At 37.2% G+C, this 61,168-nt stretch overlaps 3 protein-coding genes across 4 annotated transcripts; 1 reads left to right on the top strand and 2 right to left on the bottom strand.

Annotated features, from left to right (window-relative positions):
* Positions 1–3,508: 3,508 nt before the first annotated feature.
* On the bottom strand, positions 3,509–6,941 carry LOC134801568 (trypsin-7-like). Its single transcript, XM_063774181.1, has 5 exons — positions 6,879–6,941; positions 6,546–6,662; positions 6,126–6,363; positions 5,405–5,548; positions 3,509–3,923 (listed from the first exon to the last, which is right to left on the bottom strand). The coding sequence occupies exons 1-5, from the start codon at positions 6,938–6,940 to the stop codon at positions 3,780–3,782; spliced, it is 705 nt and encodes a 234-aa protein (XP_063630251.1). The 5' UTR covers position 6,941; the 3' UTR covers positions 3,509–3,779.
* A 490-nt stretch (positions 6,942–7,431) lies between these two features.
* Positions 7,432–13,169, bottom strand: LOC134801558 (trypsin-1-like). Its single transcript, XM_063774151.1, has 5 exons — positions 13,016–13,169; positions 12,039–12,408; positions 11,260–11,515; positions 8,648–8,797; positions 7,432–7,615 (listed from the first exon to the last, which is right to left on the bottom strand). The coding sequence occupies exons 1-5, from the start codon at positions 13,071–13,073 to the stop codon at positions 7,460–7,462; spliced, it is 990 nt and encodes a 329-aa protein (XP_063630221.1). The 5' UTR covers positions 13,074–13,169; the 3' UTR covers positions 7,432–7,459.
* A 58-nt stretch (positions 13,170–13,227) lies between these two features.
* LOC134801393 (uncharacterized) lies at positions 13,228–26,683 on the top strand. 2 transcript variants are annotated; one of them, XM_063773926.1, is made up of 2 exons: positions 13,228–13,315; positions 23,125–26,683. In XM_063773926.1, exon 2 carries the CDS (start codon positions 24,548–24,550, stop codon positions 26,576–26,578), a length of 2,031 nt encoding a protein of 676 aa, XP_063629996.1. In that variant the 5' UTR covers positions 13,228–13,315; positions 23,125–24,547; the 3' UTR covers positions 26,579–26,683. The 2 variants fall into 2 exon arrangements, with proteins under 2 accessions (XP_063629996.1, XP_063629995.1); XM_063773925.1 differs by having other exon boundaries at positions 13,242–13,459.
* The last annotated feature ends 34,485 nt before the right edge of the window (positions 26,684–61,168 follow it).

The raw sequence follows: 61,168 nt of genomic DNA, 5'->3' as shown, positions 1-61,168 counted from the left end.
ACGTCAATTAATAAATCTAGAAACGGTATGGATTAGTTATGTTAACGTCAAATGTGACGTTTCTTCAAACAAAAACGTCACGTTTGACACTGACACATCTAATCCATATCGTTTCTAGATCTATTTATTGACGTATCTTAAAGTTCGAATCGGGCAGAATGGCACTTGAAGTTTAACGATGATCGTAAGTCTTTTGTCAAATTAATTCAATTCAGATTGAGTACAGTAGAATTTTTGAATATGCGAAGAAGGAAAAGCTTGTCTCAATATTAAATCATTTGACATAATTTTTTGTTTGATCAAATATCTCGATTCCCTAAATACCCCATAAATCCCAATTAAATACCATGAAAATCCTAAAATAAAACAGAAAGAAACTGTACAATAAAATTAATAACAATCAAGAATTGTTAAAACAAAGACTTAAATTGCTTCCAGGAATATCTTCCAGTTGAATTGATGCGTTTAGTGTACACACATTTGGTTGCATTCAAATGGTGGGCACGGCATAGTTTGGTGTTCCAGGTAACATAACAAAACACACCCATGAATACTGAGCTATGAACTCTATAGCGCACATTTCATAGATTTACAGTAGGTACCTATATTGGTTTTTCTTTATTATAGATATAGGTAACATTCTGGTATTAAAGACTTGTACCTGGTCTGCTAATTTTCACTGGAGTCAATGTTCTTACTTACTAAGCTACTAAACTTACATCCCGTTTAGGGTTCATCCACATATTACGCCACAGCAACAGGGGGAGGGGGGGTCATGCCAAGTGTGACAGTACGTATTAAAAATGGACGACCCCTACCATAAAACCACCCAACTACAGTCCAAAAGCTCCTAACCATGCATGGCCCAATATTCACATAAATATCTCCATATTTTTAATGTCATAGTTCTAAGGCAAAATATTTGTATAAATGGAAGAAAAAACCTCAGACAAAACCAAAAATAGGTACCATTAGCATTAAACCTAACCTATTAGGATTGATACTTATTTACCTAATTACTTGATGAACTTGTGGACTATACACATTTCTCGAACGGTATTAGTCTAATATTATTAGGCTAATAATATTAGTCTAATATTATCAAACTACACAACGGGACTTAATCGCGTATTTATGTTTTAAGATTTACCTCCGACGTTTCGAGGACGGCGTTGTCCCCGTGGTCTCGGAGGAGGAGGTCAATCTTAAAACTTAAATACGCTATTAAGTCCCGTTGTGTAGTTTGATAATGTTTAATAATCGTGAAAGTTTAAATCAGTGATTAGTCTAATATTTCTCGAACGAAATGGGGCCCTGGCCTATAGTTGGCTATTTTCACAGTACGCTTTCAGAAGGCGCTTACATCAAAGACATTTGCTTTAATCAGTTCGTACCTATATTCGACGTGATGTCCGCCCTACGTCACAACCTATTAAGTGGTACTGTTGCACTAGTTCTGAACGCTCCAACGCTGCTAAGCGTCCGCAAACAACCCCTTTATGGCTATTTTCATCGCATCATCCAAATGTGTTTGACGATTGTGACATGATCTCTAAATGCTCGTCGTTTTTGACCGACTACGGGAAGGTTTAAGGTGCACCGGGGTAGCTTTGAAAATTGCTAATATCTACTTAACTAAAAGCATATTCTATCCTCCTTAGTCATGCACCGTATCATTTTAGCTGTTTATTATTTAAGTAAGGCCTTTGTCCAGCAGTGGACCTCTTTTGGCTGAGATGATGATTATTTAAGTGTATGGTTTTGTGTCGTGTGTTTCACCGTATGTTTGATTCGTTGTATTTTATATTGCGGGTGATTGATACATTTTAATCGACTTTGAAAGCGGAGGAGGTATTTGGTAAATGGTAAATTATGGAATGATATCAAAAGTTCAAGTAACGACAAACTTATTAAGAAGTAAGTAATTGTAAGTGAGCAGGAGATGTGATCTACAGATGTGCAAATTGTAGAAAATTTCGATATAATGTATAAGTTCTACTCGTAGGAAATTTATTGAAAAAATTACAGGAGTCAAAGAAAACTTTTATGTTGGAAATGGAAAATGTTGGTTGCCATGCAAAAATATGAGTAGTTCCCGAAATTTTTCCATGTGGGATTTTTCACAACTTCGGAAACTTTCCGACGGCGCATCTCTACATTCTCTACTTATTCGACATCATCTAAACTCAACTTTATAGTTAACTAAGAGCCGTGCTTTGCAGATACACTGCTGCTGACAGAGAATCGAACCTACGATAGACCTACAGTGTGAAAGCCAGAAACCTTTACAATCAACCAGTACTTACAATTTCCACTGTCAATCGTTATCAAGTACCGTAAACGATTAAATAGATACCCTAAAAGTCAAACGTCAATTAAATTTGAGCGGGCAGGTAACCGAACCCGCTACCTCCCGCTATCCACACAAATCGCACAATCACCCGCCTCAATAATGCAGGCACTGCATTTTGACATCAATGCATTTACCCTGAAACACATTACGAACATGTTTCTACAAAGGAGTTTCAATCTTATCAGAGTAAGATTAAGTTGAAAATTGATTGGATTAAATTGGCGACTTGAGTCGTTTTTGTTTCACGAGCTGTCTTCATAGAATCGTTCAAGCAAGATTGAACGTTGATTTTAAAGTGTTAAGGTTGATATTTGATTGGGAAGGTGATGTTTAAGTATTAATAATGTGGATCGGGATTCAAAAAGGTTCGTAGGTGAAATATTTGGCGAGTGCGTCTTGTACCATAGTTCGTACCGTTAATTGATGAAATGTAAACCTTATTATAAAAGATATAAGGTATACCTATGGTTAGTCAGTGTTGTTAGTACCTATTGCGAATTTGTGCTGACAGTTTTCAGTCTGGATTTCTGGATAGAGGGCTGATGCGTGACACGTATCGTAGACTGAATCTATTTTATATTCAATTAAAGCCCAGAGAAGCAACATTTTCTTTTCGACCTTATTTTTAATATCGCGAAGGTTCAAAAATGAAAACCCAGGTATTCTAAAAATAAAAACACCACATCAATGCCACAATAGCGATGGTTTAGCCGTTATGGATGGTAAAGTAACACCGTATCCCAATGATGCTTTATTTCGACCATTTTTAAGCATAGCAGGAATTTCCATTACTTATAAACTGTACCGACAGTTTAATATACAGGACATATGCGAAGATCCTCATCTTAAGAGACCTCAAAATTAAATAATGGATTAGATGAACTTTATTATAAATGTAGAAGGCATCATCACTCTTCCTGGTCGATTTCGGCCACAACGACTGCGTTCTACCGCTGAGAGCGTCGCTGGTGGGCTCTTAGGTGACTGGCACAGCCAATTTTTGCAGCGAATATGCGACCACACTCGCTGCAGGTCAGCACCCCTCCGACGTAATTGTAAATGAATGGCCACAGGGAACTGTAGCGTAACTGTAGAAGTAGTTAAGTCAACTACTAATATGCTTCTCCAGATATTCTTAATTCTTACCAGATACCACCAAATAAAATACCATTTTAAAAATTACTATACCTACATAATTTTAATGATAACAGTAGAAGCCTGCTGTAGGCCTAAGAAGCTATCACGACGTCCACGTCATGATAGTGGACATGGAAAAGAGCAATCTAACACCTGAGGATGCCGAAGATCGGGCAAAGTGGAGAAGATTGAGCAGGAAAGCGGACCCTGGCACTAGGCTGAAGAAGAACAGTAGAAGGTTTTTTTAAATCAAATCATAATACATGCGGGGGTCTTCCCCACATTGGTCTTATACAACATGCTTCTCCAGCCACCTTTTAATCTTCTCGTCAGACACGTTGACATAAACACCAGGAACTCGACCGCAGCCGTAACCGAATGACGAGATACCCACTAGCCGGCCGAAGGAGACGGCTGGCCCGCCACTGTCACCCTGTTCAAAATAAACTTAGTTACATAAGTAAATAAACACATGTTTCTTCAACTATTGCAATTGTTCCATCTACAACAATGGCGGCGTACAGTCAGCATCAAAAGTATGTAGTTCTTCTTCTTCCTGCCATTATTCCACGTTATGTGGGGTCGGCACAACATGTTTTTCTCTTCCATCCTATCCCATGAGATCTCTATCTATCTAGATGATGATGAGAAAGATCTCTATCTTTCGTCACCTCAGCACTCACACCTTTCTTTTTCATATCCTCTTTCATACAATCCATCCATCGTTTTTTGGGTCTACCATCCGCGCTCCGTCCATCAACGTTTAACCCTAAAGCTACTGTTACACATGCTCTAAAATAGCATGCTAAAAAGCGTGCTATTGAGTATGCTCAATATGAGCATGCTTATGAGCAGTTTACATTTGCTAGCAATAGGCATGCTAGTTTTAAGTATGCTCCTGAATAAGCATGCTCAAAGCAAACACTCCAATACACATGCTATTTTATAGCGTGCTCTCTCGCTCTCTGTCAGTTCAAACAAAGCCATGGACAATCAAACAGCTATCCGTATGGAGCTGAATAAAATCATCCTTTTGCTAGCGATGCAATGCATCCAGAAGCTTATATCAGCTCGGCAAAAAAGAAAAGAAAGAGAAATATTTGGGTCCGTGATTGGATATCTAGAAGACAGGACTTTGGAGCAAGTGCTCAATTGCTTACAGAAATGCGAGTAGAAGATGCTGCGGGTTATAAAAACTATTTGCGGATGCTACCGCATCAATTTGACTTTTTACTCTCTCAAGTTGAAAGCGCTATACAGAAACAAAATACTAGCATGCTCAATAAGCAAACCTGTTCACACGCGCTAAAAGCACGCCCCCCTCCACCCGCGCTGCAGGTAGCATGACCAAAAATCGCAAGACCGTTGATTTTTGAGCAAACTCAAAATGAGCATGCTCATTATTAGCAATGTTTCGACACACATACTACTAAGTAGCAATTGCTCAATAGTGGCATGCTTTCGTGCTAGTAATCAGCATGTGTAAGAGTAGCTTAACATTCTTTTGCCTATATGGCATTCATCCCTCCTCATAATATGCCCATACCACGCTAACCTACTACTACTCCTCATCTTCTCCGTTACCGGTGCTAATTCTTTAATAATTTAACAAAAAGAAATGCCGAACAAATAATACTGTAACAGGTACTTGATCGTGAACTGTATAAATACTAGAGACTCATCTTTAAACAAAGACAAAAACAAACAAAAGTATTCCAGGATGGCAGATACTTTTGGCGCGTTGTTTATCCACTTATATATGTACGAGTAGGTGCTAACTGTACCTACTCTTTACTGATTTACTTCTCTCCTACCTGTTTATAAGATTTATTACTAAAAATGAATACCTAAACTATTTAATGATGCTTTATTGAGACGAACCTGGCAAATGGTAAAAATCTTTTGGAATCACACCTGACAAGCGTCTTCCCCTTCCCCTTCAGCGCAGAACATTCTAGAAGTCAAACTGTAGTTATACCAGGGTTGCGGTACCGTTTGGCATTCTGGCTTTGGCACGATTTGCACTTGAGCCCGTCGGAGAATATCGTTGAAGTGGCCCTGAAAGATAATATAAAAAAAAGTTACAAAACAAGATAGAAGAAGCGCTAGTGACCTGACAAAGGCTATGTGTTTCTATAAACGGCTTATATGTATAGTCCTCTTCTGGGTCGAAATATCAGGTGACAGTAGGTTTATTCATAACCAGTACCTACGCTTATAGTAAGCGTGCATGAAGTGTAGGGGGCAGCACAGGAGCCGTCAGATTTTTGGCGCGAGGCGTAAATGTGAAGTTAACGCTGCCGATGTAGCCCACAAGATGGTAAAACCTACAATGCACAAGAAAGCGTGCGAGAACGGTAGATGGTAGCACTTGCTTTGGCGTGAAGTGTCAATGTACATGTTTATGTTTCCGATTCAGGCCAAAAGATGGCAGACCTTCCAATGCGCACGGCCCGCTATTCTTAAGAGGTTGCCTAATGTACCCGAAATAATTGTTATATAAGGAAAGGGATACTGAAGGGAGGGATAGATTCTGATGGTTACGAGTATGACCCGCTTGAGTGAATTAAGCCAGTAGGTACCTTAACAGTTTATTAAGTTTATAATAAAGCAGGCAATACCTACCTGTACTCACTTTTTCTTTCGTAAACCCCCAACCGGTCACAAACATGTAATGTCCATATTCTCCATCGCTTATTTCAATCGGATGAACGAATTTACTGAACCTCAAACTTCTGAATTTAAGCAACTGAACGTCGAAGTCAAATTCATGTCTTTTGGCAAAATTTGGATGGACTATGTGTGAAATTATGTTGATTTTGCGAGATATCTGACGATATTTGCTTCCAACTCTAATAAAGGTTTCTTCTGTTCTGAAATAAAAACTAATAAGTTTTTGTATTTTATGTATTACGGTCTGGCCTAGTGGGTAGTGACCCTGCCTATAAAGCAGATGGTCCTGGGGTCCTGGGTTCGAATCCCGGTAAGAGCATTTAAGGATGACATTATAATATTTATTTATTTATAATTATATATATCCGTAACTGCAACTTACCCGCAGTGAGCGGTGGTCAAAGCCCATTGCCTGTGTATGAGGACTCCACCACAAATATCTCCGTAGTTGACTTGGTAAGGGGCCTGTACTATAGTGATCTCTTCGCCTCCTAAAATTCTACGCACCCGTCATATATTATACCTGATTATACTTATATAAAAAATCTAAATTAAATTTGAAGGTTTCGAATTAATGAAGTTACAGACAATCCTCAATATTGTTATTCATATTCATAGTTATCTAAAAAAGCGCTATGAATTTTAAAAAGCTCTGCTGGCTGAACTATTTGTACCTTAATCACTTTTGATGATTAATTTAGACGCAACGACTTACCCATATACTAAAGCAAGTTGCGTATTGAAGCACGTGAAACATACAACTAACTCCAAGTACATACTTACATACATTCACGTTTATTGATTCCTATTTTATCGACTGAAAAAACCGATAAGCATCCATTGCGCTGACTTCTGGTACTTTATTGAAGTATTTTATTGAAAAATTGTATTTTTAGTCTGCACAATTTTTCATCGCTGGCTCATCATCACCAGGCCCAGCCAACTGACAAATGGTTTTGAGAAAAAGCCAATCGAAACTTTAATGATACCTATATGGAAAATGGTCACATTAGGTCTAAGTAAACGTAGGGACTTAGCTATGGTTCATATACATAAAATTATGTAGAAACATTTTCCATAATGTCAATATCCAGAGAGGAAAATAGGGACTACTTTTGCGGAAGGACTACGACTGAATTTGGCCATCTTGCGGTCAGACGCCGCCGTAGGATTTTTTCGTAGCACAGCGAAGGATACCATGCTCTTAAAATGTTTTGCTCATTACAACAAAATTCAACAGAATGCATCAGAGTAGAATAAAATATCAATTTTATTAAAATTGGAGGACAATTTAATCTAATCCAAAGGGAGTCCAGTGATGCTTCTGATCCAGTCCCTGACTTTGGCCACCTTGCTGTAAACGCCGTAGGACCCCGGCGTGGCGCAGCCGTACCCGAAGGACACCATGCCGAGTAGCCGGTCGTAGGCTACCGCTGGACCGCCCGAGTCTCCCTGGAAAAATTGTGATATTTAGTAGAATTGCAATGTTATAAAGGATTCATGAAGGAGATGTTAGGTATTTATGTTAACAAGTAAGAAAACAAGTCCTATATTTTTTTTAAAGTAAGTAACTTAAATCCTAAGGTAAATACTGCCTCAGACAGCTCATTGTGTCCGAGACCGATTAATGCAGCGTCCTTTTTCTTCTTCATTGCAACAAACATGATAGAAAATCATAATTTATACATAACTGTTTTATTATTTATTGATAGCATTTTTGCATTTATTAATAACAAAATAAAAAAAACAAAACGTTAAAATTAAAACTAAACTATAACAAATATTAAACTAAACTTATAAGTAAAAAATGCTCCCCAGGTCACCTTCCTGCGTTATGGTGCCCAGAAGGCTGGCAGCGTTACCTTTTTGGATGGCCAGGCTTCTCCTCTGGCCGATGTACCTGCCAGCTCTCCGGTCACCTGAGGTGTCAATAAGACGCTGGGACATTTCTTTAATGGCTACTCTACACCATGGGCCAACGCCGGCCACTCCAAGGGACGCAGCCATGCGGTAGAATGAGATAGCAATATCACTTGCTCCTCTAATGCATAAATGCGTCCCTTGGAGTGGCCGGTGTTGGCCCATCGTGTAGAGGAGTTTTAAAGAAGGTTGAGTCTTTATTGATTGAGTGAGCTACGAGTAAATCTCTTAATTTCAGTTTGGGCTAAAATGCTTTCGTATGTCCGGAACCTATCGTGGTCTCTAGGTCGCATTTTCATCCGGTTCTCATGAAATTTTGTGAGCAGGTTGATTCACTTTTTGGAAACTTTTCATAACGGTGGAACAGTCAGCAGCAGAAGTGGCTAAGCGGGTGAGATGTACAAAATTACCTTGACACGCTGTTATTCTCTTAACAATAAAGTCGCGTCAAGATCGTTTTGAACACGTGGCCTGCTTAGCAACTTCTGCTGCTGACTGAATCATGGGGTTTCGCCGGGTCTTCAGCTCATATAGCCACTAGTTATAATACATGAAACATTGTACCTGGCAAGCATCCTTTTTGCCCTCCGTATAACCAGCGCAGAACATCCTCGGGGTAAGTGCGCCTCTGAAGTAGGGGAAAGGCACTTTTTGACAATGTTCCTTCCCGATGATTGGCACGCTGACTGCTTTTAAGACGCTGGAGTATGGACCCTGGAAACATACAGTTGTTTATTTGTTTATATATAAATTTAAAACAGGCAACAAAGCGCATATTACAAATAAACACTATTCATGTGACAAAACGGCGTGGCTCAGTTGAATCGTCTGGTCTTGTGTCGGATTCGGCAGTTTGCCCCAGAACCTCCGAAACACGACACCCTTCGGCCAGAAGTCGGCGCACTCGATGGTCACCTGCAGCGGTCGCGGCAAAAGAGTTTAACATTGACTGTCTACGCGAAATTTCCTTGAGTGAGTTTTCGTACACAGCTTTTAAAACAAAAATTGTTACAATATTTGTAGGAATTGTAGGTTGTGTGCAATAAGGTATTAACCTCTCATCTGTGTATGATAAGGATCCTGTCAGAACAATTTTAGTCATCTTCATGCATTTTTTTTTCTAAAACGAATTCTCAGCACAACCGAAGTTAGAACCCACGGTTTTGGCCACCACACACATGAAAGGTTAATAGAAAATGGGAAATTACTCTGAAATAGCCCTGGACTTTGGCAACGTCCTCACTAGTTGCTTTATTTTATTCTGTTACTCTTACTATGCTCTTGCAGGGTTCATGTGGAACTGCAGTAAATAGTTTATAAGAACTGTATACTAACATGAGTGCAATAAACAATTTTGATTTTGAAGTGTTGTTTTTGACCTTTCTCTGTCAAGCATAGGTTTTGTTAGACAGTGAGAATTCCGGACTGTGGTTTGACGTAAAAAATAATAAACAATCTAAAGTCATGTTCACTACTCTTCACTCGCCCACGCATCCAAACCTGCCAAGGCAAACTCAATTTTGATTTGACAAAATAAAGATTTAAAATAGAATGGAACGGGAGATCTTTTCATAGGTCTCTGGGCAATTAGTGGATAACACTGAACCGTAACCAGCAACGTTAAGCATTAGTGTTAGTAATTAATAGGAAAGTAAAATACAGCCGAGCACGGTCGCTAATTTCCGTCCATTGGCTACGCCTCCGAACACGGAGTCATTAGTTTCGCCTGTTGTTTTAATACTAGCTCCGCCTTCGGCACGGGCTGTTTCATTATCTTCGTCATAGTTATTGTTAACAAGTATCTATTATATGTTTACTGTGCGTTGCGCACTTAGTAAACAAAAGTTAATTATACGCTTGCTACTACTTTTTTGTGACTGCTTGGTTGGAGCTATTAGTTTTATCATATTTCACGTGTTACTGATTTCCATCATAAAATCACGACTCAGTTTAAACATTTCCTAATTTATTTTTAATTTGTAAAGCCATAGTTTATTCATTGAACTCATTAGTTTTTAGTTTTTTCCCTGTTACCAGTGTGAATGAGGAGGATTTCACACTGGTATTAAGAAAGAAGAAGGCGCGCACGGCGCCTCGTAAGACCCAGTGTGGTACCGCCGAACCGGCTAATTCTGGCTTGCGGATTGCTACACCGAGTAAGACGCTGTACGTATCACGCCTGCATTATACCGCCACGGCTGCTGAAGTGGTGGAGTGGAGTATGTACACCAGAAGACCGGCTACGCGCTGAGGGTGTTCCAGCTTCGATCGCGCCACTACGCGCACTTCAACTCTTTTGTAGTGCGCGTGCCGCGACCGCTGCAGGGGACCATCGAGTGCGCCGACTTCTGGCCGAAAGGTGTCGTGTTTCGGAGGTTCCGGGGCAAACTGCCGAATCCGACACAAGAGCAGCCGATGCAACGGAGCCACGCCGGCGCCGTTTTGTCGACTAAATAAGTGTTTAGTTTTAAGTTTATAAAATACATATGTATGTTAGACTGTAAGGTATTTGTAATATGGGCCTTGTTGGCTGAATTAAATTTATAATTAAACAAATAAATTAAGTCTATCGAGTTAGATTTGATTACATTAGATGATTTATTTCATGAAAGACAATTACATAATAAGTTTGCATTGATGTCAAAAATATAAGAATTTCTATCATGATCGTCAAAAAAAAAGAAAATAATAACAAAATTAGAATAAGAGTAAGTAGGCGTTGACGTAGGGTTTGACGTTTATCAAGCATCTTTTTTACTTTTACAGGGTTCCTATGACTAACATCCGCCATCACCTTCAGATTAGCTTATATTATAATATTGCCTGGTCATTTGATGATTTGACTGATATTAAATAATCATACGGATTAGACTAAGCATCAAAAGTATCTACCATTCTCAAATAACTTAACGAAAATAGATGTGTCTCTGGTCTCTGTATGTATCTAGGACGATTAGAGGGTAAAATATACTTTTGAATGCGAACGATATAAATATATCTGTATTTGATGAGTATTCTAGGGTGGCAGATACATTTAGCGCATTGTTTCATCCGCTACTATTAACGCTTTGATTGTACTGTTTTTAGGCTCACTTCTCGTGCTAAATTCAATATTAAATGACTCATTTGTTTCAACTTCGACTGTCCAATCTTATAAGCTTATGACCAATACTTACGTTCTCCTGAGTATTCCCCCACCCCGTGACCGTGACCATCTTCCCCACGACCATATCCTCAATATGCGCGATCTTGATCGGCTGCGTGTTCTCATCGTAATTCAGCTCCTGTGTCAGCTCCAGGACCTGGAAGTCGTAGTCAAAGGGGTGCTCCTTGTTCTTGCCTGACCACATCGGGTGGATGTGGTTGTTCAGGACTGCGGTTTTCTTCCCGTGGTTGAGGTATTTTGAGCCGGATCTTATGTAGTCTTTCTTGCTTTGAAGGGAAGAGGAATTGTTAGTTTTGTTTTGTTTTAAATGTTAAAATTAAAGACCTTTTTGACTCCGTTCACGTGGAACTTGTTATTCACACTCCCATACTCGTAACATTTCACCACTATTTCACTGTGTTACCCAAATTTTATCCAAATCCAATTCATCTCATAAGCCTAGAAGGATGTACCTCAAAGCCTTCCATGTTGATAAGAATAGAGTGATGGTATACTTTATGAAAATATCTTTCTTGTTGCTTTTGAGATCCTAAATCTCAAGTATCAAGTCTTTTGCCATTTGTAGAAGAAAAATCAGGAAAATGCAGTGTAATCTCAAACGCTTTTAAGAAAACTAATGTGCCTACTTATCCTTCAGTAGATATTGTATAAAGCTATCGCAATTTTCGATAGCCTAGATAAACTTCTCTCTATTTTTCTTTTGATTTTAGAGGCCACCGTTACTAAATCAAATCAAAATTCCAATACCAAAAAAATCGAATCAACTTTATAATGTAACAATAAACTTACCCACAATGGCCAGCCGTCAGCACCCACTTCCTACCAATAATAGCACCGCCACAATTCGTACCATACCCAACATGATACGGATACATATTGATATCTACTTCTGTACCACCCACAATTCTGTTTTCAGCATCATAATCATCTTCTACGTTATACGATGCTCCTATATTATCAAGAGCGTTATCATCTCTGTCTAGATTCAGGCCATCAAAGTTATCTACATCAGGAGCTTCAGTCGGTTCTTCGACGTCTTCAATGTCGAGCCGGGGGACACTGAGGCGTTTTTTTAGGGTTAGGGCTCGTGGTAGGAGAAACACTTCTAAAGCTTTCTTGCGGACTGAATTTGAAAGTGGGACTACGAGCACGTCGTATTCTGAAAGATGTTTAATGTGTTAGCAACACGTATGAATTTTTATGACACGGTTTTTACACTTCTACGCAGTTAGCTAAGTTAATTGTGAACAGTTAGGTAAATTAGTTATCTTTGGTTCAAATTCTAGTGGGAAGATAGATTCGTGTGATACTTATTTAAATTTTGTTAAATATATACTTTATATTTATCACATACCTAGGTAAAGTATAGAACAACACTCCAAAAGTATCTAACATCCACTAATAGTTTTACAAAAATAGGTAGAGATAAATTTGCCCATCTATCACCCTGTAAGTAATTGTTTTACATATTACTTTTTGTAGATAGCTATTGCCAAAAGTTTTGTAGATAACTTTTGGCACGTAGTCTCATCTGGTACAATCGATGCTGACTGTACCTACTCGTAGCACAAAATTATTTCAAACAAAAGAAGCTTGTTCGAATTTTGACGAATTGTCACGTTTTGACATCACTTGCAGCACATCTTGCTCACACATAGACCAGTGAATGCGAGTCAAAATGAAATCAATTTGTAAACTTTGAACCACGATCTAGCCTGAGTGTCCCTAAAATTTGTAGACTTTTATAGAATCATAAAAAAACTTACTTTCCGGGTCGACCGGAACAGCCCACAAAGCAATGACTAAAAGTAAAAAACGTACCATCTTTGTTATTTTTTACTTTTAAATCATCACGTCACAAGCGAAGTGATGCAATTATGTTTTTGCAATGACGGATTTTTTAAATCTAAAATCACACCGTGACCGTTCCTAATTTCTCTTGAAATTAACTATGTTTTTCATCATGCTCATTTCTGATAGGTACATGGAGGGTAATGTAGTTGGAAATTAATTTATAGTAAACATACGTTGTATTTGCGTTTTTTGATTGCGTGGACGTAGTTATGGTAAGTTGTCTGAATAAGGGACCGTTTTAAAGGCTTTCTGTGATAAAAATAAAGTCCATAAGGGAATAAATGTGAAGCCTGGAGAGCTGAATAAAACAGACGCGTTATTCTATATTGACAGACGCATAGCCTAAACCATTAAAGGTAGGACTTTGAAATTTGAAACATATTAATATATTCTTCAAATGCAACTAATTCAACAAATCATTTTTATGTGTGGATCTGTAAGTAGTCTTACTAATATACCTATATAAAATATAAACTAAAATAAATAGATGTCATATACGGCAAAATAAACATAAACCCCAGCCGAGTGGCCAAGAGGTCCAGAGGTTTGAATATCGTGTAGATCCCTGACGGATCCCTTCAATATATATCCACTACTAGGCATCTAAATTCTACTAATAGAATTGAAAACGAGTGGTTAGACTCCACAATCAAACAAAATGTAGTTTTGTGGAGCATTGTCCTTAACAAAAAAGTTGTAACTTCTTGTGTAATAAATAACTAAATAAAAAAAAAAACCAACAGATTCCCAATTTCCATTGCTCGTATTTCAAAAATATCAATCCGCCCATTCCCACAGATTTTCGAGAGACGAAGTCAAGCGCTGGAAATTCAGAACTCGGCCCCCAGGGCGCTACGTAAGCCGAACAGGCCGGTTCGATTCTGGCTTCGGCCACTGGAGGGATGGTTCCTTTTTTAACCGACTTCAATTTCATAAAAGGAGGAGGTTTTGTATTCGGTTGTGGCTGTTTTTTTTTTTATGTATGTTCACCGATTACTCCGAGACCCGTGGGTCGATTTGAGTAATTATTTTTTTGTTCGAAAGAAGGTACTTCCACGGTGGTCCCACATTAATCTGGTGCTGTTCTGATGATGGGATCCATGAGGAATTGAGGGAACTCCTCAATTTTTCAAAGCACTTGTATGGTGATTTGGGTGTTTTCTTAAGCAACTCGAGCAATTTCTCTCGAAAAGCACCAATTTGATGATGATGATGACCTGATGATGATGATTGTTTTGATGATAATCATGACGATTTCTTAAAATGTAGGACGTTCAGCGATTACTCCGAGACCCGTGGTCCGATTTGAGCAATTTTTTTTTTGTTCGATGGAAGGTACTTCCAAGGTGGTCCCACATTAATCTGGTGCTGTTCTGATGATGGGATCCATGAAGAATTGAGGGAACTCCTCAATTGTTAAAGGCACATGTATGGTAATTTGGGTATTGTCTTAAGCAAATCAAGCATTCCCTCTTGAAAATCACTAATTTGATAGAGTGGACCTGATGATGATGATTGTTGATGATAATAATGATGATTTTATAAATGTAGATTACTCCGAAACCCGTGGTCCGATTTGAGTAATTCTTTTTTCGTTTGAACGAAGTTACCTCTAAGGTGTTCCCATAACATTGTTGGTTCTAATCTGATGACGGAATTCATAAGGAAATGAGGGAACTCCTCAATGTTTAAAGGCACGAGTATGGCGACATCGTTGTTTTCTATAGTAACTTAAGCATTTCCCCCCGAAAATCACCAATTTGATGAAGTACAACTGTAGCCCTACCAAGAGTTTGACACTACTACATATTCGCTAACGTCTTCGTAACTATCTCGTTCGCACTAATAGGATATATGCCAGCACGACGCATAGAAAGTAAGTTACGCACACGCTAGCGAATATGTCAATGTAAGACTTATGGTAAGGCTACTGAGGAGTCGGGAAATGGCGGTTGAAAGGTTGGTGGTTCAGGGTCGAGGGGTTCCGTGATCAGGGGTTGAGTGATCGGGGGGTTGAGGGATTGGGGGGTTGAGGGATTGGGTCAGTGGCGGGGCGGAGGATGGATTTTGTTTGTGTAGTGACAAGAATAATTTCGAATTTAGTGATACGCATTATTATGCTTTTCATTCATGCGTCACACGTCACTCATAAGCTTTTAACAATGCCTTAAAACTAAAAATTGAAAAATAAAAACTTTTACAAAAAAAAAGAAAACCGACTTCAAAAAGGATGAAATAAAATATTATCCGTTTTTAAGTATATGCGTTACCAACTGATATGTTTGAAGTCGGTGCCACGACAAATAGTAACAATACCGGTCAAAAATAATCAGGTTTATGTCTATAATTCACATTACAACTTTACTAATATTGTAATGGTGAAAGTAATTCTGTCTGTCTCTTTGTCACCTTTTCGGCTAAACAACTGCCATGTAAATTGGTGAAATTTGCCATGCAGGTAAAAAGTTAAAGCCCTGTTGTAGATGGTCCTTGGATTGTTTCATATTTTGAAATCAAGTTTTCTGGATAAGAGGCGGGAAATAACTCAGTCCCAATCCCACACCAGAGTACTATGGACAGTTCGAAAATTTGTAAAAATTGCTCTTTAAAAAAAAGATCGGCAATCGCATTGGTTTTATACTAGTACCGACAAACATGGTACGAACTGCGCCAAGGTGGCTTGACGGTGTGTTCTTAGGTATCTACAGAAAGTATGATCATTGCTGTCGTGTGGTGTAAGGTAGGTAATCCAACGTACATACACACATACATTCTTACACGTACATTCTTATCGAGTCACCCTAAAATCATGGTATGCTTCAAATTTGGCTTGGCACCGACTTCAAACATATCAGTTTGTAAGATTCATTAAAATTACTAATTATTAGAAACAGATTTAATGAAATAAAGAGTTGAATAATCATTGGTAATCTATAATTTAATAAATTTAAAAGTAACGTGATTGATAGTTGACCTTTGTAAATAGAAGGTAGTTGGAAGAAAGAATAAAAGACGACTGGCATGGCGGTTAACGGGCATTCGGTTACGGGCAGAGGTGAAGGGAGGACGATTGTGAAGTAAAGTGATTGGAGATTGAACTGTAACGGAATATTGTGATCAGGAAATATATTGCTGTTATGGAAGAAGGAATTTTTATTACAGATCAGAAGTGGTAAGTACCTACAAGTCAGTATGGTATTCCTGAATGTATTTTATTATGTAGGTATTAATATTAGAACTGATTGAGTTAAATCTTAATTGCCCAATTAAGTTGTTACAATAGTAACAGTGGTGTAAAATTATTATAATTATATACCTATACATATATTAGTAACACTTATATTGGTTGTTGTTTAGTTGAAATTAATTATCATTTCGTATATCCTATGTTAGGAAGTTTATGTTTAACGGGCGCTTAGAAACAAAGACACCGTTAATTTTATCAAGAACAAAATAATTGGGTAAACCCATTTCGGCCTAGTCGTTCACTCGAGAGCATTATACTGCAAGTTTTCTCTTCAAGACCAACAGTTAGGTTTTTTTAGTGTTTGCTGTAATGACTATCCATAATATAATTAAAGCATTCATTACATCGCGGGTAGCGTGAAACCTTTGGAACACCGTTTTATTTTGAATAGTTCGGATACCTTTATGATTATTTACAGGTGTAGATCGGATTCGTTTAGTCTATGTATGTACCGCTTATTTGGTTACAACTTTTCCCATATTTTCAATATATTACTTATCAATACGTCAGTATTATATAGCGGGGTTAAGTGTTTACGAAATTATAAACTACTCAGACTGTAAATAAGTAGGAATGATACTTTTACTGGTAGTTACCGACCCGCCGACCTAGCCGGAGTTACAATCGCTGTCGCTTCGACAACGAAAAGCATTATGTATCTATATCACTCTTCCATATTAGCGCGACAGTGACAGTTGCGTTCCGATCGCTACGGAGCGTAAGCGATTGGCATCTTGGCTACGCGGCCCGTTTCGTATTCCGGATCCCGTTTCGAATATCGGATCCATCTCGCGTTCCTGGATTTGGGTCCGTGCCGGATACTGGAACCGTGCCGGATGCATACCTGATTTGTGCCGGATGAGTTCCGGATCCATGCCGGATTCGTACCGGATCCGTCCAGGACTGGTGCCGGATCCGTGCCGGATTGGTACCGGATCTGTGCCGGATTAATACCGCATGTATATCATTTACCGGATTCGTGCCGGATCTGAACCGGACGCGTGCCGGATTGGTATCGGATCAGTGCCGGATCCCAAATTTGTTCTAGATTCCGTTTCTGTACCAGTTTTAGAATTCTCTCGTTTCGAAAAGCCTGTGTTCCGGATCCGTACCGGGATACGGATCTGTTTTGGATTTAAGATCTGTTTTAAACGTCCCGCATTCTACCCCGGAAGCAGTAACGTAAATTAAATAAAAAAAATAAAACAGTTGAATTTAGCTTAATAAGAACAATTTATATTTGTCTACTATTAACAATCCAAAGATTTAGAACTCTTCCATTGCTGGTGTTGTTTTCGAGTTCCAGACTATGGACCATGAGGAAAAAAAACATCCAGGCGGCGCTTGAAAACTCCTGAGCGTGACCGAAAATCGAAATCTGATGATGGACAAGAACGTCGAAGCCGAAGTTGCAACTGCCGCCAGTTCCCGAGGAACAACAGACGGAGTCGCAACCGGCGAAGCCGCAGCAGCGGCAGACACGGCCGAGGCAATGAGAGGTGGCTTCGAAGATCAACACGGAAGGACAACACGGCCAGGATCGCTTTCACGTGGAAGCCGCACAGGACAGGAACGGATGGCTTGTATATCTTTGTCGTCTTCAGTTGTAGATTTTAATAGATGTCGTTTATTGCTTAAACTGCGAATATTTTGGTACAGTACCTTAAAGTTATTTCTATTGACGAAAGTTGTCTCGAGGTACGGGTTCACAGATTATGGGGGTGGAATCGTTGTCCAGGCAATGCTGTGGTGTCCTGTAGTTCGCTCAAGTTAGTTGTATGGGGCTCGTTAGCCTAATTTATAAGGTTTGATCTTGGTTGTTTCGTCTTTTGGCAAAATGTGACGTTAACGCTGGTAAAGGAAAGACTAAGTTACGTTTCTTCAGTATTTGTTCATAATTTAGTACATATAAAAAAAAAAAACAATAACGATCGATGCGCTATACGCTATACACCTTTATTTTGACACATTTAGAGACCACGAGGCGTAAGCAGCTGTTTTATACACGCACACATATATATCTCGTTTAGTCTGCGTTTAGAGTTACAAATTGTATTGAAGCCTGTTCGTCACCAAAGCTAGACCGCTTTCTGTGAAGGCGCTTACTGCATCCCAGGAAGCACCGTGAAATAGTATTGCCGTGTCATCTGCGTAGCACAACGTCTGCATTGGTCAGATCCAAGAAAGTCAAGTCGTTAATGTAGATTAGAAACAAAGTTAATCCAAGTATATGTAAAGTTGTTTGGTTAAAATTACCGACTTGTTCTTTAACCCTAACACAAGTGTGCGGCCTAACAGGACAGTTCCGCGTATCCGGGAAATCTACAATTTTCTAATTATTATTAGAATAATAAGAGAAACTGACGGGAATTTTTTTTCAATCTTATAAATCTTATAATGTTGGCGGGATCATTTTGGCTGGTGTTGATTGAATAACCAAGGTTGGGCCTACACTAGTAAAGTATTCATTATAACCGTGTATTGATTCGCTTTCAGTATCCTTGGTTTTAAGAAGTTCGTTGCATTTTAAATATTTTAGCTTGGTTATTGTAGCAAGCAAAGCTCTGCTGATTGCTGTTGATCAATTCGTCAATTGTGGTTGGTGCAACTGACGCTTTAAGTGGCAAGTAATATAACGATATGATGATAATATTTACATATGATGATAAGTATAATATTATCGAATTATAAAATTGCTGGATTGTTTTAATTAATGAGTTACGGATTAATGAGTTACGGATTGATGAGTTACGGATTAATGAGTTACGTATTAATGAGTTACGTATTAATGAGTTACGTATTAATGAGTTACGTATTAATGAGTTACGTATTAATGAGTTACGTATTAATGAGTTACGTATTAATGAGTTACGTATTAATGAGTTACGTATTAATGAGTTACGTATTAATGAGTTACGTATTAATGAGTTACGGATTGATGAGTTACGGATTGATAAGTAACGGATTGATGAGTTACGGATTAATGAGGAACGGATTAATGAGTTACGGATTAATGAGTTACTGGATTAGTGAGTTACAGGATTAATCAGTTACTGGATTGATCAGTTACTGGATTGATCAGTTGCTGGATTGTTCAGTTACTGGATTGATCAGTTACTGGATTGATCGGTTACTGGATTGATCGGTTACTGGATTGATCAGTTACTGGATTGATCAGTTACTGGATTGGTCAGTTACTGGATTGATCAGTTACTGGATTGATCAGGTACTGGATTACTGGATTAATCAGTTAATGAATTATAGAGTTATTGGATTATAGAGTTATTGGATTATAGTTATTGGATTATAGAGTTATTGGATTATATAATCATTGGATTATAGAGTTATTGGATTATAGAGTTATTGGATTATAGAGTTATTGGATTATAGAGTTATTGGATTATAGAGTTATTGGATTATAGAGTTATTGGATTATAGAGTTATTGGATTATAGAGTTATTGGATTATAGAGTTATTGGATTCTAGAGTTATTGGATTCTAGAGTTATTGGATTCTAGAGTTATTGGATTATAGAGTTATTGGATTATAGAGTTATTGGATTATAGAGTTATTGGATTATAGAGTTATTGGATTATAGAGTTATTGGATTATAGAGTTATTGGATTATAGAGTTATTGGATTATAGAGTTATTGGATTATAGAGTTATTGGATTATAGAGTTATTGGATTATAGAGTTATTGGATTATAGAGTTATTGGATTATAGAGTTATTGGATTATAGAGTTATTGGATTATAGAGTTATTGGATTATAGAGTTATTGGATTATAGAGTTATTGGATTATAGAGTTATTGGATTATAGAGTTATTGGATTATAGAGTTATTGGATTATAGAGTTATTGGATTATAGAGTTATTGGATTATCGAGTTATTGGATTATCGAGTTATTGGATTATCGAGTTATTGGATTATCGAGTTATTGGATTATCGAGTTATTGGATTATCGAGTTATTGGATTATCGAGTTATTGGATTATCGCGTTATTGGATTATCGCGTTATTGGATTATCGCGTTATTGGATTATCGCGTTATTGGATTATCGCGTTATTGGATTATCGCGTTATTGGATTATCGCGTTATTGGATTATCGCGTTATTGGATTATCGCGTTATTGGATTATCGAATTATTGGATTATCGAGTTATTGGATTATCGAGTTATTGGATTATCGAGTTATTGGATTATTGAGTTGAGTTTATTGGATTATTGAGTTGAGTTTATTGGATTATTGAGTTGAGTTTATTGGATTATTGAGATGAGTTTATTGGATTATTGAGATGAGTTTATTGGATTATTGAGATGAGTTTTTGGCTTATTGAGATGAGTTTATTGGATTATTGAGATGAGTTTATTGGATTATTGAGTAGAGTATTGGATTATTGAGTAGAGTTTATTGGATTATTGAGTTGATTTATTGGATTATTGAGTTGAATTATTAGATTAATGAGTTGAATTATTGGATTATTGAGTTGAATTATTGGATTATTGAGTTGAGTTTTTGGATTATTGAGTTGAGTTTATTGGATTATTGAGTTGAGTTTATTGGATTATTGGGTTGAGTTTATTGGATTATTGAGTTGAGTTTATTGGATTATTGAGATGAGTTTATTGTATTATTGATATGAGTTTATTTAATTATTGAGTAGAGTATTGGATTATTGAGTAGAGTTTATTGGATTATTGAGTTGATTTCATGGATTATTGAGTTGAATTATTGGATTATTGAGTTGAGTTATTGGATTATTGAGTTGAGTTATTGGATTATTGAGTTGAGTTATTGGATTATTGAGTTGAGTTATTGGATTATTGAGTTGAGTTATTGGATTATTGAGTTGAGTTATTGGATTATTGAGTTGAGTTATTGGATTATTGAGTTGAGTTATTGGATTATTGAGTTGAGTTATTGGATTAATTAGTTGAGTTATTGGATTATTGAGTTGAGTTATTGGATTATTGAGTTGAGTCATTGGATTATTGAGTTTAGTTATTGGATTATTGAGTTTAGTTATTGGATTATTGAGTTATTGGATTATTGAGTTTAGTTATTGGATTTTTGAGTTATTGGATTATTGACTTATTGGATTATTGGATTATTGGATTATTGAATTATTGGATTATTGGATTATTGGATTATTGGATTATTGGATTATTGGATTATTGGATTATTGGATTATTGGATTATTGGATTATTGGATTATTGGATTATTGGATTATTGGATTATTAAATTATTGGATTATTAAATTATTGGATTATTAAATTATTAAATTATTGGATTATTAAATTATTAAATTATTGGATTATTAAAATATTGGATTATTAAATTATTAAATTATTGGATTATTAAATTATTAAATTATTGGATTATTAAAATATTGGATTAATAAATTATTGGATTATTAAATTATTGGATTATTAAATTATTGGATTATTAAATTATTGGATTATTAAATTATTGGATTATTAAATTATTGGATTATTAAATTATTGGATTATTAAATTATTGGATTATTAAATTATTGGATTATTAAATTATTGGATTATTAAATTATTGGATTATTAAATTATTGGATTATTAAATTATTGGATTATTAAATTATTGGATTATTAAATTATTGGATTATTAAATTATTGGATTATTAAATTATTGGATTATTAAATTATTGGATTATTAAATTATTGGATTATTAAATTATTGGATTATTGGATTATTGGATTATTGGATTATTGGATTATTAAATTATTGGATTATTAAATTATTGGATTATTGGATGAAAAAAAAAGACGGAAATAAAGAATGTTATATTGTGATGAGACACGTTTGTGTCATGAGAGTGATTCAGTAAGTAGCACATTAAAAAAAATAAAAATGGATTCAAAAAACAAGAGAAATAATGTGCTACACGTAAAATTTGATTAAAAAAATGGTATGTTGTGAGACACGTTTGTGTCATGAGTGATTAAAAAAAAAAACAAACGGAATCAAAAAAAAGACGAGAAATAACGAGTAAAAAAAAAAAACATAGCAATCGAATATGCTAAGTAATGTACTTTATATGTATTGATGCATAAAAATAATTGTATATTGTTGTATAATTATTGAATAGAAATTTAGATTAATTCAATAAATAATAAGAAAAATGTATATAGACAGACAAAGAAATTGTATTAAATGGGTAATGAAGGATTAATAATTTTCTTACTGAATGCCCGATGATTTGACATGCCGAGTGTAAGATTAGATGACAGACGCGATTAGTATGACTGTGCATGAGGACATGCACAATGTCAGGATGGGCGAGTGTAAGATTCATTAAAATTACTAATTATTAGAAACAGATTTAATGAAATAAAGAGTTGAATAATCATTGGTAATCTATAATTTAATAAATTTAAAAGTAACGTGATTGATAGTTGACCTTTGTAAATAGAAGGTAGTTGGAAGAAAGAATAAAAGACGACTGGCATGGCGGTTAACGGGCATTCGGTTACGGGCAGAGGTGAAGGGAGGACGATTGTGAAGTAAAGTGATTGGAGATTGAACTGTAACGGAATATTGTGATCAGGAAATATATTGCTGTTATGGAAGAAGGAATTTTTATTACAAGTTGGTAACGCATATACTTAAAAACGGATAATATTTTATTTCATCCTTTTTGAAGTCGGTTTTCTTTTTTTTTGTAAAAGTTTTTATTCTTTAGTACATAAGTATGACATCTATTTCAGTTAATACGTACCTTTTCTTTAAATGTTGCAGAGCTGCACTAAAAAAGGTTTCTTGGAAATGCAACCCCTATGATAATGAAGGCGGAGGGTACTTGTCCCTGTGGGGCGCAGCGCAGGTCTATTGAAAAGGAAACGGCAATATTTAACTTAACTAAGACTATATTTCCACTTCCAAATGATGTGATTTGAACCAGGCAAAGGTTACCGTTAAACTGCCAACTTCAACATTTTGTCACTCTACCTACATATTTCTAGATGTACGGTATCGTACAGTCGGACGCCTGTTAAAAATATTATGAAGATAAAATCACAGAATAAGTACTTAATAGCATGGTATAATAATATACTCCGCCTGGTACTCTATTCCGAGATTCGCGTATGACCTAACTGACACAGGCCTACGTCATCATGCTGTTTACAGGTTCTCAAACTTTAAAATGTGGGAGAATTTTAACCAACGGTGAAAAATATTTTAACGGCATTAATTTTAAGTTATTCATGTAGAAACATAGTAAAATAAAACAAGTCTAATGTAATAAATTAAACTTTATTTATCTATACAAGACAAACGTTTAAAAAACTAATTCACAGTTACACATTAATTACCAAGCTTACGACGTGAAAAGTTTGGAAAACACTGCGACTGCTGACACTGAGCGAGAAGGAAATAACAATTAACACGCGTTTGACAAGGATGACGGTCAGGGCATGAAGTTATCTAGATCCGAATTGTCAAATGTGACAGCGCTATCCTGTGTTGCCAGTAATGTAAACAGAATTACCCGAACGTCTGAAATTTCTTTCGTGAATCGGAAGATATTGCTAACGAATAATTAAAAATGACGTGTTATTGTAAAATTTAAGATAAAATACATTATAAATGAAAATTATAAAATTATAAAGAAATATTTTAACTTATTAACCATATCGCCTAGCAACGGTCAAACACGGTCCGGAAGATTTTACCGAGATATTTTTATTTTTATATCAATTTTTCATAATACCCTGATTAACCAAAGCTACATAGCAGAAGGAAACGAACATCAAAACCTCCGTGCTGACACCAGTGAGCCCGCAGCCCGAGCACTCATGATACGGCCTTGCGAAATTTAACTGCTATGACTGTGACATATGATTGTCAAGCATGAAAATATATTTTTACACACTATTAATAACAGTATCTACTAGATGGTGGTGATTTCGTTTCTACCGAAACCCTGTCAGCCTTGCGGTCAAAGCATCCCTCAGCCTCTACTGCTCCGTTTTTCTTGGATCCACCAACTGCGATTGAAGAATGCCTCCAAATCGAAGATAAGGATATAGTCGACGCAATTTTCAATTTCAAAACCGGCTCAGCGGGAGGTCTCGACGGAATCTCACCACAACACCTTAAAGATCTTATAGCGCACTGTGTTGGCGATGCCGGCAGAAAACTCATTACATCTTTAACCAACATGATAAATCTTATGTTGAGTGGCCGTGTACATGCAGATATTGTCCCCATTCTCTACGGAGCCAATTTAATTGCTCTAACGAAAAAGGACGGTGGCGTGAGACCAATCGCAGTTGGATCGACGTTTAGACGTTTGGCATCTAAAATCTCTGTTCGACACATTATTTCAAAATTACAGCATAGGTTTGAACCAGTCCAACTTGGTTGTGGTACAAAAGGTGGTTGCGAGGCGGCTGTTCACGCGCTTCGCATATACCTCAGCAACGACCAATGCCAAGTTGTATTAAAGATTGACATAAAAAACGCATTTAACTCTGTGAATAGAGACACCCTGCTGTCGGAAATCAGGAATAACACCCCAGAGCTTTATAATTACCTTCTTCATTGTTACGCTGATCCTTCCAAATTAATGTACCGCAGTCATGAAATTTCTTCAGAGGTTGGATGCCAGCAGGGGGATCCCTTGGGGCCAGCTATTTTAGGTTTAGCAATCAACCCCATCATTCAAAATTTATCTTCTGATTTTAATGTCTGGTACTTGGACGATGGAACCTTAGGAGGCAAGTTGGAAACAGTCCTTTCGGATCTCTCCGTCCTCAAGTCCAAGTTCGAGTCCATAGGTCTAGATCTGAACTGTAATAAATGTGAACTTTACATTCACGATGCGTCTCTAAACCATTCGGACGTAACAGAGAAATTCAATGCTTTAACACCTAATGTTACCACTGTCACGAGAGATTCTCTTAGCCTACTGGGGACTCCAATTTTTGACAATTATTTTTCAACTTTTATCAGTAACTCCGTTTCTAAATTTCAAAATTACGCCGACCGTCTTCTAGAAATAAGCCCCCATTCAGCCCTCACCATTCTTAAATTTTGCCTTTTTGTTCCAAAGTTAATGTATGTGCTTCGCTGCAGTCCTTTCTGGAAACATCAAAATTTGCTCCTACCTATAGACATCATGGTCCAGACTACCTTAGAGCGTATTCTCAATTTAAAGCTATCCGATCAATCGTGGTTACAAGCATCGCTACCTGTTCGATACGGCGGGCTGGGGTTGCGCAGAATTTCTAGCGTATCACTGCCGGTATTTCTATCGTCTGTCCACAGCTCTGCTGATCTTGTAGGAAAAATCCTAAGGGTTTTACCCACAAACTATGAGGTCACAGGCTTGGACGATGCTAGAAATGCCTGGCTGTCTGCCTGCCCGGGACAAGACCCTCCATATAATCTAAAATCACAGAGGAGCTGGGATGACGCCTTATCGAAATTAACTTATACCACATGTTTAGATAACAGCGAAGGAGCTGAACGCGCCCGTTTGATCGCAGTTGGGTGTAGGGAGGCTGGCCACTGGCTCAACGCATATCCCTCGCCCAATACTGGCACTCATTTAGATGGAAACACTCTCCGTGTGGCAGTTGGGCTGCGCCTGGGGGTTCCAATCTGTGCACCGCATAAATGCCACTGTGGGAGTGATGTGGACCAGCTGGGGCGTCATGGTCTGTCTTGCCAGCGAAGCGCGGGGCGATTGTCACGTCACGCCGCGCTCAATGACATTATCCGTCGGTCTCTTGTCACCGTCAACGTGCCAGCGATACTCGAGCCGACCGGTATGGCCCGGGACGATGGCAAGAGACCGGATGGTATGTCGCTGATTCCGTGGAGGATGGGACGAGTGTTAGTGTGGGACGCGACCTGTGTGGACACACTGGCACCGTCTCACCTTCACGGTACCACAAAGAAAGCGGGTGCCGCTGCCGAAGCTGCCGAGTCCCTCAAAAGGCGTAAATACGGGGGTCTCGACGATAATTACAAATTTATCCCTTTCAGTGTCGAGACCCTCGGTCCGTGGGGCCCGGGAGCTCAGAGTCTTTTTACAGATTTGTCGAAACGGCTTGTTGAGGTCTCTGGGGACAAAAGAGCTGGCAGCTTCCTCGCTCAACGCATAAGCGTTGCGATCCAGCGAGGAAATGCTGCCAGCATTCTTGGCACTATGCCCCAGGGGCCCTCTCTAGATATAGATTTTTAGGTTTTTTTTTTAGGTTTAGTTTTAGTTTTGTAGGTAGTTCTATATTTTTTTTAGGTATTAGTTTTAGTTTTGTAGGTAGTTTTAATTTTAGGTTACTTTTTATTCTAAGTTAATCTTACCGGCATCTCTGGTAAAGCCAGAAATTTGTCCGGTTAAGGCGCTATCTGTTTACATAGATAGAACCAAATTGTTACGTCACAATCACGATTCTCTCTTCGTGAGTCAAAAAAAAAAAAAAACCTTAAACCAGTAACTTCACAAACGATAAGTCGTTGGATTCGTTTGACTTTAGGAGAATGCGGTATAGATATCACAAAGTTTACCGCACATAGTACGCGACATGCAGCGACCTCTAAAGCGCATAGTCTGGGAGTAAACTTGGATGTAATAAGAAAAACCGCTGGATGGAGCGGGTCTTCAGTTATATTTGGTAAATTTTATAACAGATGTATTAAAGAGACCGATAATTCAACATTTGCCAAAACTATTATGTCTAATGTTTTATAATTAATTGAGTTAATACTTTGGTAACCATTCAATATTTACAAACAATTTGTTTTTGGTTAAAGTATTAAATTTATTTGTTTATTATTAACTTGGTTTATTTATTGTATTCGATATTTCACTATTCCTCTCAAGGTCTACATTGTGTTTATTTATAATCTAGAAGACGAAGCAAAGAGGATAATTAATGATTAAACGAACTTACCATAAGTGAAGTTCTATCATAATTATCCGAGTTGCTTCGTCGAATAGATTAGAATCCCGCCCTCCCTTTTATACTCGACCCTATTGTGAAATATCTTCATTAAATAAACATAAATAGTGATAGGTATAAACTACCTATATGCATACTTAGACGTATGCACATATGTATATAAAAGTACGTTGTATCTCTGAACTAAATGATGGAAATGTCAGGTGTCAATACGTTTTAAAATTTTTTACTTTTTCTATTCTCTCAAATTCAGTGTTTCAGGTCAAGCATTACGTGAAACTAGTAGTAGTTTCACGTAATGCTCCCTGCTCAAGACCCGCTCCATCCAGCGGTTTTTCTTATTACATCCAAGTTTACTCCCAGACTATGCGCTTTAGAGGTCGCTGCATGTCGCGTACTATGTGCGGTAAACTTTGTGATATCTATACCGCATTCTCCTAAAGTCAAACGAATCCAACGACTTATCGTTTGTGAAGTTACTGGTTTAAGGTTTTTTTTTTTTTTTTGACTCACGAAGAGAGAATCGTGATTGTGACGTAACAATTTGGTTCTATCTATGTAAACAGATAGCGCCTTAACCGGACAAATTTCTGGCTTTACCAGAGATGCCGGTAAGATTAACATAGGTTGAGCCTCGAGGTTTTAATGAGATCGGGAATTTTAATAGTGACTTCGTTTATATGAAATTCAACATTACTTAAAAGAATTTTAGCCAATGTCTGAGCCCTGTGAGCAGTTACGAGAGCAACAAGCAACAAGTATTCTAGTTATCTTGGTCAGGTCAAGATTTTGATTGGGGAACCAAGATGCTAGGTTATCTAATACTGTTGAAGTGTTCCATGTTTGATTATATTTAGGTAGAGACGGGCGCATTCTGTAAACGCCCTTGAAAAACCGTTTAACACGATCATCGTTACCAATATGCGCACCTAAGAGTAGGGATAGAGCAGATCTGCAGCTGTTTAAAGTACCGTATTGAGCATTAGCTTCATACAGCTGTGTAAGGAAAGTTAATATTTCTGTTATCGAGGAAGTGAATAAATCAACATTATTAGTAGTACAGAAACTGTGCCATTTCTTTAGGCAAGAATCATACTGCTTTATAGAATTATCAGATAGAGATGCAACCATTATATTGATGGATGACTGAGGAGTCCCATGTCTTACTAGCGTCTCCCGGATAAGACTCCGACAACCAGGGTAAGTCGAATAAATAAACTCGAATATATTAATATTGTAAACAGACCATAGCTATAATGTACCCATGTAACATGTTATGTTGAAATAAAGTGGCAATGTTATTGTGACGTAGGCCCGTGTCACTCTGGGAATAGAAGACCATGTTTTATTAGACCATGCTTAATAGTAGTAGTACCGTACAGAAAGGACACTCCCTACAAAACAGAAGTTTGACAGTCATTCAGGGTCGAATCCTGCTGTTCCTTTCTAACTTATGGCACTATTCCTTTCGGCTATTTAGGGTTGTCACAAGCCATTATCTTATCTGTGGTCGTGCACGCAAAGGGACGTCAAGTTGTGTCAACCCTAATAATTGCTCGGAGCAATGCTGAGCCGAACGGAGCCGAGTTTTCCCGAAGTCAGAAGTGTCTCCCCTCCCCACTGGTAAAATGGTAAAGCATGTCAGAAATTACACAAAATGGATGTTCATCATTTTTCATAAAGTCTAAATCTTGGTGCTAAATATTATGCCTCTTATTATATAAAGGGCTAAGTCCAACCAGACAACCAAAAATAATAGATAATAGAGATAGGTAAGTACATATATCTTTGGTCCATCCGAGAGAGTTAGTTCGGACTACTACTGCCATCTAGGTAACACTATCTTAACTACTTACAGTTTCGGCGCATCTGCCATCTATCGAGCTCTGAGTGAAGTAAAGGTGTTAACAAACTATCAAAATTTTAGCAGAGAGAAGAGACTTATTTTAGGTTTCTGAGGGAAATTCTGGATACAAATAAATTATCATTACAATACTAAACTAACTTAACTTTTTACTTGTATAACTAATTTTCATTCATTCATTGTATCAGTTTGTCTGAATAGTATTAAAGTGACAAATTATTAATGCAAAATGAATATTAAAAAGTTATTAATAAATTATTCGAAACATTGTAAAAATTTTCTTGGCATTTTTGATGCAAATACTCTGAGAAGTTCAATTAAAAGGCATCGGAATTATTTCCTGAGTTTGGACTATGACGCCACCGCCATCTGTTGCCGAATAGCAGAAGTTTATAACTACGTTTGCAAAAATGAAGTAATCCCACGGTCCTAAATAAAACACACTAGTACAAATGACCTCCAATGAAATTAATCATTATTAAATGAAACAGAGACTTTGTTTGGTTTCGTTAAATTTTAAAACAAAACAATCATTGATTCAAAGACTGACATTTTTTGTTGTATGGCTGCTAGAGAGGTTATGCCGGTTACCGTGTTTACGTTTACATAGTATCAGTTTTTTTCAACTAAATGGGATTAATTTAATGTTTTTAAATAAAAATACTTTCCTGTCTACTGTCTTATTTCAACATTTTTTTTTAAAACCGGTCAAGTGCGAGTCGGACTCGCGTTCCAAGCGTTCCGTACATTACTCAATTTTAAAGAATGTATTTTTCATGTGGAACGTGAATGAAATGTGTTTAAAAAAACCAGTAGGGGTCGGATCAAAAACTAAGTAATTAAGTCCGACTAACGCTTGACTGCACATTTCTAATAGGTTTTCTTGTCATCTATAGGTAAAGAACAATTTTGTGTATTATTTTTAATTTTAGACCTAGTAGTTTCGGAGATAAAGGGCCCCTGGTCGGACAGACAGACAGACATACAGGTGGACGAGTGATCCTATAAGGGTTCCGTTTTTCCTTTTGAGGTACGGAACCCTAAAAACTAGCTGTTCCCGTGGATGCGATCTTTGCAATTTCTAAGGTATATTTCCGAAAATAAACTTGCATGGTGCGCTTTCCTAGGACTCGCTTTCTACATGATGTTCATTAAAATTTCGAAAAGAACTTCGGTTGTTTAAATATTCCACTCGTGCTAATATTGATACCCGAGCAAGCGAAATATTCCAATATTGAACGGCGAGCACAGCAAGTGATTCGAAATGTGGAATCTTGAGTGTTGCGAGGGTTACAAGATTTTGCCACCGAGTGAAACACAAAATTTTTCACCACATCAACTTGAGGTTAATACTAGCTGTATAACATTAAACAAAATCAAATCCAAATGAACGTTATTAGATATTTTATCATTCAAAATCATCATTTAAAAGTTAATCCTACCAGCCAACATAAGGAAACAACTCAAAATTTGCATCAAATTGCTTATGTCACTCTTGTGGATAAAATGCTACTTTCTCACCAGTTTTTGAACAACTAAGAGAGCCTTTACGAGCTGATGTGGTGAAAATATACTTACTAAGTCATGATAAGACTATTTTAGTGGCCGCTTTCGGATGGAAGAGCGCGCGTCTAGCGTCCGTTAACTAGTTGTTGGGTGGACGACATTCGGAAGATCGCGGGGCACTCCTGGATGAGACTATCCCAGGACCGGGATAAATGGCATATAAGAAAAGAAGCCTGTACTCAGCAGAGGGCGACAGGAGACTTAAATGATTAGGTAATAAGTCTATGCTACCGAAACGTCTGCAAGAAATCGCTTTTTGAGATAAGACCGCCGGCTATGTCTCTATCTTTAGTACTGACTACAGATGGTGTTGTCTGACTAAAGAAGGGTAAAAAAAAAAACAAAATATATAGCGGCCGTCTCCATAGATGGCATAGATAATAATACGGCTAAATATGGATGAAGTAGTATTTTGTATGGAGACGGCCGCTATATGACGGCACCGCTATCCTAGGAAACCAGAGCTTAAGCGCAAATTATGAAAGTACCTATATGTTGTAAAATGTTTAAGATTTTCTTTGTAACGTTGTGGCTAATTAAATATCCGTAGGTACAGTCGAGTTCACAAATATGTATAATACAAGAAGATAAGCCGTATAAAATATAATTTAGTAATACTACGGTAGTTGCAAACAAGTAAACGACTCGCCTCTAAGTGGACAGCAGAACATATTGCCGCCTGTAACTTCAACAATGTAACATGCATTGACGACCGGTCTGGCCTAGTGGGTAGTGACCCTGCCTATGAAGCCGATGGTCCCGGGCTCGAATCCTAGTAAGGGCATTTATTTGTATGATGATACAGATATTTGTTCCTGAGTCATGGTTGTTTTCTATGTATTTAAGTATTTATATATTATATATACCGAAGCTCAAGATAATAATAATTCCTTTTTTGTTTATACAAAAACCGTGAACTTAAAGGGTAAACAGTATACAGATACGTATATACGATATCATTGTAGTCTCTCCACAATACACCCGAAGTAAATAAGCCGTATAAAATATAATTTAGCTCCTGCCCGTTCATCAGCCCGCTGGAAAGACGCAAGAAATGGAAATTTTCCTTCCCTCCTTTTTCCTGTTGCCCCCCCCACCCCCGCGGGAGGTTGGACAACTCCCACTCTTAGCTACATAAACATGGAAAGGATTTAATATACGTTTTTGAATTTTTCTCACCTAGTGATCTTACTAATATTATAAATGAGAAAGTTCCGATGTTCATACTAACAAGATATAGATTTTTAAAAAAGGTGAAATATTTTTTTTTATATTTCAGTGAGTGTAAGTGACCTACACTCACTGAAATATTAAAAAATGGGGTACCTACAACTTATGCTATCCATCATGCTTGCCCAACGAGTATTTACCTTTATTTGCCTTTATACAAGGAATTATATACACACATTAATTTTCAATATTCTTCATGATGTTATTCTTACCTACCTATATTAAATATGCATCTCCAGCTTTGTTGCGTGGTAACTCAATGTGTGTACGTCCGCGGCCGATCGTAAAGTTTATGTGTAATGTATTGACGGTAGTTACAATAAACCAATAGATTGATAGGATAGGTTCGTTAGGTTGCTTCAGATGCCCGAAGGGCAAACTATCCAGAAATAGGATCCGACAGCGGGGCTTCGTCGACTCAGGGATTTTCACGATATGCCTAGGAATTTCATGATCTGGCGTATATCACGATCGGCCACCGACATATATGAGTTTCTTAGTAAACAGAAGCCTGCTCCTCTGCGGCGGGCCACCCCGCCTGCAGCCGCCGAATGCAAATTATATCACACCGCCCGCTTTCTTATAGGCATTGTCGTAAACCCGCGCCCGGTCATTCTCTCAGCTTTAACTAAGTATATAAATAATATAGCCAAGAATCGAGAATAAACTTAAGAGAGTTAGGGGAGAAAATGTCGTTATACCTACCTAAGATTTTACTGTATATTGTCATTTTGTGTCCCAAGAAACTCAATAGCAGATGATAAGTCAGATGGTATTAGTAATATTTTAACCTTAAAGATATAGGAAAACTTAGAAGAAACGAGTTGTGTATATTTTATGGTATTATAAAATTAAAAAGGGAAAAACGGAAGAGAAATTCATATAAGTTGTCTTGAACCCGCCGTTAGCCGAGAAGGACCATTCTCTTAACTTTCAATAAGTACCTACCTATATAAATAATAAAGCGAAGAATCGAGAATAAACTTAAGAGAGTAAAAGGAGAGAATATTTCTCTTAGCGCCATAATTATAATTAGTAAAGTGTCGCCCTTAGCTTTATATAAATAGTAGGTACATAGATTAGGTAGGTATATAGAAAGATACTTAACGACTAATCAAGAATAGGTACCTACCTAAACTTAAGCGAGGGGAGAATCAGTCCGAAGAGCCAGTATTCTAATGCTAAAGATATAGATTTAGATATAGACAAACTTGAAGAAACGAGCTCTTAATGGTTGTTCTTTTGCTCTTATCAAATGAAATATAATGGATAGCCGCCTGTTCGAGCGGATTTCTTATAAGAATTAAATTATCGTCAGCCATCATACCATCCTCCCCCATTATTTAAAATATTCTCATCTGATTGTTAAAATGTTCAAATTCACAGAACAATCTCAAAACAAACACTTTTTACCCATTCCGAAAACCGTTTTTATTACAAACACTATCCAAAAACAAAAGCTCTGAAGCCCGCTCATCACTCAGTTCGGAACTGGCAACATTTTTGCTCGCAGATAAGTGTAATAAAAGTTCGCCTAATGCGAAAACTTGGTAATGTTATCGGGATACGTGATCTCACCGGCTTTTCGGGCGCTGCGTTACTAACGGTTTTAGAACTTTCACAACAAAAAGTGCGGGTTTAATTTTAAATGGGTGGAAAAAACGCGGAACGGTTAAACGAATTGTGATTGGAAAACGTTTTAGTTATAAATTGGAATTACATGGAGAGAAAAAAGGGTCTATTTACTTACGGTTTCCCTAGGTATAATAAATGATCTGGAAAAATATTACCTAGGTACTTGTAGCCGCCGTGCAGGTCAGGATCTCGACGACTCAAATAAAAAGCTTCGATTTGAAGTAAACTATTATAATTTCAATAGGTACTGGTTTTACAAGGGTTCCTTGACTAAACGGTTAAATGTAAAAGTGGTGTGGTAATCGTATGGAGGCTGATGAAAGAGTGATTTGCATAATTTGAATGTCCGAAAATAGTGGTTAAGATTTGGGTGCCTCTAATTGGCCGCGATACATAATATGTGGAGCGCTCCTATTGGTGCTTTAGAAAAAGCTTCCAAATACTAGCCGAGCCCGACGGCTGCGTTTAGTTACTGTATTATACAAATAAAGGTTGCGTTCGCAACAGTACTGATTACATAAAATTTTTAAGAGGATAGTTATTGAAAGTAAAATAATTATTATCTCGTGACGAGTTTCTAACATGAACAAGTAATTCGAACAAAAAGCGTGGCTTAGTTTTAAATGGGTGGGAAAACCACTTTCAGAACTAAACGCAAATGGAAAACACAGTCATAGTTTTAGAATGGTGTTTGATGCTCCACTAAATACGACTTAAGGTCAACACAGGTAGGGGGAAGTCCCGCAGTGACGGACGCCTAAGAAGGTTTTTTGAAGATAACAAAAAAAGTATTTAAAAAAATGTATTTTATTTATAATCCATAATTCATATTCAATTCAATTCAATTTATTTATTTAAAGACAACAATGGCCCATAATGGTTAGTAACAATTAATATTAAAAACTAAGTGTTAGTGGAACAAAATCATAAATCGACAAACACACACAGACAGCAATAACAATAATAATCACCTAGTAGCGGTTAAAACACGCTCAAAATGCCGCATTATAGGTGAGTCGTATCGGCCCGCTACGTAGCCAGGATGGGGTTGGAGCTGGCCCGCACTCTATATTATATATTATATTCTATTTATGAATTACTTTAGTCAACAAAATTCAGAATCAAAATAAAATATCACATAAACTAATTAAAAAACGAAAAGTAAACTTCAGTGAAAAAAAACTCTGTGCAAGAGGCACCTAGTACCGTACGAACTACATTTCGAACCCAATCTAAGTGTGGCCTAGGGGTAAGTGTGGCCGATGGCCTATTGACACATTGATTAGTATTTCTTGCGAGTTCATACATTGGTTCATAAATGCTACTTGCGGAAGTAGTAGTTAGTGCAACTGTATGAATATGAACTCGCAATAAACACTAATCAATATGTAAGCAGGTCCAATGTGATGGCCAGGCACACTTACTTTTTTTTGAAATTTCTGATTGGATTCTTGAAAGTAAAACCATGAAAAGGGGACAACACCTTTTCCATACAAAATAGTGCTCATTTTCCTCTTTGCATTGATAATTTGATGTAAGTATATTGACCATAGCTTTGTTTGAAATTTTTAGATTTTTTAATCATAATATAGAGCCTGTGGTAACGCAGGCTGGATTCTTTCGCCCATTACTCGTCGAGTTATAATCGACTTCCATACTCACGTGCGGAGCCTTTGTTACAAGTTTTTATAGCAACTCTCATTTAATGCGGATTATATTTACATAAGTACGAACTTTGTTCCGTGCAATTTCTGCTCTTATTCCTTGAGCTATAATCGTTTTACACCTGCGGGCCTAGCCAACATGACAACCGGCGTACATTGACAACAACTATTTTCATTAGTTATTAAGGATGATTCACGCTAGATCGGGCCGTGTCCGGAGCGGAGCTTCCGGCGCTTACTTTTCTATGACATGATAGGCGATAACGTGATGCTTTCCATAGAAAACGATGCGCCGGAAGCTCCGGCCCGGACACGGCCCGGTCTAACATGAGTCATCCTTTAGTTTCGATTCGCATTTTGTATTAACAATTGTCATATTGGCTGGGCCTTCTGAAAGTTATAATTTAAGATCGATATTACCTTTTAAAAGAATTTGTAGGGAATGAAAAGGAGAAAATGAAGGTTTGTAACCTTAAAAAAACTGCATTGATTTAGTTTTTCATTTAATAAATAGATATATGCTGTTATACAGTTTTAAGTTTTAACCGCTTCGCCGCGCTGAAAAAATCTGAAACAATTAAAAATATGTGTTATAAAAGCAATATTATTAAATGCCTAAATTGTAAATTACGTAAATACATTTTCAATTGATTATTTGTAATAATAGACGGAAATAAAAAGCCGAAAAAAAGCGAAGTCCCGAAAATGCGGCTGTCTGTAGCTTGTTAAGTAAAATTTTCCTTAAACGAAACACGCAGGCCAATAAAAATGCACGATATCTTCCTAAATTACACCATTAAGTGAACGTTCGAATTAGCCCGATGGTTAGTGACAGTTTACATAACCAGACGATATATGTTTATCCCTTTATATAAACTCACTAACCTGCTCTACCCTATTATTCCTACGCCACCTTTATAAAAAGACCGAATTTTCATTAAGTTCGCGCGCTGATTAAAGCCAGCGACGATTTGCATAGAAATGAAAATTTACCTGGACCGCCGCTAGTGGACCTGAGTGGAATGCCTTCTACTATTTCAAAGTTCCAATTTTGAACGGTTAAGCGTTTCGTTCGGCATTTGTTTTCAAAGATGGCCGCCGTTAGCCGTTAATCGGTAGGAAGCGTTTAGTTATTGCTTTATAAAGCAGTAGCTTGTTTATTTATTGCAAAGAGCTTTTTATCTTGATAATTTTAAACTGAAATTGATAATGATGATGGTCGTGTGATAATAATTATTAACAAGTCAAATTTCAACGTAACAGGAAGTAATAGGTAAATTATTACGGATGTCAGTATTGTCAGTCAGCGAATGAAGTCGCTTCAAAATAGGTTTTAATACTGAATATGTCTTTATACTTATGAGATTATTGGTAAATTTTCTTCAGGAAAACTTAATTTAGTTAGGCCGCTCGTAGTTTGACAAAGCAATCAATTACAGTATTATGTTTAACGAAGAAATTGAATTACAATTTAAAAATCAATACTTCCCACATATATTGGGTTAGATGCTATTTTAGTAAGTAATATCAATAATAGGTACCTATATGACCAGAGGACACTTTCGGTAATCATTATTGATAATATAATAGTAAGTAATGTAAGTACACAAAACGTAACTGTCAGTCAAAATTGACACTTTTAGAATTGTGGCCTTGATTATACAAGCTTTTAAGTAACTTTCATATTCAAATACATACTTGGTGTGTCGATGTTAATTAATACTTGTTATTTGATAGTTCATAACTGATGCATTTAAACAACAACTTTGAGATACGCTGCGAAGGCAATTTTTAGGGTTCCGTAACTAGAAAAGGAAAAACCGAACCCTTATAGGATCACTCGTGCGTCTGTCTGTCCGTCTGTCACAGCCTATTTGCTCCAAAACTACTAGACCAATTAAGTTGAAATTTGGTACACATATGGAAGTCTGTGACCCAAAGACGGACATGTAATAAAAACAAATGAATTTTAAGCATAGGGGGCTCTTATAGGGGGAATATGAGAAAATTAAAAAACCGGGCAAGTGCGAGTCGGACTCGCGCACGAAGGGTTCCGTACCATAATGCAAAAAAAAAACAAAAAAAAGCAAAAAAAAAAACGGTCACCCATCCAAATACTGATCACTCCCGACGTTGCTTAACTTTGGTCAAAAATCACGTTTGTTGTATGAGAGCCCCATTTAAATCTTAATTTTATTCTGTTTTTAGTATTTGTTGTTATAGCGGCAACAGAAATACATCATCTGTGAAAATTTCAACTGTCTAGCTATCACGGTTCGTGAGATACAGCCTGGTGACAGACGGACGGACGGACGGACGGATGGACGGACGGACGGACGGACGGACGGACAGCGAAGTCTTAGTAATAGGGTCCCGTTTTACCCTTTGGGTACGGAACCCTAAAAACAAAGTTTTGTAAACCATATCGTGTTACATATTAAATGAAAGGGTTTATTTTAGGGATCTCAAATATATTTTTTTTATAATTTTAAATGAAATAGTTTAGAAGTTATTTAAGATAATAGGCAAAAATGACCATACCCCCCCCCCCCCTTAATTCCGATACTACCGGGTCTAAAATTTTGAAAAAAATACACATAGTAGTTCTTTACCTCTAGATGACAGGAAAACCTATTAGAAATCTAGAGTCAAGCGTGAGTCGGACTTGAGAAAAAAAACGCGGTTGGGCTGTTTTAGGGACACAGCCGTAATGGTTTACGTGAAATTCAGTGTGGACAGCTTTTGCGAAGGCCGAAGGCCAAGCTACGCGTAGGGCCGAAGGCCCAAAGCATCCCCCAGTAGCTTTTTGAAACGCACGGCCGAAGGCCGAGTTGCGGGAGGTTAGTGTTCAAACACAGAACAATTATAGTACAAGTGTCTGAATGCGAAGGTCGAAGGCCCGGAGCCTCCGACATGTGCATGCTTCCTGCAAAGGAGATCGTCGATTTTGGTCTATCTTTTGTTAAGCGATTGGGCCCGATACCTATAGATTACTGGAAAAACGTATAAGAAGTCTGCAATTATTAAGCATGAGCCGGACTTAAGAATTGCGGATAAGCTCTATCAGGGCCACAACCGCAATTGATTTACGTGAAACGTGGTGTGGACAGCTAGTGCGAAGGTCGAAGGCCGAGCTCTGCGTTGGGCCGAAAGCCTGAAGTATCCAAGAGAGGTGCGCCTCCACGCAAGGTCGAAGGATGAGCTTTAGGAGGTTAGTGCTCAAACAGAACAAATAATTGGTTTAAGTACGAGTAGCTAAATGAGAAGGCTGAACTACCAGAGGGTCTACCGCGAACACCGAAGTTCGCAAATTGCGGGGATTTCTCTTTTACTCCAATGAAACCGTAATTAGAGTGACAGAGTGAGATGCCAGCAATTTGCGAACTTCGAACAAAATTAAAGATAGCCAGCCGTGTGTGGAAAAATTTAATGAACAATTGAATGTACTTATGAACTTTGCTTTGCTCGCTCGTTCGAAAATGTGTGCGGTACGGAACCCTTGGGACGCGAGTTCGACTCGCACTTGACCGGTTTTTTTAAAATTTATTTTAGATTTAATTTAGCCCAATTTTAGTTTTATTTCCATACTAGGTCTAAACGTTCTAATGTTATTCATTATACCGGTAACCACGCCTGTAACGGTAATATATTTATGCCGTATAAATTTATAAAATAAATTATATTAATTATATAGTTAGCCCTTTATAGGGCAAGCTTAGATATTATTTGTCAAAAATCACCATCCTATATAACATCAAATTTTAGTATTTTTTTCTTCTGCATAATTTTTAGGACTTTAAGGAGGCGCTGAGGCTTGAATAGTGTATTTTTTTTGATCTGGTCCGTTAAAGGTTTACTACTTAAAGTAAAAATATGTTTAGAAACGACTTTTGATATAAGTAGTATTATAATATCTATAATACTATAATTGATATCAAAAATATTAACTAATACAATTTATAATACGAGGGTGGTCTCTGCCAGACTATGCTTAGAACAAAATAATTATCTAAATTTTGTTTTATATTAAATAGTGAATATTTCTTATAGTTTTCAGTCCGTACAAAGCTGCCGCCATCTACAGACAAAACCCGTAAAACTCCACATTCAAACTGCCATTAAAAACGGCGCACGATCAAAATTTTACACCTCAGTCGGGAATTATATCAAAAGTTCCGCAAGAAACGATAAGGTATTTGGCAGAATTAAAATAACACTTCGCCGAGAAAAGTGGTTCCACCCCATCCCCCTGGGGGGAGGGGTGAGCAAGATGGCTTCTTTTAAATGGGGTGGACGGGAGCTAGCCCCTCAAGAATAAAAGTATGCCGTACCTTCCGTAGATATCGTGGGGGGGATAAGATTTCGCGCGCTTTTGTGAGTTCGATTGCGCTCCGAATTTAAATTGAGTTTTGAATTTCGTCTTCCAATTGGAATAGGCTTTTGTTCGTTGTTGGGATATAATGGTGTTTTTATTTTTGTGGTTGATGGAATTGGCTGTAATGTTGCATTCGAACGATCATTATAAAATAAATGATGCAGTAGTTTATGTTTTCGGTAGAGCATTAAACGGCGTAGTAATACATTAATAATATAACCATCAGTAACTAGTATTTGTCTCCATTTCAGCTTGGAGAAAAATGATTTCGTATACTGGTATGTTCTCCTCTATAGGTCGCATTTTTAACCGATTCTCATGAGATTTTTTTGAGCAGAATCAAAATGATTATAATATAGTTTATATTCAAAATCATATATTATTCATATAGGTTTGTTCGAAATCATTTTTCTCTTGTACATTTCGTTTTTTTGTACATTCCGTTTTTTTTTACTTGGCGAGGTCTACAACAGCTCCCAGAGCCACTAGTTTTAAAAAGGATATGTTAACTGTTTTTACGCGGTATAAGAGAAATGAAACAGTGAATTAGACTGGGAACTAATCGAGATATCTTTGCATTTAAAATAATTATTACTTTAAGCAGCAACTATGTATAACTGAAAATAAAATAGTTTTATCGTTTGCCTAAATAAGAACCTATGAAACTTAGATCACAAAAGTTTCAGATGACATTTAGTAAAATATCGCAAACATAAATTATAAATAGCGACATGTAGAAGCCTTCAAGCTAAAACCAGCCATATATACACACATTAAAGTGCGTAATCGCATGTACGCGTATGAAGGTCCTTCACCTCCATGTGTGTTTTGATTTGAAGAATTTGGGTCAACGGTTCGGTCGGGTCGTGTTTAAGATGTTGAGGGAAAAAGTACTTAGGGAATAATGATATGGGTAACTAATGATATCAATGGAGACACAAAACAAAAACTGTACCTAAACGTTTATGTACAGTCGACGTCGAATATGTTTCCATTTTCGCCTTATTAGCTATTTTATATTCATAGTTTGGTACACCTACACGAAATCATTTTCGCATCAAAAACCCCGGGGTATGATTATTACAAAGGAATGTGAAAAAATGTTAACGTATCTTTGACGTCGACTGTAAAATTCTTTGTTGGGTGGAAATGGTGGCTAGAATTCAAACATAGTAAAATATTATTTTCGCATTATTTAACTTAATTTAACAAGTTAATTTAGAGCTATATCAAACATAAATAATCTTAGAATACGTACGTAACACACCTATTTAATTATCATACAGTAAATAAAGAATCTATAGAATACATTTTGTAATACAATACAATGAATATCCCACACTGCGAAAATATAGCCTGCGTTGAGTCAATTTGTTTACCACTTTCGTTTACGAATGTGCTACACTACAGCTTAAAAAAATTATATAAGTAAATATGTCTATGTCGCAGTCGGATCGTATAATCCGCCGTATTACATTACGGCTAGCCGTTTTCAAAAACAGGGGCGTTTTGAAATGCGGCGGTTTAACGATTAGCCGGATTGAATGCGGCTGAATGAGAATCCGCCGGAATGTATTCGGCGCCATACGTTCTTCAACACGGCTAGCCGTAATGTAATACAGCGAGTCATTAGCCGCCGCTTTGACAGTTTTTAGTTCCCATTTTTAACACCTGTGGCGCTGTCTGACAAACGCTGGGGTGTCCATCAAATCTGGAGTTCGTCGGACTGTTTCTTTTCAAAAAACATTTCCTTCGCAACTTAACTAGACGGAGCCCCGCTTCGCGGGGCTCCTATTTCTGAGCGGTTTGCCCTTCGGGCATCTGAAGCTACCTAACGAACCTAACCTACCTACCTATTGATTTAGTGAGACGTCCGTGAAAACATTACACTTTGAGGAAAAAAGCGTAGGTAGGTAAGTAGGTTAGGTTCGTTAGGTAGCTTCAGATGCCCGAAGGGCAAACCGCCCAGAAATAGGAGCCCCGCTTGCGGGGCTCCGTCTATTTAAGTTGTGAAGGAAATGTTTTGGAAAAGAAACACGTGTAGTGCGGTGGGACCATGGTAAAAATAAATTAAATTGCAAACATTGTCAAACTCCGGTTACGTAGGCGACCGAAAGAACTGGTCACTCTACAATCTAAAATAGTAGTACGATGCGGCAAAACGTAGGCCGCCTTATTGAAGAACGTATCGCAATGACAATCCGGCTAATCGTCGAACCGCCGCATTTCAAAACGCCCCTGTTTTTGAAAACGGCTAGCCGTAATGTAATACGGCGGATTATACGATCTGACTACGACATCTATATGTACTCGATAACCTTTATAATTCATTTTAAAAATATTTTTCTTTGACTGCGAGCTTTAATTTAGTTTAAACGCAGTTTTATTTATGTAATTAATCTTAATAATTTTTTTAGGTTGGTAGTTGTATTTATTGTTAATTTAGTTTTATTTTAGTTATTCTTGTTTCATATTACGTGTCTTGTAAAAATAAAGTCAATTTACTCATATTGTATAGTTCGTTCGTTTTTTTAGCATTAGAAAGAACTTCGCAGAAGTAAGCTTGTGGTTCCAAATCCGGCACTTTCAGCGGTAATAATTTGAAGTATATTATATGTATTGACCATGCTACATTAGATAATTCAATAATTATTAACAATTAAAGAGCCTGATAAAAACTGCACGCTTGCTTCTGTGGAGTTCTTTCTAATGCTAAAAAAAACGAACTACAGGTATTTTAATTTTAATCATTTCAATTATACCTAACGAAGCCTGCATTGCGGATTATAAAGTTTTTTTGTGTGTTTTCAAAAAAAGAGTCCTAAACAATCACAATAGCCGATTTCCCAAAAATTGCCCTGCCACCATTCTAATCTAAAAACTAAATTATTTCTTAACTCACCATTGTACTCAAAGAAGGGTTGCATTAAAAACCATCCCCGGCAACCGAAAGCATAATTAATCGGCCCTCCTTAATTGAAACCCCCTTCTGAGAAAAACTTCCCTTTCTTATTTTTCCCTCCCTCGCGGAGACTATAAATCCTTGCTGGAGACAGTGGGGAGATACCTTTACAATCATTTACAGTTACTAAACGGCCAGCCACCTTAACCACAACTTTGTGAACTTAGACATAAAGGCGATAATCGTATTTGGATGTAAAAGTAACGGTAAATGTAAGTTGGTGATGGCTAAACAAGAAAAACCGTCCGCGATTCGTCATTCGAATTCCGCGGGCGAGTTCCATTTTGGACGGCTGGAGTTTTGAATTTTAAATCGATTTTTTTTGTCAAAAAGTATATAAATGTATCTTATATAAAAATATATTGTAATTCATCTAACTCATGAGTTATCATCCTTTTTATCCTTTTTTTTTAAATAAGTAAGCTACATATAAATGTTAAAATAAAATATAACAGGGCATAAAAATATGCAAGATGCAAGACAGAGGTAAATCCCTTTATCCGATATAAAAAATGAAATAAATGTATAAACATATACCGAAGTGTTTTATATGTAAGTACTCCTACTTACATATTACATACATTTTTGAAAAAAAAAGAAGGATCATCATTATTGATCTATGTATTATATTAGGTACCGTAAAACCCCTGAACTACTTATAGTCCAATACTACAAGTATGGTCCACAGTTCAATACGTAATTCAGCATGAATAGTAATCAATGGTGTGTTGGTTTATTCTCCCATTCATGAAAATGTTTTACCTTAGAAATGTAACCATCTAAAAACTAAATTATATCTTAACTTACCGTTGTGCTCAAAGAAGGGTTGCATTAAAAACCATCCCCGACAACCGAAAGCATTTTGAAAATAAAATATAACCACACCTAAACGAAGGTATTCCAGTTAGTTTTGTACTATAGTTTGGTGGTTTACGGTACTGGTTGTCTATGAAACAATATTTCTCCCCGTGCCTATTCCTAGATACATCAAAATGACGCAAAAAAGTAATAACATTACAATTTTCTCCGCCGCTTCCTTGATTTAAGAAGGGTAACTTTTTAGGGGACTCAATACCCCCATCAAGGGTCGCCATCCACCGTAACGTGAGCCCCGTCCACCCGCACTTTTACCCGCAGCTTCTTAAAGATGGGCGCCCAAAAAACGCTGGTTCCTTTTAGGGGGGAAGGGGAAAAGAAGGAATAAATGAAGGCCCCTGTTTTAAATTGCTAAGACGAGGGGGTTGTGTTGTTCTTTAATTTTGTTTAGGTATTACGTTTTTACGTGTGTGCGGACGGGGGCGGCGAAATTAATATTTCCCTCCATTTGACGTCTACGGTTACGGCGGCTATTTGCGGCGGTCTTGGTCCAACGATTAAATGTATTGTCTTCGGTATGTTTTGGTTGCTTAAAGTAAATTAACATGATAAGTTTTATTTAGTTGTAAAGGAAAATGTTGTGTGTGGTGTATTTTGTTTGCTTTGAGTATCGTAATTTGTAAGATGAGTAAGTATAATTACTTCGTTGTTAAGGTACGCTGGATGTAGACATTTGTAGAATGTTTTGTTGTTTTTGAAGAAATGTGTGCGAAACCATAAACGTCGGTGGACTCATTGCAATGAGGCAGTCTAGAGTTCATACAATAAGTGTTTCAGGAAATCCAAACTGTCAACCACGAAATAAGTGAAATGCCAATACGTTGTAACCTATAGCAGTTAGGTAGTAAGGTAGTAGATGAGTACGCGCCATAGTAAGTATTTTTAAAACTATTGATGTGGCAGATCTTTTATCGAGTTCTTGCAACCGATACTATTTTAGCTCATTATTATACCAATAAATATAACCGATAATAATTAACTTTAATAGAAAGTATTTTGGTGTTTATCGAAAAAACTACATTATATATTTGTCGTGAAACTTAAAGATAACAAACGCAGATACAGTTGCTGGTGCTGTCACATGCTTTAGGTACTTTTTTTTCTATAGTGGAATAGAATAGTTTAATAGAATGGGCATTATAGGTAGATTAAATTTTTTTTAAAGTCTAGATCTTTTTCTAGTCAAAGGAATGAACAAATGAACATCCCTAATTACAGAAAAAGGAACAACGTTTTTGTTAGCGCCATGTATTTTATAAAAATATAAACAATTTTGCTTCTTTCGCGTCCGCCCCATATCGGCTGTTAACACATGTCATGTTTCTACCTAAGTCTTAACAAGCTACTTTAACCTGTGGTTAGGCAATGACATTTGACAGTTAGTTGATATCTTGTTATGTTATGTAAATCTGGTGACAGAGCTTTCAATATGTTTATGTTCTTTTTACGACACGTTTCTTCGCTTGTACCAAAACTCAATGCAAAATTTACACAAACAAAACAATTAAAACCGAAGCTATAGTATGTCAAAGGACTGTCTCATTTCAAACATAGACGGGTCAAACAGATCACTGTGTTATGTCTTTCCTGTAGACATACACAAGAGTTAAGGGCTATAAAGGTTAATTTTCTTATTTAACCCTTATCCACGTGAAAAGGTCCTCCTTTTATTTAGAGAACTATGATAAAATCATTGCTTACATGCCCACAAGCTGTTAACTATTGCCCACAGGAGAGAAAAATGTGCTGTTCGCGATAACACGCTAGTTTTCTCTCCTGTGGGCAATAGTTAACAGCTTGTGGGCATGTGAGTAATGATTTTATCATAGTTCTTTAAATAAAAGGAGGACCTTTTCACGTGGATAAGGGTTAAATAAGAAAATTAACCTTTATAGCCCTTAACTCTTGTGTATGTCTACAGGAAAGACATAACACTGTGATCTGTTTGACCCAGACAGAGAGAATCATACTAAGTATATTTGTCTTACACTAGTACTAGCGCCAAAAGGATGAGTATAGTTTTTTTGTTCTTATTTACTGACAAATTTGGTTTGATAAACTATAGTTTTTTTTTTCTACGACTCGACTACTGGAGCAACTACAATATCACCAAATCAATACTTTGTCAAGCAGACATTTTTAAAAGCACCCTTTCTTACCCTTCCAAGTACCTCCCCTTGCACATAACGAAATATAAAGAGGGTGAAAAATCCCCGCCATTACATTAAAAGATATAATTAAGGAACCCTCCCTGAGGGAAATGCGCCTTCTTTTGACATTTTAAAGGGGCTTTCTTAAGCCCTCAGCACGGTTGCATTGATAGAATTGGCGATGGAGGTATCAAATATTTATGTTTTTGTAGTTTTAGTAAGGAAATGTTCTGTTACTAGAATATGTATTCTTGTCATACTCAGATTTCACAGAAAATTATAACATATTATTATATTAGGTATGTTATATAATTCTGTTTGTTTATTAAATATTATATTGGAACACATTTATGTCTTTACATTGCAAAGAAAAAACAGTATTAGAATTATCGGTAGGTACTATACAACCAAGATTTTTTAGATTAATTTTAGTTTTAATTTAGTTTTATTTCTGAATTTAGTTATAATATTATTGATTGTACCGTAATTTAACTTATGTCGTATTAAAAATAATCAGTTTCTTTATTTGATTCTATTTTTTTATCCAATGAAAACATTCTTATGACAACAATGCATAACAAAATGAGTTACATAAGTAATTAATTCTGAGAACGAAATATATGGAGTCGGTTAAATAAAATTTTTAGCTTATAAATAAAGATGAAGTACCTAATGTAAGATGTGCAAGACAAGTATTAACCGTCTAACCCTCCCTTTGGTATTCACGAAGACATTTTATGATTTTATTTTATAATAACAGTTGGTATTAGAAAGTCATTTCTATATTTTCAAAGGTGCTAGTAGCATCGCTTAGAAGGAATATCAGCTATAATTGCCGCTGCGCAACTTTTCTGCGCTTCACGGCCATTACGAGCGTAATTATGTATACACGAAGCTGTGTGTGTTAGTGTAGGTATTATTTAGTTTTGTAGCAGTTTTATTTATTAACTTAGACCATTCAGCGAGCCTTATGTTATAAAAAAATACAAAATATGATTAATCCAACAAAAACTAGAGTAGCCGAATTCGAACTTCAAGATATTCACAAGAGACGACACGTACTAGATCCATTCTAGATACGTTATAGTTTAGATTTCAACTAGTCTTTTGCAGCGCAATTCGGGCAACCAGTGTCACTTTTACGTCAGATAGTGTCAGATATCTATTAGATGTGAATTGGATCTCTTAAGTCATATCTTGTGGAAATCGTTCAAGAGTATCTCCAGAATCGCATAAATGTCAAATTTGACAGGTTAGATCTTAAACATATCGTTATCGTATCTTGGTGACGTCTAAAAGATATCTAGTAGATGTCTATCTATTTCAAAATCCGAATCGGGCCCTAAGTAAGGAATTAGCAAAAATTTTATAAATTTAATCGTATTTCATGTAGGGTGTAATAAAAACGTGTTCGATTTATCGAGTTTATCATTTGATAAAGAGCAGTATGGAAAAAATCAAATTACAAATAATAAATACAAAACAGCGTAGGTACCTACCTACATAAAACCCGCAAAGGTATAAAACATGTATTAATTTACATTCACCGTCCGAAAAGAAAATTAATAAATTCACGACTCCAACCTCCGTCAAAAACCGTTTGTCTTTTAAAATTGGAACGTCCCCGTCGTCAACGGGCTCCGGTAAAAAACCGGTAAAAACGAGAAAAAGGAGGAAATACCGGTATTATCCTTGTTAATTCCCGGGTAATTTAATTCTCGCCTAATTCTATTTGCCGAGGAGCGGGGAGTGATAATTGGGGACAGTTTTTTGCGAAAAAAAGGGCTTTTTTAACACGTTAAGTGTTTCCTTTTTTAAGGCGTGGGAATTTAGGATGAGGATAAAGGAGTTTTTTATTAAGGGGCTTAGATGGAATGTTTGGATAACGTAAGTACATTCGTTTAGACATGATCTTTTTTATAAACTCAAACATTGTACTCGTACTTACATGCAAGATTTTATCTCGGGCGACTACTAACTACCTACTACTTAAAATAGCCTACACTCCAATAGGTTGCGTTGATGCGTTGTTCTGTTATGGTGCTAGTAGGAGCACCATAATGGTTTACTTTCAGTCTCGGACTTGTAAAATAATTCGGTATTACCAAATAATTAACTATATTAGTTAGGCTATTGGTATCGAAGTTTCAGAACTATACAGAATAGATAAATCGGAAACTGAAATTACTTCGGTAGTTATAGTCTGTCCGCTTTTTTAAGATCAAGTGCGCCATAGTAAATTTATACTTACCGTGATATGAGTTTTAAGGTCGGCAACGCGTATATGATATATCCGGAAGCTATATAGGGCTAGATAGCTAGCTAGATAGCTAGATAGCGTCTATAGGCTATGAACGCCGCTTACTAGGCCAGCTGTAAGCTTTTTACCACCGATACAAAAAGTAAAACTTAGAAAATATCTTGTGAAAAACAAAGATTTTTGCAAAATACGTTGAAATCTAAATTTTAATTTAGATTTGAAAAATATTTAACCTTTAAAATTAAACTCGATCCCAAAAAAGCACAACACTCACGTAACACCACTATCGCCAAACTGACCATATTCTAATAATAACCCTTTCGCTGCCGGTCACCCATTGTCCGAACCGGTCAAGCTGGTTGACCCTTCCTTAACCCTGCAGCTGCTGGCTACCGGTTTTGGACAAAACGGTATTGTGCAATTTTAGTTTTAGATCCGGAATTAGGATACAATATAAGTTTGGAAGTATTTTAACTCTGCTGTGGTGTGCTGGTGTGGCGTTGGACGGTGGAGGTGTATTTTTTAATTTTCATAAATTTTAATTAAGATTTCAAATATCTCGAAATTTTAATTTTGTAGGAAAGTATATTTTATGTTTATATATTATGTACTATTTAATTTAGAACGGTTTTATGCCATACCTAATAACAATTTACGAGACATTTAGATAAAAACTAGCAACCCTTCCCGGCTTCGCACTGGTTAACAAAGTATACACCTAAACCTCCCTCAAGAATCTCTCTATTGATAGGTGAAAACCGCACGAAAATTCGTTCAGTAGTTTTTGAGTTACGCGACGGGGGACTTTGTTTTATAAGGTGTAGTGATATGATCGAGTTTCTTGAAATCTACTTAAAATTACTTCAAGGATAATTGTTACGTGCGTCATTCCTGACTTTTGAATGGCGTTAATATACTGTTTGATACTCTTATTGTGTGATGGATTTTAAATCCGGAACTATTTTTTACTAGTGACAGGCAGATGGTCAGTCGAGGTTATTTTATTTTCTTTATTATTTTTAGTTATTTATGTGACCAGTGATTTGCAGAACTTTTGTCTATTGTCAGAGATATATTGTGAGTATTGTGACCATGCCATTTCCAGTCCAAAACACTCCAAAGGGCATGGTGCGATTAAAACTATTAATAGTTCGACACGTATTACAGTAATCAATCAGTTGCTCAGTACGATAGATATATATCTTGTGATTGATTAAATAATCTATTTATTTATTTAAACTTTTTTACACAAAATAAAAATAATATACAAATGGCAGACTTAATACCTAATAGCATTTTCTACCGGTCCACCACAATGTGTAAAATATTTAATTACACAAACGGGTCTACCGCGATATAATTTCATTGTTTTTACCTTTAATTCCGACGTTTCAGCTGAGTTGCACCAGCTGTGGTCACGGAAAGACTGACGTCCCAACAAATGTCAACGGAGATATTAATAAAACACCACTAAACTACCCGAAATTAGTTTATAAAAATGTTCGGGGTAGACAAAGAAATTGCAGCTACCCCGCGCGTTATATCGCGGTAGACCCGTTTGTGTAATTAAATATGTGTACAAAACGCGAGAGTTAAAATGTGTAAAATGTCAAAAATTGATATAATGTGAAGTTATTTCATGTACCTTTTTCTAGTTTGTTGGAATAACTATGCAAATCTCTAACTAAAGTGTTTTAACTACAATTCCGCGCCAATTGCGAACAATCCAAGTTCCAAAACCATGCACGGTAGCGCCTCCACGTCCAGCCGGACTTCATTCGTGAAGACCACGGCGTGGTAGGCAGACCAGCATAACTTGAGCCATAGTTTCATACATATGAATACATACGAATGACGATCATAATATAAATTCATGTAGATTAGTCTAGCATAATTTATAATGTAATTTAATATTATGAGAATGTATATCTAAATCTAAATGTATATCTAAATATAAGTACTTAAGCTATAAAATAATGTCAATTTTGAATTTTACTGGAAAAAAAAATTCAGTTTAGCCCTAATATTATTTACACGTCATCAATATAGGTAGTTTCTTAGTATTTTACAGACGCAAATTGTAACCAAGCAAAACTGGAACTGGAGAGACTCCGGGGGAAAACCAGAAGACTCTTCAACAGGGCCATGAACACAACGGCTGAGGTGGACTGGGATAACTACTACGAAGCCAAGGCCAGGTACAAAAAGAGATTGCGGTACTGGAGATCCCTGTCATGGAGGAACTTCTGCAGCAGCATTGAAACACTTGACCACGCCAACCGGGTAAGGAAAACCTTAGCGCACAAGCCCACATCACAATTGGGCTCACTGCGTAAACCCGATGGCACATACACATCTAGCCCTGCAGAGACCCAACGCCTTCTCCTGGTAACTCACTTTCCAGGATGCGTAAGTCTCGCCGATGCAGATCAGCAGGACGAGGAATACAGTACAACGGACAACAACTGGCAAATGGCGCACAGAGTCGTCACCGCTGAGAAACTCAGGTGGGCCATAGACAGCTTCCATCCCTTCAAGGCGGCTGGTCCGGATGGGATCTTCCCCGCTCTCCTACAGTGGGGTCTAGGACTCATCCAGGAAACCCTGACCGACATCATGGCAGCCTGCCTAGCCTGGGGGTACGTGCCCAGGAGATGGAGAGATGTAAATGTGGTATTCATACCTAAACCAGGTAAGAACGACTACACAGCTGCCAAATCCTTTAGGCCCATCAGTCTCACATCATTCCTGCTGAAGACCTTGGAAAAACTGTGCGACAGGGACCTGAGGGACCGAGCGCTAAAGAACATACCGATGCACAACAACCAGCACGCGTACAGCTCAGGTAAATCTACGGAGTCGGCTCTACACATGGTTGTAAGCCGCATTGAGAGGGCCATCCACGGCAAAGAAATGTGCCTCGGCACTTTCATTGACATAGAGGGCGCTTTTGACAAGACTCACTTTTCCAGTATAGGGAACGCCTTGGAAAGCCACGGCGCTGAACCCGGACTAGTAAAGTGGATCATGAACATGCTAAATCAAAGGACAATAAGGTATGTAGGTGAACCGCAGGCCGTAGCGGCGGTGCGAGGATGCCCTCAAGGGGGAGTTCTGTCACCTCTGTTGTGGAACCTAGTAGTCAACAACCTCATAACCAAACTGAACGAGGAACACTTCTACACAATAGGCTACGCTGATGATCTGGCAATATTAATATCGGGTAAATTTGCCAGTACAGTATGCGACCTCACCCAGGCAGCTCTTCGGATCGTAGAACGCTGGTGTAGAGATTTTGACCTATCAGTTAACCCCACCAAAACAGAAATGGTAATGTTCACCAATAAAAGGGCACTTGGCAACTTTACCAGACCAACACTTTTCCAGACTGAGCTACAGCTGACCGATGAAGTTAAGTACTTAGGGCTAACGCTCGACAGTAAACTCAACTGGAACAATCACATCAACAAACGCATAGACAAGGCGGGAGTAGTCTTCTGGCAGTGCAGAAGGATGATTGGTAGGAGGTGGGGACTCAACCCGAAAATTACCCTTTGGCTCTATAAGACTATAATCCGCCCCCTACTCTGTTACGGTGCTCTGGTTTGGTGGCCAAGAACAAACCTAGGCAACGTACGAGACAAGCTACAAAGACTCCAGAGGCTCGCATGCTCGGCCACCACTGGCTGCACGAGGTCCACTCCGACTGCAGCCATGGAGGTCATGCTAAACCTTTCACCGCTGCACCGACACATACAACAAGAGGCCAGTCTCTCAGCGGTAAGGTTACGAACCCTCAATATATGGTCTAACACCACAGGAGCTCTTCACACAGCATGCCTGGAAAAAGTATACAGCGAATTTCCAGTGCTCATGGCGGGCACGGATCGAATTCACAAACAAGCCATCTTTGACAAAAGGTACAAAATACAATTATTTGAGGACGACAACTACGAAGGACTCAATCCCCGGGAGCTGAGAATCTTCACTGATGGGTCCAAAACAGACAGCGGATCAGGCTCTGGAACCTTTTCAGAAGACCTGAACATGTCAATCACCACTCCGCTAGGAGCCCATAACTCGGTATTCCAGGCTGAGTGCATGGGCATCATTAACGCGGCGGCTGCCATCACTGCAAGGAAGGTAGTAGGATCCTCCATCCGCATACTCTCCGACAGTAGAGCAGTCTTAATGGCCCTAAAAAGCCATATAGTCACATCCAAACTTATACACGAATGCCACGAACGACTAATGGAGGTATGTCAGAACAATAAGATCACCTTACAATGGATCAAAGGACACAGTGGATCCCGAGGTAACGACGCCGCGGACGAGCTCGCCAGACAAGGATCGGGTGCGGGGGCGATTGGCCCGGAACCGATCCTCCCGATACCGTTTAGTAAGGTACGCTCAATGCTGCTGGCACGTACAGGGAAACTACACACAGAACACTGGCTAAACCAAACTGGATGCAGACAGGCCAAGCAAGCCATGCCGAGCATGAACGGTAAGCTCACAAGGGCGCTCCTTCAACTAGGAAAGGTTCGACTGAGTATGGTAACCAGTGTCATAACAGGTCATGGACTTTTTAACAAACATCTTTTTATAACAGGTGTCACAGACAGTCCCCTATGCCGTGGATGCATGGAGGAAGAAGAAACAGCCTCTCACGTGGTGTTGGAATGCAGCGGATTGGCCCCATACAGGGCAAAACATCTCGGATCCCCGAGTGACCTCCCCGAGGTCCTACTCAACATCAAAGGTCTGATAGGATTCCTCGAGGAGCTGGGCTGGCAAGACTAGTCCACCCCCCTATCACGCAAAATAGGCGCAAGACGTCGAGTTGCGGAAAATCGCCCGAACTACAATACAATACAACCAAGCAAAAAGTCAGAAATGAGAATCGATGTTGTTTTCTTAACTCCACATTTGAAGCTAAAATGTAAACTGATTTATTTTTATTTTTAAATATTTGATGGCAGCAGGCGACGTCGAATAGATCGCCACATACTTGTTGGATTTATGGAAAATCAATCAATCAATCAAAGCAGTTATTTTATCTGTTTAAATAATCATTATTATTGAAATATGTAATAGAAATTTGATGGTAGTAGGTACCTCAAGGTATAATTGTAAGATTTTTGTTTCCAAAACGTTGAGGTTTGACAAAATCTTTATTTAAAATCACAATAACAAAACTTATAAACTATTATTAAAATAAAGTATACACTTAATAAATTAAAACTAATAAAATAACTATAATTCTATTTTATTTAGTATTAGTTTTTAGTTTTAATTTAGTTTTATTTTATTAATAAGTTAGTTTATTTTTCTTTGTATCTAATGTATCTACCAGAAATAAAAAATATAAAATAAAATAAATTGAAGTTTTGTATTTTTCATTATGTTTTGTTCTAATATTTAGTTTATTGTGATCTAAGATAATGCGTAGTATTCATTTCCAAGTATAGAGGTCTATGTAAAATAGAGGCAGTTGACAGCCGAATTGCGAATGGTTGTGGAAGGAACCGGAAACGGGGCGGCACGCGAGCGGGAAGAATTCGCGAAAACACACCGCGAGATATGTGGCACACCCGCAGGTGTGTGGGGCTCCTCTACAAGCTTTTACTGGCTTTCTAGTTCCATTTTCCTAGTTCCAGGGAAGAGAGGGAGGGGACAGGGCTAGAGGAAGATCGCCAATGAGATGGACCGACCAAATCAAAACCACAGTAAGCGAATGCTCACGGAAAGCAGCTCTACGGGAGGAATGGCGACGTGTCGTTAAACGAGTCGCTCAAAAGTCTACATAATGGCCACGACCACTCTGTCAAGAGTGTAACGAAGAAGAAGAAGAAGAAGTTCCATTTTACGAGATTTCTAAAGTCTCTTCTTCTTCCTCGCGCTATCCCGGCATTTTGCCACGGCTCGTGGTAGCATAAGGGCCGATTGACAACTAATCCTAAGAATTCACGTAAGCACTAGCTTTTACGAAAGCGATTGCCATCTGACCTTCCAACCCAGAGGGGAAACTAGGTTTTATTGGGATTAGTCCGGTTTCCTCACGATGTTTTCCATCACCGAAAAGCAACTGGTAAATATCAAATGATATTTCGTACATAAGTTCCGAAAACTCATGGGTACGCGCCGGGATTTGAACCCGGATTGAAAGTCGCACGCTCTTACCACTAAGCCACCAGCGCTTGTATGTACGACATTTCTAAAGTAATGGTTATTTACGAAATTAGGACAATTATGATAATTTTAAGCGAAAAGGACCACTTTTCCTTTACTTTTAAGCTCCGGGTATAACCATTGTCCCGTTGTGGCGTGCCCCGGTTCTATGCGAGATTTACACCGGGTATCCGGCGATAGTTAGAGCGCGGATATCCGGCTGCAAAAATTTGCCTCGCTAATGTACACTGCGATATTTGGGACAAATGGTTACGAGGCTTGTTTTAGTGGTAGTTACTTGTTTAATTATTATAACCGAATTTGAGTGGAAGAACATCCTTGTAAAAGGTCGCGAAACCCATGATAAATCCCGGTTGCAGGATTTCTCATTTTACTTTTCTGAAACACGTTTATGCCGTTTAAGTTTAAGAATTGGGTGATATAGCCACGAGTTGCCACTCGCTTTATGACATCTGAAAAGATGAACAAGATCTGATGATGATGATGACGAGCTGAAACTTTCACAAAATTTCATTCATTGAAAAACACATAAAGGTTACCCTACCTTAGGGTAACATAGTTTATTTTGCTCGGGACAAGACAAACAGTATGAGGATTTCTTACAAGTGATAGTCTTACCCCACCTTACCTTTCTAAATCTTGTTAGGGTTACTAAAATATGAGATTTCTGAAGAATTTCATGTTTGTTTGTTTTTTCCTACTTTTTATCTAAACGCGTCGCATTTTCTTTACGTAAGGGAAGGAAGGGTACTACGCAATATCTATTTAAAAATTTTAGGTAAAAATAATGTTTTCAGAATCCAATGCATTCTAATAGAATTTTTGCCAAATCTAATCGAGCATCGTACGCTTGTACCTAAAAACCTAGTTAACATTTTCTTACAAATTCTCGGAAAGTCTAATCTGTGAATCTTCAATAAGTAAATGCAAAATGGCCGTAAATAAAGTAAAGCATAGTAAAAGCCACGACAAAAGAACGGAGCAATAAACAATGTATAAGAACCGCCTATCGCCGGCCTGTCATTAGAGTACGTGGCCTTGCGTATTCCAGCAGGGAAGAACTTAAGGGAAAATACTTATGTTTTATCTTATAAATACCTTTAAACGAGCAATTCTTGGATACATATAATTATCTATACATACTTATTTATATATTTCGGGGATCTAACAATTTCGATGAAATTTGCTATATGGGGGTTTTGTAGGGGCGTAAAATCGATCTAGCTAGGTCTTATATCTGGGAAAACGCGCATTCTTGAGTTTTTATATGTTTTCCGAGCAAAGCTCGGTCTCCCAGATATTAATTAGTTTTTACTTTACCTTACCTTAGTTAAACCATGTTAAATATTTTATAGCAAACAAACCCATTCATCAAAAAATAATTTATGATACAAGCTTTTATCGCTGGTTGTACGTTTCTTTCAATTCAATAGGTACTTGCCGAGATAATTCCAACAAACTCAATGAAAATTAGGTTGCGTTGTTTTATCATAGAGTTCCAATGGCCGCCTACTGTGCCCATCATCAAATCAGCTCGACGATACTATAAAATTGCATTGTCACCCGACTTACATGTACGAGTATGTGAAGTTTCAGTTGAATCGCGTAATCGAAAGTGGGTAAGTTAGAAATATAGCTTGCAAGATTTGTCACGAACATATGTACATATAGTATAGGTACCTATTGCAAGTTAATTAAAAGCTTTTAAAAGTGGAAAAGCCAGGAAAACATGACAATGAACTGAATACACCCCTGTGTACATCGACGATACAAAAGGCAGTAATCACGCAAATACTCGATAAAACTACAATCAAACGAAAGATGTCGCTTTTTATCGATTGTTTTATAAATTCAGACATGCAAAACGTAAACAGCGGAATGTAGACTACGGTTCCTTGAGATTACTGATAAGTTTGGTTTATTATACAAACATTAACCTAGATACAACTTAAAAACTTGCTTCATGTTTATTTAGGTACCTATTTTTATATTAGGGAAGCAAAAGGCCCACTTGCACCATCCCACTAACCCGGGTTAACCGGTGAAACATGGAGTTACCATGGTTACCAGTACAATTTGACACCAGGTTAACGGTTTAACCGCTGCAATTTTTTTTCATTCTAATCTTTAAAAAAAAAACAATATCATACCCAAGTAAGTAAATAAGTACCAACCTAGATTTTTTAAATCTGTGAGTAGACGTCAACAGTTCTTTCAAATGTCAATAAAATGAAAGTATCAACATCAATCGACGCAACAACTAAATACCAGGCTCCAATTTCACCACGGTGACAGGTGCGACAATTGTAAAACATCACTGTTGCTGACGTCACAGGCATCCATGGGCTACGGTTACCGCTTGCCATCGGGCGGGCCGTATTCCTGTTTGCCACCATCATTGTTTTATTAAAAAAAACTTTATTATATGGGAAAAAAACAGATATTTCTCTTGCTAAGTTTATGACAATTGTCACAAGAAACTCTACAATTGTCACGAAATTCCGACATATAACTCATTACCTGTCAAGAATTACCTACAATTCTTCTAAATCTTGACAAATTTTATATTATATTAATTTTAAAAATAAATAAACTACCACAATAATAACAGTGATTCCTTCATAAAAATGTTTTTTGATGTAGTTCCTGCATACCCCATAATATGTCTGAATGCGATTATTGATATTATTGTCTACAAACCGGTTGGTCAGTTTATTGTGGAATTCTTTTGTCGCAGCTAATCCCTTATGGCTGACCAAACTATTGTCGTATGCAAATGCAACATCTGCTGGTCGATGTAGGGTCAGTATAGGGTTCGTATTGCGTAAGGGTATGCATGAGTCGAGGTCAAAGGATAACCAGTGTAATGAGACCTCGCAGTCTGTGCAATACCGATTTTTATTTGTAATAGGTAAACAAATTTTACAAATCTTCTCGTTAGATTGCGGAAGGCTTCTGAGTCTTAAAAAAAAGGAATCGAATATCTAATCATGTGTCGAATAATTTTAGTATTTTTAATAAAAAGCGTCATCAATTTTGAAGTTTCTATCAATTAGAGTAATGAAAATTGTCGCACTGCAAACACGGTACTTTGTTTATTTTAAACTTTGACTTGTAATACTTGAGACAACACGTCTCTAACGTTGTAGGTAATATTTTTTCTTGCAATTTTTGCAATGGTTTCTCACAAAGAGTGTTTATCAAGTAAAAAAAACTCAAATTTCGACATACCTACTTATGTTAATAATAACTAATAATTACTTAATAACTAGAATCTAATAACTTTATCCAACTCGTGTTCTTTAGACTTTCTTGCTTACACTGGTCAGTGGTCACCCACCTTCTATTCGCCCCTCATTTTGCTAATGGACAAATGGACACCCCAGCGTGGACAATAGTCCAGAACCGGACCCAGAACCGGATCTAGTCGGCGAGAACCGGTTTCAGGCGCTTCCGGCAGAACACGTTGGCTATAAGGGTTAAAAAATACTTTTTAGAATTTTATTGAACAGTTGCGTATAACTATTTTTTAATGAAAAACATTGCACTAAGAAGTGATTTAACATGAAATATCTTTGACAGTATTTTTGTTTATTTTATAGCGTTAATTTGTGCATTTATTAATAAGTATGGATTATTTTGTTAAATCAGAGATTTATAGGATTTCTTTTGACTAAAGTTTTATTTTCTGCCTGAAAATTCCCTTTCAGCTGTGTACTTTTCTACAAAATTTAAAATTATAGTATGCCGGGTGTTTTCTTTAACACGAGCAATAAATTAAACAGTAGGCTGTACTCCTCAAACTGACCAACATTTGTTTAGCAACTATTAAAAATAAATTATGTTTTGATTTTTATTACACTTTAAAGTGTATTCTAAGACGCAATGTATTGCAAATTTTGTTATCTTTAAAGCGTGACAAGCAACGTCAAACACACTGATGTCAGCATACATATTGTAGCCAATTTTATTTTGTATGAAAAAGAGGAAATCTAGAGGACTCATAATTTTAAAAGTTGTTGAATTAAAGTTTTATACAGTTTGAGGAGTATAATATAAATATGTTTAATTATTTGCTCGTGTTACAGGCAACACCCGGTATAATAATTATTTTATTTTAACTAAGTACATATAATTAAATAATATTTTATTTTAACAAACGGCGTTTAACAGGACACAATCAAAACAAAAATAAAGTTTTTCTACCTAATAGAGAACTCTTATACGCTCAAAAAATTGTTACAATAAACAAAAACTTTGATAATGCGAGTCCCTATTAATTATTATAATTTGATACGTGCCTCAAGGACCCGCTTACAAAAACTACAATCCTTTTCAACCCTTGACGATAACTTTAACAAACAAACGTTTTTATATCAAGACGTACAATGGCCCTTTTCTAACAAACCACAGACAGGTGACAGCCCTTGGCAGCCCTAGCGTTAACAATGTGATGACCCTAGCTGACCGGCGCACGCGCAACTTTCTCTTCCTTTGATGATTTTGGCGGGGTTTGTAAGCGAGGTCCCGTATACTTTTTTGCATTTTATATTTTATTAAAAGTTGAGTACGACTTAGCTTACTTAATTAGTTACTTAAGGTAGCTTTATTATTGATAAATTTTATTTTAGCAAAAATATTAGTGAAAAATATTAAATATTATACGAGTTCGTAGCTTTTGGCGTCGAGACACTCGGACCGTGGGGTAGAGGAGCGCGTGGGCTCCTTAAGGAGCTTGGTAAGCGGTTAAGGGAGGCTACAGGGGACTCTCGCGCGGGCAGCTTTCTCGCGCAAAGGATTGCCATCGCTATACAGCGCGGGAATGCTGCCTGCGCGATGGGCACCTTGCCGAGGGGCCTAGGCTTAGAAGGTAGGTTTTAGGGATTTTTATTTTTTTATTAGGTTTAGTTTTAGTTAATTTATTTTATAAGGTACTTGTATTAAGTTTGTTGTATAATTGTGTTTAAATGTTATTTGTCGTGTCGTAATATTTTCGTAATAAAATTTGTAATAAGTTTTTACATAAAAAAAATGCATAGTTTTAAAATAGTATTATAATTTATCTATGGATACGCGTGTCCAGTCGCCATCAGATTTATCGGAGCGGACAAGGTGTTCACAATTTCTGGACACGCACTCTAACGCCTTGACAATAGAGGCGTGCTCAGATATTTGTGAGCGCCTTGGCCGCTCCGATATATCTGACGGCGACTGTCCATATGGCGACATAATGACATAGGAGCTTAGCTTTGACCAACTCGTGACGTCACGTTATATACGACGTAAAATAACAATATTTTAAGATTTGCTACCTAAACCTATTCTATTTTTTTTTGGTATGATGACTGTCATTTTTAGGGTTCCGTACCCAAAGGGTAAAAACGGGACCCGATTACTATGATCCGTTGTCTGTCTGTCTGTCTATCAACAGGCTGTATCTCAAGAACCATGATAGCTAGATAGACATTAGAATTTTTTTTATAACAACAAATGCTAAAAACAGTTTAAAATTTAGCACAGGCTGAGACTGGTACCCATTGCCTATAACAATGTGAAATTTAAATTAATGTTAATACCTACCTACTATGTTTAAGGTGTTTATTTACTTCGTACTAATTGTAAGTTTTCTAGTTGTAAGAATGTAAGATTTCTAGTTGTGGCAATAAACTTTTTTTATCTTTTTATCTTATCTATCTTTAAAATAAATATTTAAGTGGGGCTCTCATACAACAAACGTGATTTTTTTGCGTTTTTTGCGTAATGGTACGGAACCCTTCGTGCGCGAGTCCGACTCGCACTTGGCCGGTTTTTTTTTATTAATAAAGGGAATATACAATACACTCCAGTTAAAATCTTAAAATTATAAATAAATATTTGTTTCTAAATCACAGGCACATTTGTATTGGAACATTTCTCTTTTTGATGTCTCTTTTCCACGGGGAATGTTTATACCACATTTTTTATACCACACTGCGATATGGTTTCGTTACCTTATGGTAGCCATATGGCAAAGGGTTGGTCATGGTTTATCTATCGATTATTGGTTATCGGACCGTTGGTTTTATGGTTTTTGAAGGTTTAAATAGTTATGGTGTCTAGTTAGGTGTATCCTGTCTGTTGAATAATAATTGTGGAACCATTTAAGCTATTACATTTTATAAATAAAAGATAATCATTCTTAAGAAACAAAAAAGTGTAGGTTCTACTCGTATTATGTATTTATTAATCAAGTATACATTCGCAGCCATTTTTGCGTGGTTGAGTAATAAACACGATGTTTTTTCAACCACTAAGCAATATTTGAATAACTAATTTCAGTTAAAGAACGAAGAGGCATACTTAGCTGTGGCAAAAATACATATTCATGTTCATGAAACTTCGTAAAAATATTTTTTATAATGTTAATATCCAGAGAGCGAAACAGGGACTAAATTTGTATGGAGGAGCGGTCACGTGACTTCGTCCCCTATCTTAAGGGATATTATATTATCCTATACTCTAAATTGAAGGTATTCATAATGTTGTGTCCCACTCCAACAGGTGTCGACAGTTGTCCGCACCGCCGCCACCGCCGCGCCGCCGGACGCGACGGTCACACGCCGCCGTGTAGACTATGTAGATTAATATACGCAGAAGCGACAGAAAATAACGTTGCTTGAGCCCAATTTTATTCAGTGGGCCTACCGCGAACACTTCTCTTTTACTCCAATTAAAGCGTAATTAGAGTGACAGAGAAAGATGCCCGCAATTTGCGAACTTCGGTGTTCGCGGTAGGCTTTCAGATTTAACATTGTTACTGGTTTTGAAACATTAATGATCGTCTTGGTGATTGGCGCACATCTCATAATTTTCGCTTAATTTCAAGCTCGTGTCAAAACCATTACAAATTCTTGAATCTGAATATTCTGAATCGAGCTCGTCTTCTACTCGTACAGAATGAACTTGTATCACATGACAATTTTCGTTACTTCTGATGTCTTACTCACTGGAAGAGATCCAGTACCTACAGTGATGAGTTCGCCTTTGTTGTATTTAATTCACTGTTTAACTGTGTCAGGCCTCCGTCACACGCTCAAGGCCACGCGCTATATGCCTACC

This window comes from Cydia splendana, chromosome 22 (genome assembly GCF_910591565.1).
Source record: "Cydia splendana chromosome 22, ilCydSple1.2, whole genome shotgun sequence".
Classification (NCBI taxonomy): Eukaryota; Metazoa; Arthropoda; class Insecta; order Lepidoptera; family Tortricidae; genus Cydia; species Cydia splendana.
Note: the sequence above shows the minus strand (reverse complement) of the source record. Positions and strands in the feature narration are given on the sequence as shown.

Bases quoted from the DNA above. Each gene is read 5' to 3' on its own strand.
- LOC134801558 (XM_063774151.1), bottom strand. From the start codon at position 13,073: ATGGTACGTTTTTTACTTTTAGTCATTGCTTTGTGGGCTGTTCCGGTC. The intron at 8,798-11,259 runs GTAAGTATTGGT...GTATGTTTCCAG, and splicing joins GGGGGAATACTCAGGAGAAC to GGTCCATACTCCAGCGTCTT. The intron at 7,616-8,647 runs GTACAATGTTTC...CAATTTTTCCAG, and splicing joins GCAAAAAGGATGCTTGCCAG to GGAGACTCGGGCGGTCCAGC.
- LOC134801568 (XM_063774181.1), bottom strand. From the start codon at position 6,940: ATGTACTTGGAGTTAGTTGTATGTTTCACGTGCTTCAATACGCAACTT. The intron at 6,364-6,545 runs GTAAGTTGCAGT...TTTTTATTTCAG, and splicing joins TTGACCACCGCTCACTGCGG to AACAGAAGAAACCTTTATTA. The intron at 3,924-5,404 runs GTGTGATTCCAA...TATTTTGAACAG, and splicing joins AAGGGGAAGACGCTTGTCAG to GGTGACAGTGGCGGGCCAGC.
- LOC134801393 (XM_063773926.1), top strand. From the start codon at position 24,548: ATGATAAATCTTATGTTGAGTGGCCGTGTACATGCAGATATTGTCCCC.